This window comes from Cryptomeria japonica, chromosome 5 (genome assembly GCF_030272615.1).
Source record: "Cryptomeria japonica chromosome 5, Sugi_1.0, whole genome shotgun sequence".
Classification (NCBI taxonomy): domain Eukaryota; kingdom Viridiplantae; phylum Streptophyta; class Pinopsida; order Cupressales; family Cupressaceae; genus Cryptomeria; species Cryptomeria japonica.
In genome coordinates, this window is record NC_081409.1 from 827,669,484 (window position 1) to 827,741,572 (window position 72,089).

Here is a 72,089-nt window from a genome sequence, read left to right on the forward strand (position 1 = left end):
CAAAGTTTGACAATAGAGAAATTACTATCAGTTACATCTTGGAGCATGATGTCAGATTAGCATCAATGGTAGTTGGTTACAAGGTCTATCAATCAAGTAGGTAGAACTTGGTTTCTGGTACTACAATCTTTTCATCATATCATATCCTAAAAGAAGATAAAAGATATGATTTATGTGAACTTCTTTTGAGCAAATTATTGAGTAACTTAAAAAAGATAAAAAAAGATAAAAAGAAAACCTTCAAGTTTGGTTCCCTTATCATTTGTTTGGCATTAGTCTTCCTAAGTGAGATCCCTAGTATAAAAGGGAAGGTCCAATGGGCCTATGATAAACCAATGGCCATGCAAGTCAAGGAAGGGTTGCTGGGAATTGGTGACAATGTTATGAGGATATCCACATTATGGGGATACTTAAAGAGTTTTCAATCCACTATGAAGAGAAGAGAGAGAATCCACAAAGCCATAGTGGAGAAGTATGAGAAAACCATTTATTTCATGGTATATAAGGATCAATGCCTAATGGAGGCAGTAGAGCCAAGGATAGTGTGGATCATCCCCATGGTGTATGAGGTTGATGCAGACACACTTGAGGTATATGCACAACATATATTGATTCAATTCTTAGACAACAAGAATCTAAGATTTGGTACCTTTATGGAGAGGAGCCTAAGCTTGCACAAGAAATTCTCTGAGCTGACAAGAAAGAGAAAGATCAGGAAGGAAGTGGAGGCTATTGCAGAATAGATGAGATTGAAAAAAGAGGTTGTAAAAAGGGCAAGATATCAAAATATATTGAGAGAAGAGTATGTAATCAAGACACAACCCAAACCAGGAAACCCTCCTAAGTAATCCAAGGCAAAGTCTAGAAGATCTACACCTCTCTCTAGAGTGAAGAAACCAATACCTCCACCCAAGCCCAAGCCAACAATATCAACCGGTGGAGTTGAGAAAAGGAAAAAGGAGAATCCTTCAAGGGAGTATGTAGGAGCTGAGGAGGAGACATAGTTAGATGAGGAAGTCCAAAAAGTTAAGAAGACTACTACTTATGCTAGAGTAGTCAAAAAGCTATCCGGTGATGCTCCAACCTCCAAGAAGACAAAGACTCAAGGAGAGCCATCCGAAAAGCCTAGAGGAAGCAAGAAGAAGAAATCTGAGATAGATGAAGTTCTAGAGTTTGGTAAGGTTAAGATCATCCCTCCTAAATCCTTAGAAGAAATCAAGAATGAAATTGTAAAGGATGGAAATTTGAATAATCTTGCTATATACTATGAGAATGATGATGACAAGGAGAAGAGGGAAATTGAAGAAGTAGTTGTTTAGTTTATGAATAACTTCAGTAGAGTTCTGACTGAACTATCATCTGAGATTCCTAAAGAGTTATATGACATTTTGGATATCCAGATAAATGCTTCTTGTGGGAAAGATGAAGAAATGCAAGAGTATGTTTTATAAAACAATTTTTCAGTCATATCAAGAGATGAAGTTGAAAGATTATTAAAGTTGGAAAAAGAGAAATTTAGAAGCAAGAGGAGATTTAAAATAATTATGCTTGGTAAAATTGATGAAGTTGCAAAAGAGATAGAGAAAATAATAAAAGACTTTTTGTTAGAGCTGAGATATGAGGTTAATCTATCATATTTTGCCATCTACTCGATAAAGCACATTCCTAAAGACACTTCCATTCCAAAAGTAACTACAGAAGTCTATGGTGGTTTGAAGGATCAACCATTTGTTGATACGTTTGAGAAAGATGATGTAAAAGATGCACCTATTGAGAATCTAGCAACAGATATATCTGGTGAAGCTACTCAGGACACTCCCAAGATAGAAATAATTGTAAAGATGATAGATGAGGAGATAGAAAAAGGTGAAAAGGGTGTGAGTGCAGAGATTGAAAAGGAAAAGGGTGATGAGCCAACAAAGAAACCTCCGGTAACCATGATTATGACCAATGTCACTGACAAAGGTAAGGAGATTGATGTAGAGGGTGATTTTTCTCATGGTCTGGTGGATTTGAGCACCTTATCCCCTCTTCAAGAATTGAAACTTGCCACTCAAACTCATATCAAGGCAAGTCAAGACTTGTTAAAATCTCAGTCTGAAGATAAAGAGATCATCTCTCTTACAACTAAGGTTTTGGAAAAGATTTTTCCTAGTATCACTCAGGACTCTGGTGCTTCTCCCTTCAAAAAGCTTAAGAACATGTTAAATGCTATTAACACTCATTTTGTATCATTAGAGAAGACTGCAGAAGAATCTGTATAGAAATGATTTAATGAGATGAGATTGCAAAAATATTTGAAAGAAGTTGAGAGAGATAGAGAGAGCCTAAAGACTTCTATGAAGAGTGTAGAAGAGGCATTGGATGAAGGCTAGTAAAATTTTCAAATCATGTACATTTTTTCCCAAATTTAATGCAGACATGGATCAGAAAATAATAGATCTTGAGGGTAAGTTAGCATGTATAAGTTATTCTTTTGCACCCAAATTAGTTTTTTTGAGTTCTCTTGAAGCACAAATTTTGGATTATACCAATAAGATAAAGGATTTGAATAAAGACAAGGATAAAATTTTGAGTAGAGTGGGTGAATTGAGAAGTTTAATAAGTCCTTGGATGGACACCTTACTTGGAGCATAATAGGATGCAATCAGTGCCTTAGATAAATTGGTCCCATCTAGTCTTCAAAGTTTTGAGAATCATGCATTCATGTATAGTGCCCTAATAAATGTTTTGGAGTGTTTCTTGAGAGGATGGAACAAATATTTGGAATCCTTGAAGGTGACCTATTCATACATCTTTAAGTTCATGTAATCAATTACATTCATTTATTCTTTTATACATAAGTTTTGGGAGATTCCCACCCTTTGTCATTGATGTCAAAGGGGGAGAGAGAGAGAAATGAAAAATGGAAGAATCCTTATAGATTGATGCACATCTTTAGAGGTAGTCAACTAGTTAGTGAGTGTACACATTTTTAGATTGTTGAATTGCTTGCAGTGATTGGAGCACTAATCATTTTTCACCAGTGTTGCCATCAATGCCAAAGGGGGAGACTGTTGGAATTTGATGTTTTGGTGATGCTCCAATAAAGATTGGTGTTTATTGATGCTTATAGATTCTTAGGAGTTATCATTGATGGCAACTTAGCCTACTAATCTAATCTTGTATGGAGTTTTGGCTAACCAAATGTCTTGGATAAAGTATTTCTGAATTAAGACTATCACTGCAGTTCAATATACAATTTTGTAATCATTCTCATTTTCGGTGAAGAAGGTTTTGGTTTTGGTCATTAGTGATTAGTTGGTTGGGTATATGAAGCAGATTATCATGACAATCCAGCCTCTAGTTTTGTTTCTTATGGTTGATTGAAGGTTTGGTATCTGGTAGAGCAACAAAATAGAGTATTCATCATATTTGGTGGTATATCATGTGACTGGATTCTTAGAGTTGATTCCAATGATTGGTGATGTGTTTGAGATGGTTGATGAGACCTATAGGAAGTGTGTGCATGTATTTTGGGTTTAGAATATGGTTCGGTAAAATATCTAAGCCAACTTACAACTACATGTTTCATTTTTAATATTTGGGAAGCCGACTTGTGGAAGATCATTTTTGTTTGTTCAAATATATAAGATTGACTTGGTTAGCATCTTTGTGTGTGGTAATGATGTATGTAATGGTTTTAGGAGCGATTGAGCACAATTTCACATGTGCAACCTGATTTTTGATGATTTGGTGAGGAGTTACAAAGCAGATTAGAGAAGATCATTACATCAGTCAGAGCGAATCACCTTGAGCCTAACCAAAACTAATTTGTGGCATAGTTAGATGTTAATTTCTAGTTTGGTACTCAGTGTAACCCTTTTGTAATTATTTGTAAGGCAGTGAGCCTTCCTCTAGGGTTGTAGCCCTATTTTTGTAATTGAGCAATGAGCTCTAGGTAGTGTTCCTACCCTTTTGTAATATTGTTTTTTACTGGCCATAGTGGAAGAATATTGTGGGTTCAAATCCCACTATGGTTTTTCCCTCTTGGGTTTCCACATAAATTTTTTTGTGTTATGGTTGCATGGTTATTTGTTTTTTGCTGCTACACTTTATTTCTTTCTTATGCATCCAATGATTAAAGAATAAGAATAACGAGTTTGAAATTTTCAAAACATAGATTCACCCCACCCCCCTCTCAGTGTTGATTGATTCCATCACAACCTGGAATGACTCAAATATTCTTTGTAGATATGCTTTGGACAACGACAGGAAAGAAAATTAGATCTCAAGAGGCTGTTTTCAAGCATATAATGTTATAACTATGAATTTTATTGTTAGGATTCCCATAGATACTGAGAGGGGGGGGTGAATTAGTATCTAACTGGTTATAAGATTTTCTTAACTTAAAACATGTAAAGCATATCAATATTGTATACCAATAAACAACAAATAATGCAATAAATAGAGATAACAACAACCACATGAAAAACATACCATAACACAGTAGTTTAACGAGGAAACCTGGTGTGGGAAAATCCTCAGTGGGATTTGTGACCCACAATATTCACTTACTAGCCAATGAGAGAATGTTACTGCTATAAGAGGGGCTTGCACATGCAGGAAGGCCAAGTGCCTAGAGCTCACTGCTCAATTACAAAATGGGAAGTCTCACTGACTTACAAAATAGATTATATAAATCCAATGTCTTGTACTGCTTCAAAATAACATCTACTATGCTAGATTCAGTACCGATTTATAGCTCTTATTCATACTATAGACACCTAAAAATGGTCAACGCTTGCGGAATCATACTTTAACATTTGCACATTGCCTCATTTTAGGTTTTTGTGTCACGTTAACATTTCTCCTATGTCATGCACTTGGTTTTTATCATTTGCGAACATCGAGTCATTCTTCTACATTCTTCATTCACCTCGCCTTCAAATTTGGTCTTGTCGACAACAATCTTCAATCATGATTTTGGTCAATCTTATCCTGTCACATCAATGTGTGTAATCATTTGTCATCATTTTGGACATTGTCAATCCTAATCAGGGTTTTGTCCTCTTATCAATCTTGTCATCTGGCGATCGATTTATCATCAATCCTTATTATTTTCAATCATGTCATTTTGTGATCGATTTGTCATCGGTCGTTGTCATGTTCGATCTTGTCATTTTGTGATCGATTTGTCATCGATCGTGGTCATTTTCAATCTTGTCGTCTTGCAATCTATTTTGTCATTGATCCTTGTCCTATTGTCAATTTTGTCATTTTGCGATCATTTCGCTATCAATCATTGTCTGCCTCAATTATGTCAATTTGGATCAATTTGTCATTGTTCCTCGTCAATTGGCACATTTATCAATCAAATAATTTATCACATTGGTCATTTATCGATTCAAAATCATGATCGACATTAATTATCTTCAATCAAGACCTAATTGTCATCCTTCCATTGCTAATTCACCTTCTAGGGTTTCATGATTTAATCATTTAACCTTGCTTGTCATTTTCTTCCTTTAGGATTAATAAATTACTTATTTATCCTAAGTCTTCTCATTACAATTAAATGTTCATTTAATTGGCTAATTATTCCTCTTTGTGAATTAATTAATAAATGACAAATTATTAATTAATTTACCTAATTTTCATCAATTTCTTAATTCCTAAATTCTTAATTCTCTAATTTCATAATTTTCTAATTCCTAATTTCAATTTCCTCCTATTTCTCTCCTAAATTCATGGAAATGACATGTCAATTTGTCATAAATTTGTCATAATTGACAATCAATCAATTTTGACATAGAAGTTGTCATAATTTGTCATAAATTACCAATCAACAAATTTTGCATAGAAAGTGCATAATTTGTCATAATTTGTCATAATTAACATAATTGATTTGCAATTTCCATTTGAATTGAATCATGCTAATCTTGTCATCTCTCCAATTCTTCTGTAAATTGGATGATCTTCATCAATCGAAGCTAATTGGTAATCAGACTATCGAATTTCTAGTTAATCACATTTCTAGTACTCTTGATCAATAATCTTGTCTACTTGCTTTCAATTATGTGTGTGCACTTGTAGGTGAGATCCACAACCAAACCATTTGAAGAGGAAAGAAGAACAATGGAGCCGCATGAAGGAGCATTCAAATCATACCTTTGGTTTGCTTAATTTCTAGTTTTGAATGTTTTTATTTCATGTCTCTATTGAGTGTTGTTTAGGATAGATCATTGCATGTTGTGCTTTCGTGATTGAGCTAATGACTAGTATTTTTACTTGCTTGTGATGATTTCCTATTTCCTAACATACATTAATTGGTGAACCTGACATGAACACTAACCATCTAACCCCTTAACTGTGTTTTTGAGTGCTTTCAAGTTGATTTGCAGGCCAAAAAAACCAAAAACAGGGTCATGCAGGGTTTTCTGGGGACTTCTGTGCCTGTGTGAAGCAACTTGCGCTTGTGTTGAGCATTTTGTGCTTGTGTTTATGACATTCTATGCCTATGTCATGGGTCCTATGCCTGTGTCATGACTTCTACACTTGTGTCAAGTCCAGAACAGAGGTAAAAATGCAGTGTGTTACTTGAAAATTGTCTTGTTTTTGCATTCTGTTTTCTATGTTTTGGTTTTTGGTACTAATTATCTGTGCAAAATCTTGGCATACGCATGGCAAAGACAATAAATCAAACTAATAACATGCTTTGTGTAGGTTCGATAGTCAAAGGATAAGCGTATCAAACTTCTAACTTTGGTTTTGCAGGTTGCCTTGGAGAAACAACCAAACTTTGTGTTTGCATTTAATTTTTAGGCACCTAGTGATTTCTAAATAGGGTGGAATGAACATTTGTTTACTTTGATTTTTGAGCGTAAAATTGGAGTAGGAGAGTATGCTCTCATCCTTCTTAGGGTGATCAGAAATCCAAATCTTCGATACCATGCTCGTGTCTTTGATTGTGTGTCACCTTTAGAGGGCCTGCCTTCCCGACCACTTTGCTTTTGCAAGCAAGTGATAATTGTGAGAAGAGAACGACCCAAAGTGAGTACAGCTAGAATACCTTGGCATTCTAACTCACTATAAACAAATACCTGATGAGCAAAAGCTTTGAAGGAAGTGTTACATGGGAATTGCAGTTACTTGGGAAGTGATGACCCTTGAACTCTTTCTCATATCAACATCTAAGTAGGGCCTCATGGGTCTAAATCGTGCTTGCACGACTACTTTTTTTTGGTATCTTGATGGGCTTAATGTCTCAATCACGCTTGCGTGACATCAAGGAGTAACGCCTAACAGAAATCCTTACTAAACACCTTGTTTTAGAGGCCAAAAACCTTTCTAGTTGCTTGATAAGGACAAGTTCGGATACTTGGAAGAGATACTAAGTTCGCCATGGGGAGATTTCCATGGGGACTGATGCTTGGCTACCCTGAGAAGTGAGTGTCGTGGAGGGGAGCCCGTGGGGTCAAGCATCTATGTATTATCCTTGAATCCCATAATGAGTCTACCTCTCAAGTACCTAATGTTCTTGCCTACCATAAGAAATGTGAGAATGAGCATGATTGTCTTGAGTCTAAGTTGAAATATCTTGTATTCTTTGCTTGTCAAAAGTTGAATTGTATCTCATTTCAAGAACAAGGCAAATTGATCCAGCATAAGATTAAACACAAGAGACATTCATCCAACAAAAGTTCAACAAGGTTCAAAACACATCTTCAAACATGGTTGTCAAACACTTTTCAAAATCTTGTCTCAACATTCATGTCACTTAGGTTTAGGTTCATCTTAGGTTTGCATTTTGCAAAGTCATTGTTAACTATCAAGGTTAAGTTTCATTTAGGTCATATTCCTTTGCATATCAATAAGAGTCATCCATTTACATGTGTCCTCTTGCATTAAAGTCATACCATTGTCATACTTTGCATACCTTAAGTCTCTTAATTAAGCTTAAGTCATTATCATATCATATTAGGGTCATTTGCATAGTAATTGTCCTTTTGTATATAGTGTCAAAACTAGGTTTTGTCATCCTTGAGTAATCCAAATCTTTGATAAACCTTAAGTCATTGTTAGGAAGTCTAGACCTTATCAAAACTTTTGTCCTTTTGTCATCCATGTCATTTCGTCAAACCTAGCTTAGTATCCAAGCATATAGGGGAGACATTGTCATTTTGTACTTTTGTCACTTAGTCCTTTTGTCCTTTGGGGTCTAGACATCATTTCAATTTCCTAAGGGTCTCTTTTAGATTTGCATTCCAAAAAGTTTGTCAAAATCTCAAAAAACAACCAAAAACATAGGTTGCATTCTTGCCATGGATTTGCATTTTCATCTATTTAAGTTTGCATTTAGTTGCATATCATATACTATCCTTGAAAAATTCCAAAAAAAAAATATTGCATTTGCATAGTGACATGTCTATTGAAACAAGGTTCCAAGCACCAATGATGCAACAAATTTTGACATATCAACCAACAATGCAATCACAATTCTATCCAATCCAACAACAAGGCAATATAGATCAAACTTTTTATGATGAAACAAGTCTCCAAATACAAAAACTAGAGGAGAAACTAGCTCAAGAAGAGGAGATATTGGAACAAAGAGTGAAAAATATTGAGAAGAATAGATCACAAATGTCCAAAATATTTAAAAAATTTCCAGGTCGAAATCAAAAGACTGAGCCAATTGATGTAAGATCTCTTCTTGAATGATCAGACATACCAGCTCTCCTCTCCCAAATAGAGATGATGAAACAATTTCAAGAAAAGAGACAACATCAATTTCAACATTATGTGCCTTCACATCAAGAACAAGAAGGTGTTTACTATTAGTCAGATTTTGAACCATCACAACCAATTGTTCAACAGTTCCAACATTTCCAACAGACACAACCAATGGTCCAATTTCAACAATATGTCCAACCAACTATACAATGTCAACAAATAGTTCAACCAATGGTGGAATATCAACAAGTTCAATCAACATATCAATGTCAACAACCCCAACCAAACATTCAAAAACAAAGGTTGCAACAGACACCAACCCAAGTTTCAAACATGTCAGAACAATTGAACCAAGTCCAATATCAAAACATGACATCAAATCAAAAACAAGTTCAAATCCTAGATACAATTATGTCAAAACCTCAAAAGAAAGGTGGCTTTATTGCAATTCTCTTAAGGAAACTACCAAGTGAATTCTTTGAGGAAGATCAAGCTAATACACTTATGTCTAGCAATGCCTCATCCCCCCATAAACAAATTGACTCTCCAGTGGCATCTATCCCTACACCTTTAGAAGTTTCCCAAGAACCTTCTATATTGTCCTCATCAAACAATACACCCAAGGATGCAATTACCCAAGAGCTATCCATAATTGATTGCCAAGATAATCCAAATCATGATGCACATCCTTGTTATGTTTTAGAAATACAAGACCCAATGCCACCATGCACTTTATTGCCATTACCTATTTTAGAGGACCCCATTCGAAGTCCCTCTTCCTCATGTTCAAGCATTGATTCCTTGCCAGAATCCATCACAAATGTTCAAAGTACATTTCCTTCATGCCAAAACATTGATTCCTTGTCCGAATCCCCCATCCATATCCAAAGTCCAACCCTATGTCAAGAGGATAATTTAGAGCACGAAGAAATGTGTCTTAAAATAGATCAAGATCAAGATCCTAAAACCTTATCATCCCATCCAATTGTTGACCAGGATCTCATCTTCCCAGACACTCACGATGATTCCCCTATTCTTGTCCATCCTATCCAAAGTCCTATTGACACTCCATTCCTTGAGCAAGATCAAGATATCCCAGTCCATCCAATCCCAAATGATCCCCTTCCATTCCAAGAGCACAATATCCTTTCAAATCCCATTGGCATTCCACTTCCTAAGAAAGATCAAGATATCCTTTCCATCCTTTCTGATGATCCCATTCAAAGTCAAGAGCAAAGCAACTTTAAAGAGGATTCCAATGATCTTCCTCCTTGTCAAGATCAAATTATTCCTTCAGATCCTCCACAAGATCCTTTTGTTCCTCCATCTCCTTGTCCTAATGCTCCATATACACTCCAAGATAGCATTTCTTTGGATGATCCCGTTATTCCTCCCACTCCATCTTATGAGGAGCTTGTCACTGATCCATGTCCACTACATGATCCTAATCCCTCTCATGACCCTAATCCCCCTAGTGATCTTGATCCTTCTCATGATTCTAATGTGTCAGTACAAGATGTTCCTGAACCCTCGACATGCATAATGGGTTCTTCCACTTTGGTGCAATCCGATCCACTTCAAGATATCATTATTTCTCTCATATCATATCCACCTCATAATGGACTCGCATCTTCTTCCCAAAGAAAAGAGTATCCTACAAGTCAAGATATTCATAAAGGCAAAGGAGTTGACCTTCACAAGCAAGAACCCCTTCATATCAAAGAATATAGTAATGGTCATGGCTACGGAGCTCACACTCAAGATGTTGGTATCCCTCCATCAAAATCCAAATGTCCACCTTCCCCATCATCGCTTCCATCCATTCTAGGTCCCTATATCCCCCCATCTCCTATGCAACATCAGCAAAGGCACACATCTTGGAGAACCTTCCATCCATCCCACATGCCTCCATATCATTCCCATCCACACCAACATTCATTCCCTCTTCCAAGCAATTTGGATGCCAAGTATAAGCATCATAAGTCTAGTAATCCACATGTATTCAAGGATCAACATGTCCAATCTAATCGACATGTCAAAACAAAGAACAATATGATCTATAAAGAAAAAGAAATATCCAAAAGGCCACAAAGGCCCACTGAGAAAAATAAAGTAAAGTCAAAATATATATGGGTTCCTAAATCCCTTGTGCAAGTAATGCACTCCAAGGAACCACAAAAGCATGAAAAATCAAAAACCATGTGGATCCCCAAGAAGCTCCTTGAAGCACAAAAAGAACAATCCAACTTGGCATCCAAAATTGCTATTCCTCCATCCAAACCTCTCAAATTTATTCCTCCATCACCTCCTTCCTCCATTTTGGGCCCTTATGTCCCAAAATCCCAAGCTATTCCTCCATCCAAATCTCACAATCTGAGATCCATTTTTCCTCCATCAGTCCATCACCCCTCAAGGTGTGTGCCAATGTCGATCTTGCCAACATTTTCATCTACTCAAGCCCAATTCTTCCAGTACCCTATCCATTATCCAATGCATATTTTCCATCCTTCCATCCCTCTGGTCCAATCCTTTGCGTAAATCCTTGCCTTAGTTTCATCTCATTTTCCATGTCCTTATCCTACCAACGTCTTTGAGCATACTTTTAAAGGTCATGGTCCATTTTTTTTTTGTGGCTACTATCCAAACAAAAAGATGCTTGAGTCCTTCTTCCATCCCCTATCATGTGTCCATCTTCTATTGAAAAAGTCAAAATCCAAAAAATTAAAAAAAAAAGTGAAAAACAAAAAATGACAAAAGAAAAAAAAAGTAAAGAAAAATAATTCATCCACTGGTGAAAACCTGGCAAACAGGAACCTTGGGCAAGTACCATGATGAAAACCTGGCAAACAGGCATCATGCGTAATCTATGAACTTCTTGCACACCACACTTGGGGGCAGGTTTCCTCCTTCATATCCTATTGCCCTTCATTATCCTATCATACCATGTCATTATCCTTGTCCTATCATCCCTCATGTCCATTTTCCCTTTCCACCTTTGATCTTGACAAGGCTGAGGATCTTCATGAGCATCATGTATCTTGTTTGCAGCTTTCAGTCTATCATAGCTTTTGGTCATTTATCCATTTGCTTATTATAACCTTTCATCCATATTCCCTGTCTTATTGCAACTTTCTGCCACTATCCCGTATTCTATCCTGACCTTCAGTCCATGTCCCTTATCCATTCTTGGTCTTGCTTATCCTATCCATATCTTATCACTATCCATACACTCTTTTTCATTCCTTGATCTTGATCTGACATAAGGATGCAAAATTTAAACATGGTTTCAAACACCTCTTGATATGTCCCTCATGCCATTTTCCTGCTTTACATTGTCATATCTAGTCTCTTGTCCCATCACGCAATAGCCCTTGAAAATTGCATCCGTATTGTTGCCATGATAAAAGGCCTTTATCTTCCCTCTATCCACCATCATTTCAGTAAGCCTATTTATTCACTTGTCATATTCCTTGCCTTGCTAGACACTGGGGGCAAAATCCATAAAAAAAATTGAAAAATGTCTTGAAAAAAATCATAAAAAAAAAAATTGAAAATGTCTTGAAAAAATCTCAAAAACATTTAAAAATGTCCTGAAAAAAATCTCTAAAAAATCAAAAAATGTCCTGAAATAAAAGTAAAAAAAAATAAAAAATCAAATAAGGTCCTGAACAAAATTCAATAAAAAATTGAATAATGTCCTGAAAAAAAAAAAAAAAAATCAAATAAAGTCCTGAAAAAAAAGCAAAAAAAGTTGTAAAACCTCAAAAAAGCAAAACAAAAACAAGCATTTTTGCAATTCAATAAATCCCCTTTGAGCATTGATAGATCGCTGAGCATACATCCAATGACAAATCAATCCAACATTGTGCTTTCACTGAAATTATGCATTAACAGATAAACTATTCGACCAAGCAAACATTCGAACTGATCACAATTGTCATATCAATCGAACGTTACCATCCAATCATTTGTCCTTGTTCCTGCTATCATGGGTCTTATACAGGGTGTGGTATACTCAAAACCAAACTGTGTCCTATCTTAGATGGGGTACCACATGTCCTGAAACTAGACAGCATGATTGTCCTATTAGCCCTTTCAACTTTTGACAATGAAGATCAAGATGTTTGTTGGGTTTGTTTAAATTTGTGCATCTTATCTTTTTATTGATTTATCTTTGATCATGTTCCTATGTTGCTCGATGATGTCACTGAGTGATTTAGAGTGACCGGGATGGTTCATGGTCTCTTTATTATTTTGTTGTGATTGTTGTTTGTCTGTGATGTGTCTGTCTTTTGCGAAAAGGGTTGCATTTCAGCTCTGGCCTTCAATGCCATGATGCTACGCATCCATTTTGCTAAATAAAAATAAAGGTTCTCACCTACAAAGTGCATTGCTGAAAGCAAGTTTTTCTTCATCTCTAATTGTCCTCTATTTCATTTCTTCTTACTAACACTTCTTCCGTTAGTTTGGATAGTCAGTTCGGTCTCGTGCTCCGATCTCCACACACATATGCTGCATCTTGCATTCATTGGTTAGTACATTTGCATTATATCAAACATCACATTAAGCATTATATCAAGCATTTTATCCATTTCATATTATAAATGCATCAAAAATACATAAAAATACATCCATACATATTCATAAAAAGTGCATAAGTCGTCCATACATGGAAAATCATCATAAGTCATAACACATTGCATCCCATCATATCGATGCATATCATATCATATCACCATAATATTGGAGTATAAAATTGGACTATCTGTCCTCCGTATGGCCCGCAGGCTGACTACAACATGTCAAACTACATAATGTCCACTGTCTGTCCTAAGGAGCACGTGCCTCTGTCACTGGGTGCTCCCTCTGTCCTCTGCATCCCCGCCATGTCTCGCGGATGGTGTCCCTCCTGGTCCTGGCTGTGGTGGTCTCATAGGTCCACTCACCCCCATGCTATTCAATGACCTCCAAGAGTGTGCCCTACTTTCTGTCCTCGATCGTGCCTAATATGAAGGTGCTCTCTGCTCTGGTGGAACTGCACTCTCATATAGTGTCCTCCAATATAGTCTCTCCTCTCCGGTCTCTACCAGCATCTGTGCCATCTCCCGTGCACTAGCATCCCTAATCGACCCAATGAACTCAGTGCCTCTCTGTTCCGCTTGTTGTGCCTAAGCTATTGCTGTATCTCGCTATATCCTCAAGGTGGCATTTTGTCTCTCCAATGTCACAATGTGATCCTGCTGACTAGCTATGATAGCCCTACACATCTCCATCTCCTCTGTCCTAGCTATGTCTGGCTCTATGGGATTATCCTGTAATGTCTCATGATCAGCTGAGTCTGGCTCATCATCATCCTCCTCCTCCTCATCCTCATCCCCACCCTCATCCTCATCACCGCCCTCATCCTCCTCGTCCTCATCATCTCCCTCTTCCTCTCGAGTGAGTGGAAAGTCCTCCTGTCTCCTCGGTACTAGAATGTCTGGATCCGTCAATGGCACTGGCCGTCGTTGTGCAAACCATCTCTCATACTCCTCTGTCATCCCAGTGTCCACCACATCTGACCTCCAATCCCACTATCTCTATTGTAGTTGTGAAAAGTCAGCATATGCTATGTGTGGCTAAATCATACTCCCCCACTGACTCATCTCTCTATGAGATTGGGCAAACTGTGCAGTCCTCCTAGGTACATCCTGCCTCTCTCCAAACTGTTATTTGACTCTCTCTGGTAGGTACATCTCAATCACTCTCTGGCAATTCACTGGTCACCCAATCAGGTACCTCTCCTATCTACAATATGGTAGCTCCTCATGATCATCTTCCCATCTAGGGCAATCTAGGTAAGGCCTCCATGTAAACTCCCTCAGTCTATCTAGCTCATGTCGCTAGTACAATATGTATCCAAATGGACCCTGTCTCAATGCTCCCCCATAGTAGTACACATATGGTCAGTGTGGTACAACCTGTCTCTCTGTAATCGGTCGACATATGGCTATGTGCTCAAATGCCCATACCTGAAGCAATGTGACTCCACAACTCAGAGTCTGAACTCCCTGATATGCTATCTGATGTAGCTGAAAATAGAGCATAGAAAGCACACATGGTCCCCATGCATACATCGTCCCCTCTGTCACCATCCACTCTAGCCCTCTTCCCCATCCAATAGGGAATCCATGTCCTCATCTATCTCCTGCTAGTAGACATGCTATCACAACTGCTATCACCACACATCGCTGATCATACTCTCCTGCCATTGTCTCCCAGCAGATCTCCCTCTCGACGATGTCCAGATCATCTGCGTCACACTCAAATAGCCTGCACAATGAGTCTCTACCTATCATTGGGTCATACTCTACCATCTCCCCATGTATCAGAATGCGGAGGATGCGCCATACATCCTCTAATGTCACTGTCGCCTCGCTAGTCGCCAGATGGAATGAGGAGGTCTCTGAGTGCCATCGCTCTGCCAATGCAGTAAGCAATCTTGTGTTTTCCCTAATCTTGAGCATGAATGTGATGTAATATATCCCAAGTCCTGCTAAGATATCTCTGTCCGTGCTCCTAAGTCTATGTCGTAGCATGAAGCAGTCAGGTCAGTTCTCCCACGTGATCAATGGATACTATCAACTTTACATTGCAAATTGGGGCATCTTTTTGTCAATTTTAGGGTTTTCTCTTACAGGTTGCATTTCCTCATTTTCATGTCCAATCATGGTGTTTTTCATCTAATTTGACCTATCCTACCCTTCTCCCCCCTTTTCAGGTCATTTGCATGCAGTTTTGAACCAAAATTGAGTCATCTATGCACACTTGCGCCTGTGTCAAGGAACCTGCGCCTGTGTCAAGTAACTTGCACCTGTGTCTCCCTACATAAGCACAAGATTCACCCTACACAAGTGCAAGAGTCCTTTTCTGCATCCCCTATGGGCCCCACAATGTCCTGCAAGCAATCAAAATTCATGAATTTGAAAACATGGGTTTTTGAGATCCATACCGCTACTCTTGCATCGTCCGGTCGTCTGAATGTGTGTACATGTTCCTCGAGGTGATCCACCATTGGAATTTTCATCATCTCTCTGCAAGTGTCCTTGTCCAGAGCAACAAATCCTCCTCTTTGGCTAGTGCAAATGAGTTCTTTTCACCCTCTTGGTCCCATTTATAGATCTTTGTCAGTGCATAGATGGACATGCATCCTCTCCATCTTCTGCTAGTCGCGGTCTTTTGCACCTTAAATTGCTTGTCCTTCATGTATCTGGTATCCGATTGTCAATCCATTCAATCCTATCATTTTTATCGATCAATTGGCCTCTTTTCTGCATGTTTCCAGCCAATTCCTCGAGGGGGCATGCATATGTCATTATTATTGTCTGGGGAATTTTAGTTATTGTTCTTTGAAACAACGCTTAAAATCGCATTGTCTCAAAGAGGGGCAAAATGTAGACACCTAAAAATGGTCAACGCTTGTGGAATCATACTTTAACATTTGCGCATTGCCTCATTTTAGGTTTTTGCGTCACATTAACATTTCTCCTATGTCACGCACTTGGTTTTTATCATTTGCAAACATCGAGTCATTCTTCTACATTCTTCATTCACCTCACCTTCGAATTTGGTCTTGTCAACAACAATCTTCAATCATGATTTTGGTCAATCTTATCCTGTCGCATCAATGTGCGTAATCATTTGTCATCATTTTGGACATCGTCAATCCTAATCAGGGATTTGTCCTCTTATCAATCTTGTCATCTGGTGATCAATTTATCATCAATCCTTATTATTTTCAATCTTGTCATTTTGCGATCGATTTGTCATCAGTCATTGTCATATTCGATCTTGTCATTTTGCGATCGATTTGTCATCGATCGTGGTCATTTTCAATCTTGTCATCTTGCAATCTATTTTGTCGTCGATCCTTGTCCTATTGTCAATTTTGTCATTTTGCGATCATTTTGCTATCGATCATTGTCTGTCTCAATTATGTCAATTTGGATCAATTTGTCATTGTTCCTCGTCAATTGGCGCATTTATCAATCAAATAATTTATCACATTAGTCATTTATCGATTCAAAATCATGATCGACATTAATTATCTTCAATCAAGACCTAATTGTCATCCTCGCATTGCTAATTCACCTTCTAGGGTTTCATGATTTAATCATTTAACCTTGCTTGTCATTTTCTTCCTTTAGGATTAATAAATTACTTATTTATCCTAAGTCTTCTCATTACAATTAAATGTTCATTTAATTGGCTAATTATTCCTCTTTGTTAATTAATTAACAAATGACAAATTATTAATTAATTTACCTAATTTTCATCAATTTCTTAATTCCTAAATTCTTAATTCTCTAATTTCTTAATTTTCTAATTCCTAATTTCAATTTCCTCCTATTTCTCTCCTAAATTCATGGAAATGACATGTCAATTTGTCATAAATTTGTCATAATTGACAATCAATCAATTTTGACATAGAAGTTGTCATAATTTGTCATAAATTACCAATCAACAAATTTTGCATAGAAAGTGCATAATTTGTCATAATTTGTCATAATTGACATAATTGATTTGCAATTTCCATTTGAATTGAATCATGCTATTCTTGTCATATCTCCAATTCTTCTATAAATTGGATGATCTTCATCAATCAAAGCTAATTGGTAATCAGACTATCGAATTTCTAGTCAATCACATTTCTAGTACTCTTGATCAATAATCTTGTCTACTTGCTTTCAATTATGTGTGTGCACTTGTAGGTGAGATCCACAACCAAACCATTTGAAGAGGAAAGAAGAACAATGGAGCCGCATGAAGGAGCATTCAAATCATACCTTTGGTTTGCTTAATTTCTAGTTTTGAATGTTTTTATTTCATGTCTCTATTGAGTGTTGTTTAGGATAGATCATTGCATGTTGTGCTTTCGTGATTGAGCTAATGACTAGTATTTTTACTTGCTTGTGATGATTTCGTCTTTCCTAACGTACACATACATAAACCCTTAACCTATTATTCGCACAATAGGTCTGCCTTATTTTGCCTATATATTTTTCTTCCATCTATTACAAAATGTTCTACAATGATCTCTTATATATGAGTCATTTTACAACTTGCCAAGTCGGCTTACAATGATTTTACAATAATTAACAAAATATATTACAAACAAAATCCATGTCAGCTTTTGTGCCGGTATGCTTCCTTTTACTGTCGATGGTCTCTGTGTCGGTGTAGAGTCTGTCTTTGCCTATGCTGGTAAATTGTCTTGTCGGTGTCATAGGATTGTAAGGTTGCAATCAATGACAAAACCTTCAATCACCTACAATATCTCATTGGAGTGTGCATTCACCAACAATCTCCCCCTTTGGCATTGATGGCAACACTCATGAGAAAAATCCAAAAATTGTTATCCAAAAGAGTCTGTCGGAATTGTCTTACCAAAAATTTGTGTACCAAAAGAATATGTGCTCCCCCTAAGCTGATGAGTCATTTGCTAGTTATTTTTCTCATTCCACTACTCCCCCTTTGGCATCAATGACAAAGGTTGTCAAAGTTTCCACGAGTGTGGTTTCCTATTTCATCCTTGTAACCAGTTGGTTACAATCTGAAAAAGATCTACCAAAACTGGATTCAAGCTCTCAATGAACTTTTTGTTGTCTTTTATTGCGGCCTCAGTCCTCTGAACTGTACCGGTGAGGTGTTGCATTTGCTTTGCCAGTGTTTTCTGTCCTTGAATCAAAGCATCAGATATTTATTTTCTTAAGGAGGTGAGGTAATCCAATTTTGGACTAAGTCTCCATTGTAGATCTTTAGCCTTTCCTTTTATTCTTTCCTGCTCTCTTTCCAACTTTAGTAGTTCTTCCTCAAAACCTATTATTTTCTACTCAAAAACTGATAATGAATTAGACGAATTAATGAAGTTATCAGCTAGTTGATTTATTTCCTCCTGCACATTGCTAATTTTCTTGTCTATATCTACTATCAAAAAGTTAGTTTTACATGTATCCTTGTACAAAGTTTTAAATTCCTTCAGTGTACTACACAGTTCCGGTAAAAGAGTGTCAAATTTTCTTGTACACTTCTTTATTTCCTCCTCAAAGAATTTGTGTTTTTCTTTCTCTAGTCTCTCCTTGATTGCTTCCTCTTTTATTTGTTCAACTATCATAGTGTTGTTAGTAATATACTTAGACAAAGTGTCAAGTTGACCTAAAGAATATTTATTATCTATATTACACTTAGGTGCTATCTTTTTTAAAATTGGAATTGTGTCATCAATTGCCTTGTATGCTTGTCAGCTACACTCTGTTATCTTCTTGATGGAATCCAAAAGAACTTCTGTTACATTTGTTGATTTGAAATCTACAGTGGAAGAACCAACAAATTGTATTCTGCCGGTGGGAGCAATTTCCTTGCTTGTGGTGACCTCTGGTAGGTAAGTTTGTGTTTCCATTTCTTTAAGCAAAGATTTGGATTTCTCAACTATTACCGTGGCAGTGTCTCTGTATGAACCTATTCTTGTGAAGGAGCATGTTTCTCTACCTATTTCTTAGTGTTGTCACCTGTCGGTTTACCTTTTGAGCTATCACTTACCGATGGCTTATTTTCCACATCTATTTTTCTTGTTGAATCCTTATCTACCACAATATTGACTTTCTGAGTGTCAATATTCACTATATATAACACCTCAGAATTGGGATTTGTGTCCTCTTATGGTATGTCCATACTCTCATTAGCCAATTGATTGTCTGTGGTAACTATCGGTGGAGTATTAAGAGGCAGTGGGGATAGATTATCTATTATTTTTATGCTAGGTGGTCCACCAACCTTTCCTTTTCCCTTATCCTTATCCTTTTGGTATACTTTGATGGGTTTAGGGTTTCTATATTCTTCCTGCTTTTCCTTCTCTACAAGGAATATGTCCCATGCATTAGCTATTTCCTCTGCTACCTCCTTCACTCTACCAACCATAAGTGCTACATGCCAGTGTGAAGTTGAAAATACTAACTGGTTAGCCTCTGAGATCAGTTTATCTATCTCATTTGGTGAGTTGAATGGATATACAACAAGAAGTTTTTCAATTTTTATTTTCTTATCAACCTCTACAATAGCTTGCCTTCTAGCTTCAAGTCTTTTGAATAGTTCTACCAATAATTCATCCACAACTTGCATTAAAAATTTCTTGTAAATATCCAAGCGTAGGATTACCCTGTTTTCAAATTTTTCCTCGTCATCAGTTGATAATGAATCATATAATTTATTGATGTTTTTCAGATTTCCATCCTCTATTATTTCATTTAGAAGTTTGTCAATTGGAGCAATGGTTTGTTGAGTCTTCTTCTTGGGTGTTAACTTCTTCTTTGGAGTCAATTTCCTAGCTGTGGCCCTTACTTCCTGTTGTTTCTGTCTGGTTCTTCTAGGAGAAGGTGTAGATATTGTTGAAGGTTTCCTTTTTCTCACAACTCTTTTAAATTCAGTTGGTATATCACTTTTTGAAGAATTTCCAACCGGTGAAAGGTGAGTTTCCAGTTGAAGTGTTTCTAACTCATCTTCAGTAATGCCAGTTTGTTTGAGTACATCATCCTTAATAGCTTTTGCTTGCCTAGATCCTCTTCTAACTATTGCTTCAACCTTCTTAACCCTTTTCTTTGATTGAATTTGGTTTTCAATAGTCTCAGCACTACCAAATACCTCTTCTTTAGGTTCCTTAGGTGCTTCTAGGAGGGCTTTTGCATATGTTTCAATTATGTGATCATCAGTTTCATACCCCATTTCAGTAACCCAAATGGTTCTTGGGATAACTGCCTCCATCCAAATTTCATCCTTCTTAATAACAAAATAGATTTCATCCTTATACTTATTTACAATTTCTTGTGATAGTCTGACTCTTGTCTTCATCTGGGCTTTCAATGCCTAAAAGTACTCATCTATGTTCTTTTCTCTATTCTCTCCCATGTTGTTTAGTAAATCTGACAACTGTTTGCCTACCAGTATGTCAAAACCAAGATTTTTGTTACTGATACCAAGCACTTGTTTTGTTATGTGTAGCATTAAATAGACAAGTAGGTTTCCAAATCTAAATGTCCCCTTTTTGTCTTTCTTTATCTTTCCCAAGTTGTCAATTAGTTCATCTTTCAACCATTCACACACATCTATTTTTGCATTATCATTAATCATGTCATAAACACTCTTTATGCATAGGCTAGAGACTGAGTTTAACCTATTTGCATGTGTGGTTTTGTAGCCTAAAATCATGCTAATGAATTTGACATTGATGTCGGTTACATCATTTACTCTTAAAGATCTCTTATCAGATGTTGCACCTGTTAGGTTAATCACTAGGTCATTTGAGACCTTCTTTGTCTTATCAAGCCTGTTACTGGTGGAAGGTAACCCTGTCACAACTTTTACTGCCTCTTTAGTGATTTTGTGAACTGAGTCTAACTAGAAGAATGCACCATGTACCCTGCTTAATACTATCCTTATAACATCCTTAGGAAAATCTAGAATACTGAGAATTTCAGTGAAACCTAGGGTTTCTACTATCTTGTACTCAGGTTTAACATTACCGAAATCATCATAGATTACTGATTTATACATGTTCTTGATTTCCTTATCACCTAATTCTTCTATGTGACAATGATATACATTCTAGGGTGTTCAACAAAAACTACTCCTTTGGGGATTTGAGAAAAAGCACCAACATTATCATCTTTCTTGGCAATCTTAGGAACTAACTGAAATACGGGTCTAGGGAATTTAAACACTTCAACTACAGTAGGGTATGCTATGAATTTAGGAACAGATGAAGAAGCCATAATTATAAATACCTTTTATCTGCCTTAGGAATGATTGCTTGCTGAATTGCTTCACTGCTTTGCTCGGAATGCCTTTGATCTAGAATTTTTGCACTCTCGAAGGTTTGAATGCTCGGTGAAATGAAATTGGAGCCAAAACACTTGATTTATAATGTTAATTTTTCCAACCACCACATTTAATGATTGTCAGTTAAGTAATGACTTAACTTATTTGCTGGTATAGAAGTAATTTCAACTTCTCACCATCAACTGAGGGAATAATAGCATGTTTCACATTTGATTGCCAAACCCTCAAGGGAATTTTCTTCAGTTAGATGAAGAGTCTCCTACTAGTGGAGTGTTACTCTCTTCTGTTGGTGGAGTGTTACTTTGTTCTGCCAGTGGAGGAGTGTTTCTATCACCATTTAGATTTGATTTCTTGATCCATTGTTTTGAGAATTCCTACTTTACTTCTTCAACCTTTTCTTTACCTTTCAATCTAGGACCTTTGTTATTTACCAGTGAGGACTTGCTTCTACAAAAATTTGCAATATGTCTAATCTTGTTACAAGCATAACAAAGTCACATTATTTTTCTGAATAGCTTTTCCATATCCTATGTCGGTTTGTGCTCTGCATTGTTTAGATAAGTGTCCAAATCTTCCACAAACATAACATCTTACATTCATTCTACAATTCTCTGAATTGTGACCAACTTTGTTGCATTTTGAACATTGATCAGGTGGGTGTATTGGTATTATGATAATTTCTAGATCTACATTGATTTGGTCTATGACCATACTTGTTACAGTTAAAGCATTTGCCATTAAATTTATAAGTAGTAGGTTGTCTTACCGGTTTTCCTTGATCCAATGTGTTTGTAGTACCGGAGCTTTCACCAGCTTCAAAGCCAAGACCATTAGTGTCACCATTAGGTTTCTGATTTTTCAACAAGTCACCAAGTTCTTCTGAGCTTTTCTTGAATTTTTCTTTGTGCTGATTTGCAGTAGCCAGTTCTCCTTCCAAGATACCTTTTTGTCTCATGAGTTCATTTGAGTCATTCTATGCATGCATGAGATTTGTCTTCAACATATCATTTTCATAACTAAGTCTTGTGTTTTCATTTGCAACATCATTCAGTCTTCTAATCAAGTCTTCTTCATTCTTCTTTCTATCTTCAATTTCTTTACAAAATCTCATAGTCATATCCTACATCTCATTCTTTGTTGTCATGTTTTCTTGTTTCAACTTATTCATCAGATCACTAAGAGTTTCCTTTTCATCATTCTCATTTTGCATCTTTTCAAAAAGTTCTCTTCTCTTGTTTCTTGTAATGGTAAGATTTTCTTGAAGTGCTTGAATAATATCCTATGTAGCTTTTAGATCATCTTCAAGTTTGATATTTTTCAATTTTTCTGCATCATAGTCTGAGAGAACTACTTCTAATTGCTTCATCAAGTTTTCATCTCTATTGGTGTGAAGATCTTCCTCAAGCTATTAGGCTTCTAAAAATAGAGGATCAGGCTCTGATACCAATTGTTAGGATTCCCATAGATACTGAGAGGGGGGGTGAATTAGTATCTAACTGGTTATAAGATTTTCTTAACTTAAAACATGTAAAGCATATCAATACTGTATACTGGAGTAAAGTAGAAAATCGAACCCTAGGTGTTCCCCCCACTCCAAAGAGAGAGAAAGGAGGTCACTAGGATTGATAGTTTTCACTTAGGAGAGACTTTACATTCAAAAGAGTGGTTGAAACTCACAAGATCCAATCCCGCACAATGCAAGATTTAATTCTAAATGATTTTCAAGGGTTAAGACAGCAAGGATACCCTCTTTTGTAAAGAATGTAGATAGAAGGATTGAACTAGGAATGTATGTGAAAGTAAGAAAGATTCACTTGTAGACAAAGATAGAGACATGGGATGAAGCTACAGACCTGGAATTAGTAGTAAAATGTCAAGACGGTGCTGTCCTATGAATTTGAGTAAAAGTTGATGGGACGATGGTGCCCGGAGTGCACACGGTCCTCCGAAAAATCCGCGAAACGAAGGGGGCTCTGTTTGTCTCTGCACAAGGATTCCAGATCTTCAATTACAACCACATACCTGCAACCTACACACAAAAAAGAGAGGATGATTGGGGGGTTAGGGATTAGGGGTTTGCCTTCAGGTCAAACCCCGGTTTTGGAATTAACCAAGAAATGAGAATGTTGTAAATGTAAATGTTTGTAATGTAATCAAGTATTGATACCTTGTTGTAAGAATGTTTGTATTCTTACATGCGAAGGTGTAATGATGTTGTATGTTGTATGTTGTAGGTGATCTCCTCTTCAATGGTTGAATCCTTGTCTTGAATGCAACACCTAGCCTTGAATGGAGACCTAGAATGCTCAATTGCTTGAAGGAATGCTTGAATGCTTGAATGTTTGAATGTTTTGCCTATCGCTTTTGCCTCTTGCACTTGCTTGCTTACCCCTTTCTAGGAGGGGAAATGTAGTTTATATACTTGTCAATTAGGGTTAGGAGACTGATTTTTCTGACCTTAGGCTGACCTAGGAGCATTATTTTCCGAATTGCAAACATAAAGACCCAATGCCCAACAAGACACCAAGCCCAAAATAGGGCTAGGGACCAGGGTGCTGGGTGCCATGGTCCCACCTCCCAGGATAGCAGGGTGCAAGGAGGATCAGGCCAAGGTGCAGAAAAGATGCAGTTTTTGATGTCGCAAAAAGGTTTCGGGGTCTCCATTCAAGTTCAACATTGCGCTGCCATCGTGAAGACCCAAATGCATTCAAAATTGCAAGTGTCGCAATTTTATGATGCTACATTTAGCCCCCACTTTAGTGGGAGTATAAGCGTACGCCCATACTTCCAGTAAAGTACAAGGAAACAACATTGAAAGACTTTCACCACGTCAAGGAGGCAAGATACACCAAGCCCCCAGTGGACTAAGGATCTTACGACTTCGATTGACAAAGTAAAAGGGAAGATCACGAGGGAGACCCATGACTGTCAGTAGTAAGGTTCCCTCACTATGAGTCATGCAAGAAAAATACCAAAAATTTTCAAGGCAAATCTAAGTTTGCCAAGAAACTTTCAAGTATCTTGAAGAGATATGGATGGAGTGTATGCCCCCCTATGTTAAAGTGATCGTACACACCTCATCGGGGGTGATTGCTTTAAGGTAGTGATACACATAAGAAATGAGAGGGGAAAGGAGCATGTTATCACAAAGATTTAGCCCCCAAGTGTGAGATAAACCCAAGGATAATAGACACAAACCATGAGGTGACTTCGCTTTCCTTGGGGTCAGTATGCTATATGATAATTCATGTATATCATATGTATGTATGCATAATTGTTCTTCATTCCCCAATCAAGGAAGGTCACCTAGAAGAAGAGAACACATGTGTCTTTTGAGTCAACATGAGAGAGACCAAAAGAGATCTCAATGCTTTGCATCGTCCTCAAGTAGACAACACTAAGGACAACAAAGAGAAGAATGAGAATAACACATAGAAGAAGTAACAAAAGAGATCAAGAGAGGAGGAGAGAGTCTGCTATGCTAATGAACTAGTCTAGCACGTCATCCACCCCCCGATCTTGCTGATCAATATTTTGGGAAGGCAGGAAACACACTAGAGGAGGAACATCCAACATAGCAGATGGAGCTATCTCAAGATCCAAACAAGGGCTATGTTCATGTTCCAAGCCACGTTGTTCTTGTCTAGGAGCTAGGATAAGTGCTTTAGAAAATTCATTAGATAAATGGTTATCAATATCAACATATTCATATTCACTATCAGAAGCAAGAGAAGTAACATTTTAATCATGAATAAAATTTTCATCTATATCATCATCAAGATTTATAAAAATAGGATCTTTAACTCACACAGGATCAAAACCATCATGCATCTTATGTTTAGGAGATTTTGGCTCAATTTCTGGCTGAGGAGAAAATGGAATAATACTAGCTGAAGGTGTCTTTGGGGATTGCAAAGTTTGAGAAGCAGCTGCACGAGATCTAAGATGACGCTTTCGTCGGCGTTCACGCACAGAATGATTTCATCTAGTCTTAGTAGGAAGTGGAGAAGATTAAGGAGGCAGAATGTTCTCATCCTTATCACTTGGGTGTTTAGGTTGTGGTCTCTTAGGTTGGATAATAGGAGAAGAGGAAGGTCTCTTCTCTCTATAAGAGGAAGGAGGAGGAACTGCTCCATATAAAGGAGGAATATTTGGTTTAGGAAGGAGATCAAGTCCATCATGACGAGGAGGTATAGGTCTACTTTTAGAAAGTTTATTAGACATAGACATAGTCACATCCATAGGAATGGGTTGGGAATCTTCTTGAGGAAAGAAATTAGTTTTATCTTTCAAAGGAAGAACTTCCTTCTCAAGAATGATAGGAATATCAAGCTTGGGTATTAGAGGTTCACTTAGAGATAGGATCATATCTTTTTTCCACTTTTGATAAGATTTGAAAAGATAATCACTTTGCAGTGGAAGAGATTGGAATTGTTTAGGCCAAAAATAATCAATAGGAATGCTAGAAGTTCTTTCAGCTGGTTTAAAGAGACTATGATTGATAGTAACAACTTCACCATTATGGGGAAATTTCAAACACTTGTGAATAGGAGAAGCAATAGCTTTCATGGAAGATAGCCAAGGATAGCCTAGCTTCACATGAAATTGTTCGGATGATGGACTAATAGCAAAGCTCACGTCAAGAGATTTGTTATGGACCTCAATAGGTAATGTAATAGAACCAATTGCAGGAGAAGAAAATGCATCAAATAATTTCACAACCACATTTGTTTTGTCATAGATCACTTGATTCAATTGCAAAGTAAAAAGAAATTCTTCAGTAATGACATTAACCATGCAAGAAGGATCAATAAGCACTCCACGGCAAGGTGTATTCTTGACTTTTGTAACTATATATAAAGGACCATTAGGTGCCCTGATAGTTTCACTGGAATCAAATGTGATGGAAGGTTATTTAGGGATTTTTTGCTGCTCTACAAAGTTAATCACATTCGGAGTCATAGACACAAGACCATCAGCTGAGAAAGAGGAATCATTAGTCTCAACTACATTAGAGGTATGAGAAGGTAATGGATCAGTAAAAATCTTAAGATTTTGGTTAGGAAGAGCTATAGATGTGTTGCCTTTATCATTCACGCCTGAAATAGAGATAGTATTATTATCAATCAAATCTTGAATTTTACCCTTTAAAGCAAAACATTTTTCAGTATCATGCCCAGTTTGACGATGAAATTGACAAAAAGATTTGTTATCAAAATAGGGTGAATTAATCTTTGCAGGATCGATTTGCTTTATAGGAGGGAGAGTAAGCACATTTTGTTCCAATAAAGTTTATTCATAATAATATGCAATGATTCATTCAAAGGAGTAAACTTTCTTTCTTTCTTGAAAAACTTAGAAATAGGAGGCACACCTGATGCTGCATTCACATTGTTGTTGATGATGTTTTCATTAACGAACCCTCTATTCGGTTTAAACTTCCCAAATGGTTGTTGACTACTATCACCCTTATCACTTGGAGCCATAGGATTTGCTTGTTCCATTTGACTCACAGTCAGTTGATAATTGTGAAGAGTTGCACACAACTGTTGGAAAGAAGTAAACTCAGAAAACAAAAGTTTTTCTCTAATATCTTTTTGTAAATTAGAAATAAAGATTCTTTGAATATCATTGTCAGGTACTGGAAAAGAAATTTGAGCACACAAATGCTTATATCTACCAATGAAATCAGTCACTTTTTCTTTAACACCTTGTTTATAATGCATTAAATCAATCAAAGTAACTTTAGGACTTATATTGTTTTGAAATTGTTGAATAAAAGCATTTGCAAGTTGTTGGAAAGAAGTAATAGAATAGGAAGGCAACGAGCAATACCATTGTAAAGCCTTATCTCTTAATGTTCTAGTAAACAGTTTTGCAAGCAACCTTTGGTCATGAGCAAAATCGGTACATATTGTTTGAAAGGTCTTAACATGTGTTAGAGGATCACCTTTACCATTATAAAGCTCCAATTGCGGGATTTCAACATGCTTAGGGGGGATAGCTTGAACAATGTCAAGAAAAAGTGGGCTCGCAACATCAAATGTGGGCGCACTAAACTTAGATTGATTCATAGAGGCAATTTGTTGCTGTAAAGAAGAGACAGTTTGTGCAAGATTGTTAATGGTCACTTCAGTTGAAGAGTTCGTATTAGACATGTTAGATTGTGATGGAGGTATTATGTTATTGAAAGAAGGTATTGATTGAGAGTAAGGTGGTGGGACACTATGATGGTTAGTCATAGGAGATGATTGGAAAGAAGGAACCCTACAAGGAGGAACAGAATGGTTAAATGAATTGCCCCCTTGCATCATGTTCATTTGTGGAGATGTAATAGGGACACTCATTGAAGGAATGAATGAAGAAGTCAGATTGAATGAAGGAAGAGGGTTGATTGAAGAGGAAGGATTGCCCCCATGACTGGTGATCATAGGTGGAATGTTTTGTATTGAAGTAGTCATTATGTTTGGTGAAAAAGTAGGTATACTAGCAATAGAAGTTGTCAAAGGGATAGAATGATTGAATTGAGTAGGAGGTTGTGTATAACCTAAAGTTTCGGCACAACTCTTCATAGGCATCACATTCGAATCCATGATGTGTGCAATACCACGCAAAATATCAATTCCATTCTTATCACTTTGAACCATACGTTTTAGACCCTCAATTAATGAAAGAGCTTGACTATCAGGGTATTCATGAGACATCCATTGCTGAAAATCATCAAATTGGTTATCCAATTTTGAAAGTTGCTCTACAGAAACCTCATGGAGAGTTTCTTCATCATTAAGAGGATTAGAGGAATTACCCATGTCCTCGTTAAAAAGGCCATTCAAATTAGGTTCCATCTCCTCGGTAATTAAACCTTGGAAAGACTTAATTCTAAGGCTTTGTCTAACGGGAATAGTGTAAGTAGGGCTTATTGTTGTAAAACTCATGCACTAGGGAAAGAGAGAAGATTTTGAATTTATTTTCAAATTTAGAGGTAGCAAATTTCAATAAAATCAGCCAATCTCCTAGATTTAAGCTATTAAATGCAATCACGACAATCTCCCAAAATTTCAGAAAAAATGTCAGGGACCGTGGCAAACGGAGTGCACACGGTCCTCTCAACTTTTTTTGAAATTTTCAAGGATGAAAGTTATGACGATTTTAAAGCTAATCCAAAAAAATTGAGTGATTTTACAATCTGTAGATAGGCCAAATTAAAGTTGCAATCTCAAAATTGAACCCTACCAAGATTGTTGAAAAATGCACAATTTGAGTTTTGAAAAAGAGAGGGTAACTAAAATTTCGAATTTTATGATTTTAGAGGGAATACTAAAAGCAATGCAAGCTTTGAAATTTAAAAATTGACTCAATTTCATGCAAAATTCAATTTTGAAACCGGAAATCAAAGTTGTTGCAATTAAACATTTAATTTCAAAAGTCACAGTTTGCAAAAATTTGAATAAAGCACTAAAATTTTGAATGAATGCCAACACACTTTTCAGATTTAGGATTGTAAGAAACACAATTTTGACACAAAATTTCAATTTCAACAATTTTTGAATGATTAAAAGCCTTAATCCAAGCAATCACTAGACCAACTTTGACTTTAATTTTGAAAGTGTTAGAATTGATGAAATCAGCCAAGATTCTAGATTTTAGCAGAAAAATACAGTAAGATCTAACTCCCAAAATTTCGGAAAAAATGTCGGGGACAATGGCGCTTGAGGTGCACACGGTCCTCGCAACTTTTTTCAAAATTTTCAGGGTTGAAAGATATTATGATTTTGTTGCCGAATCCAAAGTTACAGCTGATTTGGAGGTGTTTTGATCAGTGAAATCATCGGTCAAAGGTTGAATCAAGAGGGTTTTAAAAATTAGGGTTTTGACACTTAACCACTTAATTTTTAGAATTAAAGCACAAATATGAATTGATAATTTGCAATAGAAGGGTAGATCTAAAACAAGCATTAACAATTAAACATTTCATAGGCTCAATTACTAAAAAGAAAATTTTAGGGTTTTTACGCAATTCACCTCTAAAATTTGCAAAAGATCAAACATGGAAATGTAATTAAGGAAGCAAATTTTCAGATCTAACCATGAATAATAAGAATTAGGATGTTCACGTCGGGTTCACCAAAATGTAAAGTGGAAAATCGAACCCTAGGTGTTCCCCCCACTCCAAAGAGAGAGAGAGGAGGTCACTAGGATTGACGGTTTTCACTTAGGAGAGACTTTACATTCAAAAGAGGGGTTGAAACTCACAAGATCCAATCCCACACAATGCAAGATTGAATTCTAAATGAGTTTCAAGGGTTAAGACAACAAGGATACCCTCTTTTGTAAAGAATGTAGATAGAAGGATTGAACTAGGAATGTATGTGAAAGTAAGAAAGATTCACTTGTAGACAGAGATAGAGAGACGGGATGAAGCTACGGACCTGGAATTAGTAGTAAAATGTCGAGACGGTGCTGTCCTATGAATTTGAGTGAAAGTTGATGGGATGATGGCGCCCGGAGTGCACACGGTCCTCCGAAAAATCCGCAAAACAAAGGGGGATCTGTTCGTCTTTGCACAAGGATTCCAAATCTTCAATTACAGCCGCATACCTAGAACCTACACACAGAAAAGAGAGGACGATTGGGGGGTTAGGGATTAGGGGTTTGCCTTCAGGTCAAACCCCGGTTTTGGAATTAACCAAGAAATGAGAATGGTGTAAATGTAAATATTTGTAATGTAATCAAGTACTGATACCTTGTTGTAAGAATGTTTGTATTCTTACATGCGAAGGTGTAATGATGTTGTATGTTGTATGTTGTAGGTGATCTCCTCTTCAATGGTTGAATCCTTGTCTTGAATGCAACACCTAGCCTTGAATGGAGACCTAGAATGCTCAATTACTTGAAGGAATGCTTGAATGCTTGAATGTTTGAATGTTTTGTCTATCGCTTTCGCCTCTTGCACTTTCTTACTTAGCCCTTTCTAGGAGGGCAAATGTAGTTTATATAATTGTCAATTAGGGTTAGGAGACTGATTATTCCAACCTTAGGCTGACCTAGGAGCATTATTTTCTGAATTGCAAACTTAAAGACCCGATGCCCAACAAGAGACCGGGTCCAAAATAGGGCCAGGGACTAGGGCGTTGGGTGCCATGGTCCTGAGGGACCAGGGCACTGGGCACCATGGTCCTGAAGGACCAGGGCACTAGGCACCATTGTCCCACCTCCCAGGACAGCAGGGTGCAAGGAGGATCAGGCCAAGGTGCAGAAAAGATGCAGTTTTTTATGTCGCAAACAGGTTTCGGGGTCTCCATTCAAGTTCAATGTTGTGCCGCCATCCTGAAGACCCAAATGGAGTCAAAATTGCAAGTGTCACAATTTTACAATGCTACAACTGGTAAACAAGAAATGATGCAATAAATAGAGATAACAACAACCACATAAAAAAAACACCATAACACAGTATTTTAATGAGGAAACCCGATGTGGGAAAAACCTCAGTGGGATTTGTGACCCACAATATTCACTTACTGGCCAATAAGAGAATATTACTACTATAAGAGGGGCCTGCACATGCAAGAAGGCCAAGTGCCTAGAGCTCACTGCTCAATTACAAAATGGGTAGTCTCATTGACTTACAAAATGGATTATATAAATCCAATGTCTTGTACTATTTCAAAATAGCATCTACTATGCCAGATCCAGTACCGATTTATAGCTCTGCTTCATACATAAACCCTTAACCTATAATTCGCACAATAGGTCTGCCTTATTTTGCCTATAAATTTTTCTTCCATTTATTACAAAATGTTTTACAATGATCTCTTATATATATGAGTCATTTTACAACTTGCCAAGTCGGCTTACAATGATTTTACAATAATTAACAAAATATATTACAAACAAAATTCATGTCGGCTTTTGTGTTGGTATGCTTCATTTTACTATCGATGGTCTCTGTGCTGGTGTAGAGTTTGCCTTTGCCAGTGCCGGTAAATTGTCTTGCCGGTGTCATAGGATTGTAAGGTTGCCATCAATGACAAAACCTTCAATCACCTACAATATCTCATTGGATTGTGCATTTGCCAACAGTTATAACTTGTCCTTGTAATCAGATCCTCAAGACCTGACTACAAATGGAAAGGTACAATTTAAAAGCAAGTGATGATTGATACTTGTAGCTAGATCTTAGAAACCCAATTACAAATGTTCAATATGTGATATAATCTCTTGCAAAGAACTTTAGCATGGGGGAAATACAATTGCAAATAAAAATATCTTAGCAAGTCAAAATGCAGTGACAAATTCCACACTTTTTGTTGGGTCTTCAAGACCTAACTTCAAGTGTGCAAGGAGGGTAGAATATATTTTATACTTGTATTTGGGTCTCTAAGACCCCACTGCAAGTGAAAATTGTTTCCAAACATATGAAACTTGATAATTCATCTTTGTATAAAGAGCTTCATGGGTTAGAATGCAAAAGGTTCACTTGAAAGCTTATGCTTTGAAAATTGAAGAAACAACTACATATTTAGGCAAAAAGGAGGAAGAGCTTGCTTTTAACGAACTTGCAATCATGTATCTGAAACTTGATTGCAAAAGAAATATGAATTGCATTTCAAAAATGACATGCTTTCAATTGTAACTTTGGTGACTCCAAAGTAAATCTTCATAAACACAAAGGGAATAAACCTTATCGGGTTAAAAATACCTGACTACACATAAAGATGAAGGAAAATACAAGCCACGGGAATGACACAAGGATGGAATCAACTACAAATAGCTTAAGGAAGGATGTGAATGAAGCAAATAATGTGGCTAGAATTCAATATATGAACACTAAAATTCAAAACCCTATCATTAAACAACAAAGATAAAGCAAGGAAAAGACCAGACCTAGAAAGAGGAAGTTGCTTAACCAAGAATACAATGACTAGAAAGAACAATGAAAGTTTTGATGAGCTTTGAAAGGATCAACCTCACACTTATAGGCGATATGAAAGAGAGTATCCTCTTTGTATTGAAACATTGGTATTGTTATATTGTATTTATTTAATATTGGAGAATTTAATTGTGATGAAGTACCCAATATTAAATGTGGGTCAAGGGTAGGTAGGAAAAATATTATATTTTATTGTCACATGGTTTAAGACATGGTTTTGATGTAATACCACTTGGTGGTTTTGTGGGAGCTTGTGTTTATTAAAACAACTACAAGGGTAGTTTTTTGTGTTGGTCAGTTAGCCAAGTTAGCATTTGTGAAGAAATCATGGCATGGGATGTGTGGATTCATACTTGGTCACATGGAGTGCTTGTTGATGGCTTATTATGGATGGTTTTTTAGAAGCTTTCCATAGTTGTTTTGTAATGGACGCATTGCTGATAATACATGGTGGATGATGTTTTTGGAGGTTGGGTTTTTCCCTCATGAGGGTTTTCCCAAGATATATCTTGTGTCACTTTTTCATGGGTATGTTGTCTGTTCTTTGCATGTGGATTCTATGAGTTTATTTTATTGAGATATAAACTGGGTTATGTGGAAATTTTCATTTAATTGGTTGCAAGTTTACTTTCAAGTGATTCATTTTTTCCCTTCTTGTGCACTCTCATATGCATTCAAAGGATATCTTATCACAAAATGGATGAGAAGACAAGTTTATATTTGCAACAAAACTGGGAGGTAAAGTGCAATCAAAGTGATCCATCTACAACTAGACAATATATGCCCAAATATGCAATCTAAGTTGCTTTTTCATGTGATATAAGTAGTTTCTCTAAGCTAATTGATGCTCTGCAAAAAAGGATCATTAGGATGTCGTCAAGTCAAACACAAACAAACAAGCAACAAACCAATAGTTTGTGTTAGAAAATCAGAAATCAAACACTATCCTAAGCAAGCATATCAAGAGAGACACAAAACATAAAATTGAAAGCTTAACAAAGACAATAATTGCAATAAGGCATCTCCAAATGCCTCCCACCATGCTTGTAGCCTCTCCTCCCTTGTTCCTCTCCTCTCTAGGTACCCAAACGAGTGTAGCTCTCAGTTTATTTTTGCACTATTTTGGATGTCTTATGGAGATTCAAGATTGTAAAATGAAATCTTTTGAGAATGCAAATATGAACAAGCTAAAATGAGATATTATCTAATTATCTAATATTAATTTTAGCCCAAAAAAAAAATATAGGTGATTATACTAAATGCTCTCTAGAATTCACAATAAGTTAGATGCATACAAGATTTTAGGATTTGGATTATGAAGAAATGGGCTCTATTTATAGGAAAAATGGAGCAATGGATGGTTGAGATTGAGTAATCTCAACAAGGGTCAGGATTGAAGGGCTTAAGATCCATGTGAGAGATTTCAATCCAATCCTAGGATGACAAATGTTAACATGAGATGGGTTGAGGGTAGAGGGAAGAAGCATTAAATGCTTGACATGACCTAAGGGTTAACTTGGGAGGTAAGGTTAATGTTGAGTTGAATGAATAAAGTCATTATCCAATAAATAATATCTTTATCCAATGGATAAACTCTTGTGCAGGAGTTAGTGAGGATACCCATGTAGGCAAGTGGATTTAACCATTAATGGTTTGGAAGACTTTAGGGGTTACCTTGTTGAAGACACAAAGCATTGCATGCCTTTCAAAGACTTTCAAGGCTTTGAGAAGTGACCCCAAGTTGGTTAGGAATATGACAATATTTAGGGGATGGGTTAGGCTAATTAGGAAGGGGTTAGAAGAGTCTAGAAGGTGGTTAGAAGAGTCTAGAAGGGGATTTAGGATTGCAAGTGGGTTTGGTGGGTGAGGGAAAATAGAATTTTAATTAAAATAAAAATTTATTTATTTCAATTGTAGTTGCAACTTGCATTTTTAGGAGAATGCAAGTAGGGGGTTTGTTTAGTAATTTAAATAAATGTTTTGTTTATTTATTTAAAAGAGGAAAGGGGATTAACTTAAATAAATAGGATTTATTCATTTAATTGATTGCAAATTTGGTTTAATGAATTTATTTATTTTAAATCAAATAATTTATTTAATTAATAGGAGAAGGATTTGAGGATGAATTAATTAAATGTTAATTTCATTAACTAGTTGTTGATGGTTTATTAATCAAATAAATAACAAATATTCATTTAATTAAGTGGATAGATTTATGTGACTGCATTTGCCCCTCTTTGAGATGGTACGGTTTATCACATTGTTTCAATGAAAGAAAAATAGGTGTGAATAAATATGCTCCACAAATGTTAATTTAGTGGGTGGTATGCCCCATTGAGAGATGGGCTGAAAATTTATGAGAAATCAAGCGATCTCTCGAAAAAGAATGAGAATTGGTGGGGATGGAGAACAAAAGAATTTAGCAAGAACAGTGCAAGAATAGATTAAATTAGAGTGAATATGGAAAAAGGGAAAGCCAACGAGTATCCTTAGGTCATGCAAGAGATACAATGCAAAGGTAGTGTGTGCTTTTGATTGATACTGTATAATTGATCAAAATTGGTTAGACAATCTAGTGCAATCGATTAAATTGCCCCAATTGAGTCAAAGTATGATAGTTAATGTCAATTGTTCGCTTGGACAATATAAAGTTTGAGTAAGTGAATCAAAGTGATCTGATGAGACTTATACAATTGATGTAATTGCCTGATGAAGTCAAGGTGTCTGAAGCAAAATACTCGTTGAGACTTAGACAATTGATGTAATTGCCCATTTTGATTATGTTTGATTGGTTTGATCAATTGATAGTATTTGCATTTTAGATTGTTTGTGGTGAATCATAGCAGCCTCGTTGAGACTAGGTCATTATGATAAATGCCTATTGTAGTCAAGGTTTGCCATTGTTGCTTACCTGTTGAGAGCTGAAGATACTTGATCAAAGTATCTGTTGATAGTCTAGGTGTGTGTGAGCCAATGTACCTATGTAGATAGAGTAACTGGCTTGAGTGTGTGGATGACTTAGTATGGGGCACACAACCCCTCCTATTAGAGATGGATGATGATGAAAGTGGCTTGATTGGGTTGATGGGACATGATGTAGGGTATGTGATGTTGATTATCAAGGCAGGGAGGGTGGGGGGGTGATTCAATGTTAGATAGATGGTATGGAAGACTTGGAACTCATTCCTATGGAAGAGGATCGACAAAAGAGAGTATGCATTGTCATTACTATGTATGAATGATATGTAGCTCTATGAATTTATGGATGGATGGAATGCAATATAAACAGATGAGATGGAATGACGATCCATAGTTCTTTATTTTTCATCATTGAGCAAGGTAGTATTAGTCTTGGACGAGGCAGTAGGAACCAAGTTTGGAGAATTTGTACTTGTAAACAAATAGTATAGATAAATCATATGGACCCTCCATTCTGTTTCATGTGTAAATGGTTGAGGTATACATTGTAGTCAGCAAGCCATAGTGATCCATGACTAGATTTTTGCATATGATCACATAGCTTAGCGAACTTCCCAAGTAGACACCATTAGTACATGCCCCAAAACTTCATTGGAAATCCTGGAGTAGCATAAGAACCTAATATGAATAAATAACTTAACAAACTGACCAAGCACTTGATAGGTTAAACAAAATTTTCTTGTCAAAAAAAATGTTATCATGTCTTTGTTTTGATAAGGAAGGATGCATCCTTGTTAAGATAGTTGTGTGTACCTACATTGATTGTGTGGTTGATTTGATAAGTGGTCATTGTTTGGGTAGTGCAAAATGTTTGATCGGTGTCCTTGCTACGGTATGTATGTACAAAGAATATGTATATGCTGTGATGTTTTTGATTGATTTTTGATGTTTTAACATGTTTTTGGATTTTGTGAGTGTTTTTTATTTTTTTATTTTTACGAATGGTTTTTTGGTATTATTTCCAGATAGTTTTGAATGAAGAACTCAATGAATCTCATGTAATGTAGAATCCACTTCCATCAATAGGTTGAGAGAATTGCCCCCAGTTTAGATGTCACTATGAAAAGCAGGATATAGGATACATGAAATACTAACCCTGATTGCAGATCAATAAGAAACCATGATTTGAATGATGGATGAATGGATGCAATGGATGTGATCACAACAAGTTTGAAAGACAATGGAGCCATAGCTTTTACAAGTGGTTCCTGTTTACCAAGTTTTCACCATTGTAGTTACCCAAGGTGCCATCAGAGTGGTTGTTCACCATTTGGATGTATGATGTTTCTCTTTACCATTTTGATGTTTTTGTATTTTCTTCAGGACATTTTCTGAATGTTTTTTTTTTTGGTGTTTTCTGATGTAGGATGGAGCCTGATGCTCTAGACATCTTATGCATAAAACTGTTTGAGGTGCATGTTGTTGATTGGATCAGCTTGCGGTTCTCCTTCTAAAGTAGCCAACTAATATGCCTCAGACCCAAATACAACAGTGATAACATATGGACCTAGCTAGTTTGATTCAAACTTTCCTTGATGTTCTCTTTTTGGTTGTTTGTGAGGATTCTCTTTCAGAATGAGATCACCTACCTCAAATGTATGAGGTTTAACTTGATGATTATAGCTTCTGCTCATTCATTGTTGATAGGCTTTGAGGTGGTTGTATGCAACTTGTCGTCTCTCATTAAGTAGTTCTAAGTCTTGAAGATGTGTGACTTGGTATGCTTCATCATCTATCAGATTATGCAAAGAAACTCATAGAGATGGTATCTCAACCTCAATAGGAAGGATGGATTTTGTGCCATAGACCAGTGAGTAGGGAGTTGCGCCTATAGGGGTTCAAATGCTAGTTTGATACACCCATAGTGTTGGATTTATGCGAATGTGCCAATCACGACCAACATCATTGACTGTCTTCTTGAGGATTCTCAATATGTTCTTGTTTGATGCTTTGACTTGATCATTTCCTTGTGGGTAATAGGGAGTGGAAAAGCGGTGTTGGATGTGAAACTTCTCACAGAGCTCACAAACATCCTAATTTTTGAAAGGGAGTCTGTTATCTATGATAATGGTCATGGGTACACCATACCAACATATGATGTAATTAAGGATAAATGAGGCGATCTTCTTGCTGATGAATTGGGTAAGTGGAACAACTTTGATCCACTTTGTGATGTATTCGATGGTGATAAGGATAAATTTATGGTCGTTGGATGAAGATGGATGTATTTTACCCACAAGGTCGCATCCCCATTGACAAAAGGGCCATGGTGTTGTGATTGGTTGCAATTCCTATGCTGGTCAATGTATCAGGTCTCCGTGGACTTGGCATTTCTTACATTTTCTGACAAAATAGTAGGAGTATTTTTCCATGGATGGCCAATAGTATCCAACGTGCATGATCTTCTTTGTTAGTGAAGGACTGCTTGAGTGAGTCCCACATATTCCTTCATGTACCTATGCCAAGGCCTTTGTTGTCTCACCCTACTTCAGACATCAAAGGAGAGTACCATCAAGACTATGTCGGTATAGGGTTTCGGCAATAATGGTGTATCGAGCGGTTTGGAGGATGAAGGTTTTGCATTGGTTATTGGATTGGTTGGGAATGGGTGTGTGATTGTGGAGGTAAGTGTAGAACTCACAATACCATGGGGATTCAGAACCGACAAGGTGACATATCATCTCAAATTTGGGGATATCATAAGAAAGAATCCAAAGCTATTCTACCAAGAACTCATAGCATGTTGAATTCTATGGAAGATCTAAGAGAGATGCAATTGTATCCATGGTGTCAACAACTCAATTCTGATCTTGGGGTATCTGCTTGAGGGTGATAGTTGTAAATGATGCTTTTAAACTATCCACCATTTCCTTGTATGGTATGAGTTTATCATCCTTGGTCTGATATTTGTCTGTGACTTGTGGGATGACCAATTGGGAGTCACCATATATCTGTAGCTCATTTAGTTTCCATTGTATGGCTAGTCCAAGTCCTATGATTAAGGCCTCATATTCTACTATGTTGTTTGTACATGGAAAAGTTAGCCTATAAGACTTCAAGATGCTTTCACCTTGAGGTGTGATAAACAAAATGCCTGAACCCGAGCCATGTCTAGTATATGAACCATCAAAGTAGAGCTTCCATGGTTGTGTTGTTGTGATCATGAAGATCTCTTCATCTGGGAAGTTAGAAATAAGAGGATGATCACCTGTGAGGGGTGCATTGGCCAGCTCATCTGCAATAACTTGGCCCTTGATAGCATTAGGGTCCACATAATATAAAATCCACTCAGTATCATCACCCATTTGGCCAAGCGGCCTATCAATGCTGCCTTGCTGAGTAGGTTCTTTAGTGGATCAATCTTTGCAATGAGTTGCACCTTGTGTGTCAATAGGTAGTGTCTTAATTTGGTGGTTGCCAATATTTTTGCTAGGCAAGCTCGCTTAATAGGTTTGTAATTGAGTTCATAGCCTACTAGTGTGCGGGAGATATAGTATACAACACACTCTTTTCCTTCTGGATTGTGTTGTGCCAATAATACTCCTAATTGCATATTTGTAGTTGAAATGTATAGCAATAGAGGTCTATTTGGATCTGGTGGGATTAGTAATGGTGGATTCATGAGGTAATCTTTAAGCATTTGGAATTCTTGCTGGCACTATGTATCCCATTGAAAGAAGGTATTCTTGTGTAGGAGATGTGTGAAGGGATGACACTTATCAGCCAGTTGTGCAATGAATCTTCGTATTGATTGTAGCCGCCCTTGTAGTGTCCTTGACTGACTGATGTTCTTCAAAGGTGACATGTCCATGATTGCTTTGACTTTGGCCAGATCTACTTCAATGCCTTTTTTTGAGATAATATATCCTAGGAGCTTCCCAGAGGTTACTCCAAAGACACATTTCTTTGGATTGAGTCTAACATGATATTGTTCTAGTCTATCAAAGATTTTATCTAATATGGCAAGATGACCTTCTCTTGTTAATGATTTTGCTAGTAAGTCATCGACAAAATATTCCATTATGGTATGCATCATATCATGAAAGATGGTGGTCATATCTCTTTGATAGGTTGCCCCTGCATTCTTTAGACCGAAAGGCATCAGATCCCAATAGTATGTTCCCCATGGGCATGTGAAAGTTGTTTTGTGTTGATCTTTTGGTACAATCTTTATCTAGTTGTACCCTGAAAAGCCATTCATAAGAGAAACCATGGCATGTCCTACTATTAGGTCCATGATCATGTTAATGTTTGGTAGGGGGAAGTCATCTTTAGGACATGCTTTGTTCAAATCTCTAAAGTCAGTATAGATATAGATGCCCCCATTTGGTTTGCTAACAGATACAATGTTGAAGATCTAATCTACATAATCGATTGGTTGGATGAAACCAACATCTAAGAGCTTCTTAAGTTCTACTTTGACTAGTACCTCAATTTGGGGGTGCATCTTGTGAAGCTTCTATTTTATCGGTTTATCTCCTTCTACCACAATAAGGTGATGCATGACCAAATGAGGATCTAGACCAGGCATGTCTACATATGACCATGTGAAGTTGATCTGATGCTCTGTACAAACTTAGGTTGTTCCTCTGGAGTTAAAAGAGATACCAAATGTATTTGATGAGGTGTCTCAGGGGTCCCCACATTGAATTCCTTTGTTTCTTCAATTAGGATTATTGAGCATTCCTGATTTGTACTAGAGGGGAGGATGTCAAACCTTTCATCCATAGGCACCTCAGAGAGGTTTTCACCGTTGGATACGCTCTTTCTTTGTACTTTTTCAGGATCAAACAGTGCCACACTATGGCTTTCACTGGAATATCCATGTTTGATTGTGATATTTTTGCAGCTAAAAGGTTTGGAATCTGCCCTAAAGTATGCTATGCTATTAAGTTCGATGGCGAATCTAGCTTTGTGATCCCCGCTTGGTATGTTATCCCGTAGTTCCAAAAAGTCAATGATCATCTCATTGTTTTGGAATTGGTCAAGACATGGGGGATTAAGTTGGTTCCATTCGATGAGTTCAGGATGGATAATGGGCATTACCTCATCAATCAGGTTAAGTTCATGTGATCTGTCAGTGAGGGTTAGAACACTGTGGTAAAGATCATCGATGGTACTCTCCCTGTCAGAATCAGACATAGGATGTGACGTAGGGTCTGTTGAAGGTGTTTCCAGTTTAGGAACCCAAGAGGTTTTAATCTATGCTTCTTCATAAATAGGGATTTCTTTGCGAGGTGGAGGCGGTGATGTGTCTTCCTCATCTGATGTGTATAGATGTATAGAGTCAAATTCCCACTCATGTGAGTCGGTGTCTAAATCACTTTCTAGTATCCAATTACTATACCAAACTGGGATATCTTTTGAGTTGAATACTGTAGTTGTGATGATTGGTGTACTTCTGGAGATGGAATGGTTGGTGCTACGAGGAGGATTATCGGTATCATTGAATCTGATACTGGGAGTGTTGGTGTTGTTGAATATGTTGTTTCTGATAAAATTATTAGTGTCATCGATGCTGTCGATGGTACTAATATTGCTGATGGGGCTATGGTATTTGTTGATGTGATTGTTGCTGCTGATGGGATTGCTAGTTTGATTGGCGGGATGGTTGGTGCTGTAGGTAGGATTATTGGTGTTTCTAGTGGGATAATGGGTTTTGCAAGGATTTTCAGTGATGTGAGTAGTGTTGTGGATGGTATTGATGAGATTCTCAGCCTTGTTGGGGTAGTTGGTGTTGTTCTTGGTGCTGCTGATATAATCAAGGATGGCCTCTTCAAAGTATTAGGTTGATGTAGAGGTTTGCTAGGTTTCCCTTTGAATCTGAGCTTAGGAAGAGTTTCCTTTTGAAAACCTAATCTAGTGTTATCTTTGGGCTTTAATTTAGGTTGCAACAGCTCATTTCATCCTTGTTTGCAAGGACCTAAAGAAATCTAAACATCATAGCCCATTCTCTGCATGATAATAAGATCATTGCCATATTTATCAGTGGGTAGTGTTGGTGTAAATAATTATTCATCTTGGATATTATTACACTTTACTTAAGTTTACTTAGGAAATGCATTTCATAATAGTTTGGGTATGAGACACTTGGGTGTTTCTACCACATTGGGATAGTGTGTGTAGGAGAAATTCCACATTTTATGGTGTTGATCTTGCTACTACTTTATCATATCCACTTATTGTGGAGTGATAATTCCACCTTCGATGGGTGATCCACCTCATGTGGAATATTATATTGTTTCTCCTACCTACCCACACCTATTTCCTACCTACCCTTGTTTCTTATTGAGCCACATGTCATGTTTGTGTGCTCACATATCCATATAGCCTTGCCTATATAAGCAAGCTCATATTCATTGTATGTAATGCTTAATGATCCAGTTGATCATATTTTTCATCTTGATAGAATACAATTTATTTATATCATCTATTTTGTTCTCTCTTATTTGTGCTTTCCATTGCCTCTTGATCTTGGCAAAATATCACATGGTATCAGAGCCACTAGAGTGTCATTGGTTTGCCAATTGAGAGAAATTTGATGCTATTTGGGGTTTGCATTTTGGAGTTTTCTATTGTAGGTTATTATTGAAGCTTGATGGGTCAAATCTAAGGTTACCATTGGATTTAGGAGGTCCAAGAAAGTTATTTTTGCCTTTTGTTTCATCAAAATCAGACTTTAGAGGCCAAATCTAGAGGCATTTGAAGTTTGATACTGCAGCGAAAATTTTCCAGAAATTATAATTTTGTAGGCATTTTTCAAATAGTGATATCTCACTCATTTGGACTCATTTTTTCGAGCAATTTTTTTTGTTTTGGGGTAGAATTTCATGATCTGTACAATGGTACAGGATTTTTCTGATTTTTGGATACAGGTTTTTTCAAAAATTGTGAAATCCCAATTTTTTACAACTTTTGAGGCTTCGTTTGGGCTCATATGGACTCCTTTTCAGGTGCCATTTTTTTTGAAAGTACATATTTTTTCATCTAATTTCATAATCTACCATCTATTTGTAGTGATTTTAAGTAGAAATTGTACTTTCTATATTTGGCCATTTTTGGCATATTTGGTACTTGCATTTTGCTTGGATCTTAGTTTAGATCACTAGCAGTATTTGTTGAAGTCTCTTAGATCTCATTTTGAGAAGTTGTAAATTGAAATCAGAAGTCCACCTTTCCATTGTTTGCAAGTGGCCTATTGTACACACACTACATATAAAGTGCCAAAATCATCATTTTTGGGGGGTACTTTGATAGAGTTAATTTGGGGGGGTGTCTCTTGTGCTTTTGTACTCTTGTGTTCCTTCCTTTTTGCTGCTATGGGTTCTTCTAAGTTTCCTCTCTTAACTCCTCATAATTATGCTACTTGTAAAATTGATGCATGGAGTAAACTAATCGAAAAAGGACTAAGTCATTACATTGATGGAACTATTGTTTCTCCCGCTAATCCTAAGGTTGATCCAGTTGGTCACTTGGATTGGCTCACTAAAAATATCATGGCAATTGGTACCTTAAGAAAGTATGTATCAAAGGATCTCATTTTTCATATTGAGAAGTGTACTCTAATCAAGGATGCTTGGAAAAAGTTTCAAGACTTGTATGGTCAAGTTGATGAGATTAGGGGATATCAAATTGATAGTGATCTCACCATGTTGGATCCCAAGAAGTTTGATACTATACAAGATTATGTCACCAAGGCAAATGAGTTGAGGGCACAACTCAAATATTCTGGCATTGATAAGAAGGATACTCAATTGATCTTCACCTTGATAGGCAAGCTTCAACAAGAATATGCAGCATTTGTTTCTAGTTTCTAAACCCATAGGATGACAATGGGTTCAAGCTACACAATGCCTACATTTGATGCTTTCAATGAAATGTTGATGATGGAACAAACTAAGTTGATAAGTATGGGAATTCTTAAGGCTTCTAAGTCTAAAGCATTAGTGGAAAATCAAGGGAACAAAGGAAATCAAGGAAAGGACAACTCAAACAAGAAGAAATGGCAATCAAAGCCTAAGGACAAAGCACCATCTTCTCCACAACAAGGAGATTCATCCTCTTCCAAGAGAGATAACTCACCAAAGAGGGAGAGACCTACTTGTGCCTATTGTAAAAATTTTGGTCATGAGGAGCGTCGTTGCCATTTTAAGAAGATTGATGAGCTCACACATATCATCAAAAAGAATAACTTTGATTTGCCTAATGTCTACAAGAAGGATGATTCATAAACTTCCACTTCCTCATACTCAAAAGGAAAAGGGAAAGCATTCATGGCTTCTACAAGTGGGAAGACTCACTCTTTTGGGACAAGAAAAGGAAAAGCTCTTTGTGCTACTACAAGTCATGATTCAGAGAGATGGCTTCTAGATTCAGGGGCTTCTCATCATATGGCATCTTCACACTCTATGTTCTCTACATTTGAGCCTTGCACCATGCCGTAATTTTTGATGGGAAATCATACATACATGGATGTGATTGTGAAAGGATATATTGACATTGGGGATAACTCCCTCAATGATGTGTTGTGTGTACCCCACTTGACAAACAATCTCCTTTCCATCTATCAAATCACACATGGTGCAAATAAGAAAGTTGTGGAGTTCACACCTGAGTCAGTTTTCATTAAAGACTTGGAGACTAGAGCTATCATTACGATTGGGGTGGTTGATCATGCATCTCGGTTATACTCCTTTTCAGATTTTGTTGATGATGATAATTTCACATTTGATGATTCTACACATGTTGATCACACTTCTTGTGATGGTTCAGATTTTGAGGAGAACTTTGGGCACTTGAACATGGGGATTCTCACATGTGACCCCATTCTTGAGCTTTGTATTTCATCTCCTCATATTGATATCACATCACCTATTGCACTTGATGATGTGGATAGTGCGACAATTTTTCCTTCATGTGATTTAGTGCAACAGGATATTCATTATCTTCCAGCTTCAGATTCATGGGATGATTACTTGACAGACATTGCAGGGTTGTTTGTGGAATCCTACATTGCAGATTTGGGAGACATCATTGATGACATTCATCTTTTCTTTGATGAAGATGATCCTTCTTCGATTGTTGTGAGGGAACACTTTGACCCTCTTGTTCATTCTCTACATGATCATTCTTTCAAGGTTGACATGATTGTGGATACTTATGTACAACAGTTGGAGGAGATCTCTTTATGTTTTGAGGAGACATGTGAGTCTTTGGGACATGTTCTGCATCCATCTCCACTAGATCTTGGAGTGCCTTTTCCAGTAGCATGGCAGAGTTTACCACCTTTGGAGGGGGTATCTTTCAACATCAACATGGGGACACTTGAGTAGTTTTTAGAGATTCCTTTCATCATGAGTTTTTTTCATACATCTTCCCTTCATGATTGGGGACACTTCATGGATACACCTTTGGTTTTGTTTCTTCCTATGGGGAGGAATGTTGTTCGACCATCATGGAGCAGTTTCTTCATACATCAAGCTTCTATCATTGGTGTAGATTCCACATTGAGGGGGGGCTTCCTAGTCTCTCTTCTTCTTCTTCTTTCATATGGGCAGGACTTTTTCCTCACATGGGGTTTTGTTCCTCACATTCTTCTATGAGAGTTCTCTTGTATAGCTTTCATCTCTCTTTCGGGGGAGGGTTTTTTCTCTCTTTCCCCACTTTGTGAGAGATTTCATTGCATTGGTTTTCATGCATTTGCATTTGTACATTGGTACCTAACATGGCCTAGTAGCTAGGACCCATCTTGCATTTCTTAGTTGCATTGTAGAATTTAGTGCATTCCCCTAAGTTGCACTTAAGGGGGGATGTTGGTGTAAATAATTATTCATCTTGGATATTATTACACTTTACTTAAGTTTACTTAAGAAATGCATTTCATAATAGTTTGGGTATGATACACTTGGGTGTTTGTGCCACATTGGGATAGTGTGTGTAGGAGAAATTCCACCTTTTATGGTGTTGATCTTGCTACTACTTTATCATATCCACTTATTTTGGAGTGATAATTCCACCTTCGATGGGTGATCCACCTCATGTGGAATATTATATTGTTTCTCCTACCTACCCACACCTATTTCCTACCTACCCTTTTTTCTTATTGAGCCACATGTCATGTTTGTGTGCTCACATATCCATATAGCCTTGCCTATATAAGTAGGCTCATATTCATTGTATGTAATTCTTAATGATCTAGTTGATCATATTTTTCATCTTGATAGAATACTGTTTATTTCTATCATCTATTTTGTTCTCTCTTATTTGTGCTTTCCATTGCCTCTTGATCTTGGCAAAATCTCATAGGTAGTTTAGCCTATGGGATGTCTTTGATAGGGTCTTTGTAGATAAAAGGCACCAAAGTGCATACCGGCTTGACCAGTGGTAGTTGAAGTAATCTTTGAGGCTTGCCATAAGTTCTAGGAGAAGTGGGTAATTTCCCAACACAAAAGAGTTGGCTTAGATTATATTCCTTAGGGCCTTCCTTAGCCATTTTTATTTTCAACTTCTCTTTCTTTGGCATAGGGATTATTGAGATAGAAAGAGAGGCTGGACCTACATATGATGTGTATGGGATGACCTCTCTGTTGTTAGGAATGATGATCTCTAGTTGATGATTAATATTTTCATAATATGTGAATGGATTTGTATCGCCCAGGATTGTGATTTCTACACTGTTATGGGGAAACTGGATACACTGATGATAGGTGGATGGAATGGCTTTCATGGTGTGTATCCAAGGTCTTCCTAACAACAAATTATATGGTAGAGGAAGGTCCAAAACTTGACAGATGATGTGATTCACCAATGGGCCCACTTGGATTGGTAACACAACTACTCCTTTTGAAGAACACTCTACATCATCATAGGCCTTGATGATTTTTTTTTTTTTAGGGTCCACTAATTCTATTTCATATCCCAATGTTGTGACCAATTGTAATGTACAAATATTTAGACTGATGCCATTGTCAATCAAGACTTACTTGATTCTGTGTTGGTTGATAAATCCTTCAATATGGAGTGAGGTGTTATGAGGTTGGAAGGATGTATTGTCACTTTCAAAGAAAGTGAGTCATGGTGATGATCTTAGATTACCAACCATAGCTTGAAATTGATTTGTATTAAGATTAGTAGGGATTGACGCCTCTTGGAGAGCTTGATCTGAGATTGTTTTATGAGATGGGGATAGGTGCAAAATCTCTAAGATGGATATAAATGCGGGCATCTTATCTAACTGCTCTACAAGATTATACTGCTTTGGGATGGAGGTTGTGCCTTGTGGAGCTTCTTTAATGGTGATCTTGCTATGACGTGTGACAAAATTGCAAATAGGGTTTAGATCTTTGATGGTGATGGTTGCAATTTGTTCATTGGAATTATACAGGTGATTCAAAGTATAATTATAGGTTGCTCATGTATAATTAGTTGTATCTGTGTTTCGCCCTAAGGTGGAAGGACCCCTTTGATCTTGTGATGGAAGTGGATTCTTGAACATGAGATGATCATTATTTGAGGTTTTTGGGTTGTGTCTTTCAATTGCAATTTAACCTCAGTCAATAAGATCTTGAACAAGATCTTTCAGTCCATGACAGTTACTTATTTTATGTCCTTTCCCTTGGTGGAATTCGCAATGTTCATTATCTCTCCACCATGGGGGTTTGACCTGAGGTTCATAGTTAGATGTCTTTGGTAAGGTCACCAGATTTGAAGAGACCAATTGATGCAATACTATTTCAATGGGTTCCCATAAGGGTGTGTATGTATGTTTTGGTTTATAGTTTTGTTGTCATTGTCTTGGTTCCTCTTGTGGTGTATTGTGACCTAGATTTTGTGGAGGAGCAACCATGTTATTTTTAGGAGGGGGATTTTGCTCCGCAAATCGGACCACAGGTTGTGCACTTTTTATGGTCCTTGCATCTATGACTCCGTCATTGACAATGTTTTTGTTCTTATTTCAGAAGTTGGGTTTATCACTGTTAAAATGTGGGCGAGGGCCATATTTTGGTTCATTGTATATCTTGATAAGTCCCTTTTTGATGAGGGCTCATTCACATTTTAATCCTTGGGTGATCATGTCATTAAAGGACTTGGTGCCCTTCATATCTAGATGAAATTCCATTTCATCATTCAAGTTGGAAATAAATATTTCCACTAGCTCTTGTTCAGGTAGTTGAAGAGAACATCTACTAGACAATTGCCTCCACCATTGTAGGAAAGCTGAAAATAGTTCCCCTAGCTTTTGTTTGGTATTGCACAGATCTGCCATAGGGACATCTCTTTCAATGTTATGGGAATAGTGTGCGATGAATTTTTGGACTAGTTCTTCAAATGTCCTAATGCCACCTGGTTATCGGGAAAACCATTGTGTGGTTGTCCCTCCCAAACTCTGAGGAAAGAGGCACATTAGATATGTGTCTTCATATGCCACTTCTAGGCAAGCTGAGTGAAATTCCCTGACATGATCTCTAGGATCTCCTTTTCCCTGATACTTTTTGAACTTAGGTGTTTCAAACCCTTGTGGAAAAGGTGGCATATGTAGTTTCCTATCAAAGGGATAGGGATAATATCATTAAGTGAAAACTTGGTAGTCTTCACACCATTGTGGAGTTGTTGAGCGAGATTCTTGACTTGTTTCCTCAACATGTCTATGTTATTAGGAGGGGGAGGTGGAGGGTTTCTTTGACTAAGGTCATATCTAAAGTTATCTCAACCTCTTCCACCCTTGTTATGGCTATGGTTTTTTGATGTTTGTCATAATTGTGCGGTATCAAAATCAGAGGGTAGTTTAGCTCCCTTTTGAGCAAGTCTTAAGAAATGAGCATTTGCATTATTTTTGAGGATTTCATCAAAAATTTGATTGAAGAGGGGGTTGTGTTGTGCTCTTTCTATTGCTTTAGGAGTGGGGGTACTAGGATCTTCATCATTTGTACCTCCTCCAATAGCTTCTTGAAATTCATTGAGGTTTTCATCCTCTTCTTCTTCGATCTCTAGTTTTTTGGTTCTTCATCTGGTGTGATCCATTTTGTTTGAAAGTTGTGTTTAAAGTGTAGTGAAAGTGATTATGATTTGGTGATGGAATGAGAGATAAATGTTTGGTAAGGTGTTTATAAGATGGATCCCTAACACTGAAGGTTTGAAGTTACCAAAGTTCCTTTCTGAATTGCTTTTTGTGTTGTAAATAATGTTGATGTGATAAGGTATAGCAAGGTTTGAGATGTGTTACAAACCCAGCTACCTAGTAATGAGAGGATGCACTCATAGACTAGTTTTGACCTGTGTAGAAATGCCTCTTAGGATTAGTTTATCCTAGATGTAGAAACACTCTAAAAAGTGATGTGTTGTTTTGATTTAAGCAATATCTAAAAAGAACTTAGGACAAGACCTTTTTATGTTTCGAGAGTTGAATGGATTGATGATGTATGAATGGGAGACTAGATAGAATGTGAACTTCAATAAAAAATTTGTGTTAAAAATGGAACAAACTCTTCCTCTTCTTTCTCAAGGGTTGGTGGTTCTTCTCAAGCTATGTTATATGTAAAGCATATTTTTGGAGAGAAAGCAGGGTTGATTTTGCCTCCTTTGTTTGTATGATAACTCAAAGCTCTGTACTGAGTAAAAGCTCTATTTTCCAAAGGCTCTTTATCTAACTCGTTGGATTTTCCTTGAAGATATAGATGCATATGATGCAAGAAGGTTCTGTGCGAGATAAAAATTTGTCTATTGAGATAGAAAAAATTCCTTCTTTCAATGAAAGCCTTTGAACTCAATGGTCTTCTCTTTAAATTGACATGTTGATGAAGATTCCTCTTTCTCAATATTTGAAGGATGGACATATAATTTGATATCTTTTTTGCACTTTTTTTGATGTTTGTTGATCAAATGTTGGATGGAAATTTGTGTTGGATGAATACTTGTTTTTGAATTGGTTTTGAATTTCTTTTGACAAGAAAACACAACAAGCACACAAGCACAATAATGTTGCTACAAAAGGCACAAATAGGTGTGGATCTAAATCAACCCAATCATGAACTTGGACCCTTTTTACAAGTGTATTTTTAGATGTTTCAAAAGCTTGAAGTCGGCTCAAATTTGTAATGGTCTGACACAATATGAAGACAAGTCAAGCACTTTTTATCCCTATGGTCAATTGGCTAGTTGCGATATTTTCAGCCCACATCTTGATATTTCTTCAAATTTGGTACTACGTACCTTATGAATCCCATCGTGGTAGGTAAGGTTGTGATATACTAAGTCTTGCATGAGCATAATAGATAGATGATCCATATGATGGGGGAATTACCACTTTTATCAAGCTACAAGTAACCTTCCAAAAAGCCCTATTTCTACTCAAGGAAATATGTATGGTGAGTATCTTGGGAGCAAAACCATGTATGCTCTTGCACTGAATTTTTCACAAATATACTCAATCAATAGAATAGGTGGACTTCTATATAAAAATGTGTCTAGTAATGTTCGATGTTTTTGGACATAAGTTCATTCTATAGTGACTCACTTAAGAGCCTTGTAACTTGTGGTGGGGGCCATATGTCCTTTCAGCAAGTTACACTGTAGGAACAACTATACCCAAGGCTACAACTTTCACTCTCACCTGATTTCTATAGTGGCTCGAAGGATTTATTGCGCAAGGTCATTCTCAAGAGTGATGTGTCTCTTGGCAGGCGTCTCTTAAAAAGATAAAATTTTGAGTGTTACTAACACTTTTCTCTTGCATCTAGGACCATGAAAGCCAAGGGACAGGATAGTGTGTGTTAGAAGTATGACCATTCGACAAAATTTTCACAAGTGTGCCAATCACCAAAAACACTTGTTCTTTTTAACCAAGTTTATAGCAATATGATCTAACTATTTGGAGATGTTGCTCCAACAAAAATGGTGTTCTTTTTAACTTCAAGGCAAAATGTTTTTGTAATCTAGGAACTTTAAATCCTGGTCAACTGAATTTGAAACACATTTTGCTTGAAGTAAACTGATTTGAACTTTGAAGGGACAAATGGTTTGTTCTTTTTAGACTTGCCCAAAACATAGTGTTGACTGTGAATTTTAGTTTGATGCAAGAAATGAAAATTGTTTTGTTGATTTTAAGCACCAAATGAAATTTGTTCCTAATTTGTAAAAAACAAGTTTTGTTGGGTTTGGAGTTTGTGGTTCTTTTTAACTTGATAAGTGAGATTATTTTTATAATCCCAAACAAAATATGTGATTATTTTTAGAAACCCAAATTTGAACTGAAGTTGATTTCAACCAATAAGAGAAAGTGAATTCATTTTATCCTAACTTTAAAGACAAAGTTATTAACACAAATAAGTTTACTTCCTAAGATTAAATTTTGAAAAATCCTACAAAATGGGGTTAGTCCAAACCTGCACAAAAACTAAATGGTTAGTAAAATTTGAATGTTTGGTGGGCTTCTACAAGCCTAATATTTTTTGTAAAAACGCAAATTTTTTTTACAACTCTTTGTTACAATAGCGCTATTCTGTGTGAAAACATAAGTGCTATTTAACACAAAAGCGCTAAATAACAAACACAAGCACTAAAAAAAGTTCAAAAGCGCTATAAAAGGAGACATAAGTGCTAAAAAAACTCTGTCAAACAAAATTAATTCTGTCAAACAGTGAGCTGGAAGCGCAAAAACTAGACATGATAGTGCTATTTAATGGTCAATAGTGCTATAAGAAGGACAATAGCACCATTTGAGAGACAATAGCGCTATTATTTTGAATAATAGCACTAAAGTACCAACTTTCAAAGGTGCAAGAGCATGAACAATGGCGCTAAAGCGTGACCCGTGTGTCAATTAAAACATGAAAAAAAGTTAGTAGTTCTCAAAAAAAGATGATCAGAAGGTTGCATGTTCAATTCATGTCGGGTTCACCAAATGATTCTCTGCAAAATGGATGGTTATGATGTTGTTAAGTCAAACACAAACAAACAAGCAACAAACCAATTGTTAGTGTTAGAAAATCAGAAATCAAACACTATCCTAAGCAAGCATATCAAGAGAGACACAAAACATAAAATGGAAAGCTTAACAAAGACAATAAATGCAATAAGGCATCTCCAAATGCCTTCCACCATGCTTGTAGCTTCTCCTCCCTTGTTTCTCTCCTCTCTAGGTACCCAAACGAGTGTAGCTCTCAGTTTATTTTTGCACTATTTTGGATGTCTTATGGAGATTCAAGATTGTAAAATGAAATCTTTTGAGAATGCAAATATGAACAAGCTAAAATGAGATATTATCTAATTATCTAATATTAATTTTAGCCCAAAAAACAAATATAGGTGATTATACTAAATGCTCTCTAGAATTCACAATAATTTAGATGCATACAAGATTTTAGGATTTGGATTATGAAGAAATGGGCTCTATTTATAGGAAAAATGGAGCAATGGATGGTTGAGATTGAGTAATCTCAACAATGGTCAGGATTGAAGGGCTTAAGATCCATGTGAGAGATTTCAACCCAATCCTAGGATGACAAATGTTAACATGAGATGGGTTGAGGGGAGAGGGAAGAAGCATTAAATGCTTGACATGACCTAAGGGTTAACTTGGGAGGTAAGGTTAATGTTGAGTTGAATGAATAAAGTCATTATCCAATAAATAATATCTTTAAACAATGGATAAACTCTTGTGCAAGAGTTAGTGAGGATACCCATGTAGGCAAGTGGATTTAACCATTAATGGTTTGGAAGACTTTAGGGGTTACCTTGTTGAAGACACAAAGCATTGCATGTCGTTCAAAGACTTTCAAGGCTTTGAGAAGTGACCCCAAGTTGGTTAGGAATATGACAATATTTAGGGGATGGGTTAGGCTAATTAGGAAGGGGTTAGAAGAGTATAGAAGGGGATTTAGGATTGCAAGTGGGTTTGGTGGTTGAGGGAAAATAGAATTTTAATTAAAATAAAAATTTATTTATTTCAATTGTAGTTGCAACTTGGATTTGTAGGAGAATGCAAGTGGGGGGTTTGCTTAGTAATTTAAATAAATGTTTTATTTATTTATTTAAAAGAGGAAAGGGGATTAAATTAAATAAATAGGATTTATTCATTTAATTGTAGGCGAATTTGGTTTAATGAATTAATTTAAATAAATCGAATAATTTATTTAATTAATAGGAGAAGGATTTGAGGATGAATTAATTAAATGTTAATTTAATTAACTATTTGTTGATGGTTTATTAATCAAATAAATAACAAATATTCATTTAATTAAGTGGATAGATTTATGTGACTACACTAATAATAGCATAACCGCTTAACATCTAGCATCAAAACTGACTTGCAAGTAAAAGTCATTTGCTACTCTGTGTAGATTGATCTTACAGATTCTCTAAAAATCCTTTTGTTTTCTATTTATCATACATGTTTTATGTCTTCATTGGTGCCTTTGTCTATCTAAGACCTGTGGATAGTGCTGATAACTCTTTTAGACCCTCTACTCATGGGGTTATGCCATCATTGTTCCTTGATGAAGTCTTTTAAAACACAAACTTGATCTTCTCTTTTGATTAAAAGAGACTAATTTTGATAGTGATTTTGTTCTTTTTCTGCTCACTAGTTCTGTTCATGACTTCATACTTGTAATGTCACCAAAATATAATGGTGGGTTAAAAATGTGTGAATGAGAGATCAAGAGGAAAACTACCCTTTCCCTCCAAGGAGAGATGAGAGTTTCACTACAGATTTCCCTTCAAACACTTTTCACGCATTACATTGGAAGAGGGGAGGAAAATTCATTAGATTCAACCTCCAAAGAAGAAGATAGAATTCTAAATGAGATGGGAATGACAAGTTGATCCCCTCTTCCTATTTGAAATGGAAAGGAATTGATTGAATTATGTATAGAGACTAAGTGCAAAAGTGACAATGAACTAATTATAACTTGAGATCAGAGTATGGGGAGGAGTTGTGCACCTGAATCTCACAACAATGTGTCGATACAAAGTCTCCCTATGAATTTGAGGAAAAGGTGCCTAGACCATGGCGGGAATGTACACGGTCCTCTGAAAAATCTGCGAAATGAAAAGGGTTTTTCTGCCTCTGCAAATGGAGTTTGAATCTAAAAGTATAGTTATGCACCTACAACCTACACACAAAAAAGAGATGAAAATGGGTTGGGATTGGGGGTTTGCCTTTAGGTCAAACCCTAGTTTTGGAATTAACCAAGTAATGAAAGAATGTACTTGCAAGTAAATGTGAATGAAAAACTGAAATGTAAATCACCTCAAGGGAGGTTGTGATAGAAATGTTGATGTAAATGCTTGTGTGGAATTGAATGTTGGAATCAATCTCCTCTTCAATGGTTGAATCTTTGACTTGAATGCAACACCTAGCCTTGAAGGGAGATTTGAGAATGCTCAATGTTGGAAAGGAATGCATGAATGCTTAAATGCTCTTGAATGCTTGATCTCATGTAAACTTCCCACTCATGCAACCTATCCAAATTTTTCAAATGAGAGGGAAAATGCAACTTAAATACATGTCAATTAGGGTTAATGAAATTTATTTTTGTCACAGACCAACATTAGGGAAGTTTTCCCTCTCACTGCACAACCTACAATGCAATCTCAGGAAAGGGTCCTACCCCAAAATAGGGTAGGGACAGGGGTGCCACGCCCCTATCCTAGTGAGTAAAGGGGCACCACGCCCCTATCCTGCCCCTTTCCCCAGGGTAGAGTGCAGACAGGGTGGTGCAGGGGCCAAGGGAGAAGAAGATTCCAAGGGTTGAGTAGTCTCCAGTCTCTAATTAGGCTAGGGGATTCAATCTCGCATGTATGAGGACCCTAATGTGGTAAAAAATTGCTAGGGTCACAATTTTTTGACACTACAATTAGCCCCCACATTAGTGAGAGTATGAGCGTACACCATTACTATTAGTAAAGTACAAGGAAACAAGATTGAAAGAGTTTTACCAAGTCAAGGAGAAAAGATGTGCCAATCCCCTAGTAGACTTAGGATCTTACGAGTTTGATTGACATAGGGAAGATCAAGAAGGGGAGAACCATGATTACAAGTAGCAAAGTTCCCCTCACTATGAGTCGTGAAAGAAAGGATACCAAATATTACAAAGCAAAACAAAGTTCACTAAGTAATTCTAAGTATCGAGAATGAAAATATGAGCAGAGTATATGCCCCCACGTTAAAGTGATCATGCGTGCCTTACCAAGAGCGATTGATTCAAGGTAGGATAAACCCAAGAGAGAGAGAGAAGAGAGGAAGCACATTATCACAAGGGTTTAGCCCCCAATTGAGGAATAAACCCAAGGATAATGAACACAAAACATGAGGTATGAGGTAGTTTTGCTTTCCTCGGGGTTAGTATGCTGTATGATAACTCATGTATGTATATGCATATAATAATTGTCATCCCCCAAAGAGGGACACTACCTTGGAAGAAAGGGAAGAGAGGATATCTTTTGATTCAACATGAAAGAGAGAAAGAAAATATCTCAATGGTTTGCATCGTCCCCAAGTAGACATTTAGAGGATAATAGAAGAATAGGGATACACATAAAAGAATGGTCACAAAAGAGAAAGAAAGGAGAGAGAAAAGATCAATAGTGTTAATAATGCTAATCTATCATGACATCCACCTTCAAGTCTTGCTAATCACTATTTCGGGAAGGTGAGAAACATGCTAGAGGTACAACATCTAGCATAGAAGATGGAGCTATCACAAGATCAAAACAAGGACAATGCTCATGTTGTAAATCACTTTGTTTGATTCTAGGAGCTAAAATTAGGGTTTGTGAAAATTCAGTTGATAAATTTTTGTCCATATCAATATATTCATACTCACTATTAGAAGCATTAGAAGTTCTATTGCCATGATGAATAGCATTTTCACCCATTTCTTCATCAAATTTTAGAGAAAGAGGAGCAAGAACATGAATAGGAGTAAAGTCATCACATGTTTTGTTCAACTTATAATTTGGAGATGTAGGTTGAACATATCTCTTAGGAGAAAGGGGAATCATATCAATTGTCAGAGTCTGAGGAGATTGAGTATTGTGTCAAATTGAATTTCATCCTTAGAATGCTACCTTCAACAAGTTAGTTTCACAAAATACCAATGGAAATGCTATAGGAAATCCAAACTCAACCAATGAAACTACATGAAATACATATGAAATAAAAATGCTATTATTACCTTCATGGTTTATGTGTTAAGTCCCGAGGACAACTAAGAGTGGGGGGGGGGGTGAATCAGTTGTCAAATAAATTCAAACCAAAACAACTTAACCAACTTTAATGCTTAATACCGGTGAACCAGACTTGTATGCTGATAGACAGTTTTATCAGTTAATTATAGTACTGGTAAAGATTAATGCATGAAACAAAAAGGCAATAACATCCACAAAACATAACACCAATATTTGTACGTGGAAAACCTGTAAGGGGAAAAGCCACGGTGGGAAACCTTACCCACAATCAGATGATACTACTGGAGATAGTATGTGTATACAAATGGGGTCTGCACATGCAGAAAGGCCAAGTGCCTAGAGCTCACTACTCAAACACAAATAGGAGTCACACTGACTACAATTGGATGGTTAAATCCAATAAGGATGTACTGCTCAAAATAGCATCTTACTATGGTAGATTCAATACCGGTGTAGTTTTGATTGTCTTCACAAAAACCCTTCTTCAACCTTCAAATGATGTCAGTGTTTATAGCTCTGCTCATTCTCGCATATACCTTCACACAATTTCTCTTTTGCATTCCACACTGATCTTACATTTCTATCATAACCTAAGACCAATTTTAGGAGGTCAGCTCTAAAGGATACTGCAATAAAATCATTTTACAAATAAAACAATGTCCGATACAATAATTTATTCAACATGTCAGCTTGATGCATTTACAACAATAATAAGAAATCTCCATAGCATGTCATGCTCATCTGGAAAAGATAAATCTGTCAGTGTATAACCTGGACCTATTTGCCGATAACAACAAATATGCAAATGTGAATATGCCAATGAACAAATCTCCATGACAAAGTGTCCAAATGATGTCTTTGACATAACTAGGTGTTTTCCATGCTATTCCAAGTGCCGGTGAACATTATATCTTGCCGGTGTACTAGATACCGGTGACTGTGCATAAGTCACTTGCTTGCCGATGAATGTTGTTGAATCTCCAAAGTGTTAGAGTTGATAAGTGTTAGTATGTGTTGACATCAATTGCAAAACCATACCAAAATACCAACAATCTCCCCCTTTGGCATTGATGGCAACACAAGATGGAAAAACCATCAAAGTGCCAAAATAGAAATGCCAAATACCACAAACCAACAATCTCCCCAAAGTAACAATCTCTCCCCCTAGGAGTGACGTGTTTTTCTTGTGTTTTTCCATACCAATCTCTCCCCCTTTGACATCAAATGCCAAAGAAATATAAACACCATTTTTCAAATACAAAATACCAACCAATTCACTATACCAACTACTCCCCCTGAGAAGTAGCTTTCTCATCAAAGCCAGAATAAAAGATTTCTCTGTTGATTTTGTCAGTTGATGACAAACATTAACTATCTAAGTCTCTATCGGTGGGGGTATAACCCCAAGCTGGTCTTTGAGATATTCAAAGGTCTCCTTAGGCAGACGTTTAGTGAAAATATCTGCATTCTACTCTTTAGTATTCACATAAACTGGTTTTACTTCTTTTGTTTCAACATTCTCCCTCACAAAATTTAGTTTGATAGAAACATGTTTAGTTTTAGAATGTAATACTGGATTCTTAGCTATATCAATTGCTACAATGTTGTCAAAATAGATAGTTATGGGTTCCTTGCATTTTACCTTTGTGTCCTTCAACATTTGCTTAAGCCATAATACCTCTGTACAATTAGTTGTTGTTGCAACATATTCTGATTCACCTGTTGATAAAGATGTACAACTTTGTTTCTTACTCATCCAAGAAATTAATCTGCTACCAAGAAAAAATGCTCCTCTGCTGGTGCTTTTTCTATCATCCACATCTCCTACCCAATTTGCATCTGTATATGCATATAATTCAAAGTTTTCATCTCTAGGATACCATAATCCAAGATTTGTAGTGCCTTGTAAGTACCGGAAAATTCTTTTTACTGTTGATTCATGATTTTCTCTAGGATTAATCTAAAATCATGAAACAATACATACTGCATTCATGATATTAGGTTTTGTTTGTATCAAATATAGTAAACCTCCTATCATAGATTTGTACCTAGTCAGATTAACAGGGGTAGATTCACCCCTTAGTGATAATTTATCATTTGTAGTCATAGGTGTGCTTACCAATTTAGAGTTCTCTATCCCAAATTTCTTTAGTAACTCTTTCAAGTACTTGGATTGACTCAAGAATATACCTTTATTAGTCTATGAAATCTGCAATCCTAATTTTTTTTTTATTTCTCCAATCATAGACATTTCAAACTCTTGTTGCATTTCAATAGAGAAGTCTTTACATAATCCATCTTCTCTCCAAAGATTATATCATCAACAAAAACTTCTATAACCAATATGTCATCATTAGTCACTTTGTAATATAAGTTGTTGTCAGCTTACCTTTAGATAAACCAATCTTCAAAAGATACTTATCCAATCTTGCATACCAAGCTCTTGGAGCTTGTTTCAACCCATACAAAGCTTTCCTTAACCTGGAAAACATATCTTTGTTGTCTGTCAAATAAAATCCATCAGGTTGTTCAATGTAAATGTCTTCTTCAAGATCTCCATTCAGAAATGCACATTTAATATCCATTTGATATACTTTGTAGTTCTTGTGTGTTGCAAAAGCCAAGAATAATCTGACTGCCTCAATTCTAGCTATAGGTGCAAAGGTTTCATTATAATCAATTCCTTCTTTCTGAGAATATCCCTTACACACTAGTATTTCTTTATTCCTAATTACCTTACCATCTTCATTAAGTTTGTTTCTGAATACCCTCTTTGTTCTAATCACATTTTTGTCTTTAGGTCAGGGAACTAATGTCCATGTGTTATTTTTCTCAATTTGTTCTAGTTCCTCTTCCATAGCTTTAATCCAATGTTTATCTTCACATGCCTCATTAATTGATGATGGTTCAATTTGAGAAATAAGACATAACTCTTCATTTTCCAGTCTTTCTCTTGTCATAACTCCTTTATACTTTTTCCCAATTATCTAATCTTCGAAGTGATTCAGTCTTACATACCGGGGTGTCTTCGTTTCTTATTGTTCCTCACTTACTATGGAATTTTCAGATGATACCAGTGTAATTGGATCTTCATTCTATACCAGTGGGTTCAATGTAGGTTCATTTGTTAGAATCTCTGTTGCCAGTTCAGAGTCTATATACCTTGAAGCTCCTCTGAATTGTTCATCAATCTTCACATTTGTACTCTCAACAATTTTCTGCAATCTCTTGTTAAAACATCTATATGCCTTGCTCTTAGATGAGTAACCAAGAAATATTCCTTCATCACTGTTAGTTAGATGAGAGGGGGGGAGGGGTGAATCAAATAACCTCAATTTTAATTACTCTAATCAGATTGAACCCCAGTAGCATTTACTTGATATGCAACTTATGGCTGTAAATCATTCAACCTCATAAATAGATAAACATGAAACATTAAATCACATTGACACCATATTTAACATGGAAACCCTAATAGGGAAAAACCACTATGGGATTTTGGACCCACAAGAAAATAAACTCTTCTAGAGTATGCTTGGTTAAAAACAAATACTATTAAAGATTACATACACATTGCTAGATGTGACCCGATCAAGGGATTTCCCTCAAATCTGCTAGAATCTTCACTTTGTTAGAAGTGACCTTGTCAAAGGATTTCAAACACTCATTCAAAATGTTACCTTCCAAGAGGATTTACAAATAGGACTGTTAAGTCCACTCGGTTAAGAGATTTCTTGTCACTTACAAACATAAATAACAGTAATAAAATATATCTGCAACTTCACATCTAAAATGTTAAAGTAGATTCTATGTGCTCAATGTGCTCAAGATAATCTTGTCATAAGACTTATCTTTCTCCTTGTTGGGCTTGTCAATCTGTTCTTCAATCAGATCTTCAATCTTCTGTATTTGGTAATGACTTTTGTAGCATCATTGTGCTTCAGTTTGCCTGCCTTTCTTGTTCAACAACATTACTTTATTTATAAGCAATTCCCAACCACTTAATCTCCTTAATCACATTTCCCATGATTAATCTTAGCCATCAGATCTTCAAACTTGACTATGTTCATTATATCCTTCGATCTGAAAAATGTTTTATCTTGCCTTGAAACTTGTATACCTCTCTTGGTACTTGTGCTTTGTTAGGACCGTTCAATCTGTGCTATAGATCTTACTCTTGAATTTTAATTGGCGTTGATCCTTAAAAAAATTCTTACACGACATTCCTATCTTCAATAAACCTCCAGCTCATTGGCATTCTTCATTAAATAATGTATACACTTTATTTAATGCATTCTATTAATGCTCAATTGATACTTGGTTAATACTGAACTTTGCTCAGTAGACATTCTCTTCTCGGTGACTTTTTCTTTCATTAACTGACATCGGTAACCTTGGAGTTTACCGACTAGCTCCTTGCTTGGTAAAATAGAATAGTACCAAACCTTTACTCATTCTATTACATGAAATATTTTCCCCTTCTTGTTCAGTCTTTGAATACATATATATAGGATATCAAAACAATCAAACATCATAATCTTATCACTGTCTAACTTGGTAATAGTTTCCCATTGAATAACTTATTACTCCCCTTCATTTTCACATTCTTTCTGTGTCACTTACTGACATCTTTATACTCATCAAAACATACTTTTTAAGAAATGGCAACATCATACTGAATCAGAAAATCAATTTCTTGACATCAATGACAAAATAATAATATTAAGACAGTAATCATCCTTTATCAATTATATCATTCATCTCCAACAACCTTCTCAATATCACTAACCATAAAACTTATTGTAATGCCAACAATCTCCCAACTTATTGTAATGCCAACAATCTCCCCCTTTGGCATTGATGGCAATACCAACTTGATTTATTCCAATTGATTCAAACTATTGTTATTCTTCTCTTGTTATCCTTGAGCTATAAAATTGTCTTGTAATCTTCTATTATTAGTCTTCTCCCCTTTTAGTTGTAACAATCATCTCCCCCTTTGACAACAATGCCAAAAGTAAGATTGATCCATACTTACTCCCCCTATGAAGTAATTTCCTTGTAGTTCAAACATATGCAAATGTATCTCGATTATAGCAACTTGTCTTCATTCACTATTTCTTGCACAACTTTAGAAATCCTTCTAAAGTGTTTAAATCAGCATCAACTTACAAATAGTATTCTTTGGAGTCATAGAATTGATGATCACCGAAATCTGTCAGTGAGTGCTAGATAGAGGTAGGACCCCTAACTTACTTCTGAGATACTCAAAAGTGTCCCTTGGCAATGGCTTTGTGAAGATGTCTACAATTTGTTCCTTTGTGCTAACATATTCCAGCACAACATTCTTTTCTTAAACTTCTTCTCTAATATAATGATACTTTATAGAGATATGTTTGTCTTAGAGTGCATTACTGGATTCTTTGAAATGTTAATAACACTTGTATTATCACAAAATATAGTTACTGGCCTGGTAACTGTCTCATTCATTCCTTCCAACAGTTATTTGATCCGTGCTATATTGGTACAATTCAATGCTGTAGCGATATATTTAGCTTCATCTATTGATTGTGAAATGCATCCTTGTTTCTGCTAAGCCAACTTACTAGTCTTTCTCCCAAAAAGAAAGCTCCACCACTTGTGCTTTTCCTGTCATCAATATTTCCTGCCCAATCAGCATCAGTATAGAATTTTAAATCAAAATCATTCCTCTTTTCATATAGTAGACCATAATCTTCGGTGCCTCTCAAATATCTGAAAATTCTCTTTACTACTATCATATGAGTTTCTTTGCGATCTACAGAAAATCTTGTAGCTATACCTACTACATGTGCTATATCAGGCCTATTATGAACTACATATTGAAACTTTCCAATCATAGATCGGTAATGTGTCTCATCAATAGATGCAGATTCATCATTCTTTGATAGTTTACAATTAGTAGTCATAGGAGTACTTACAAGTTTAGAATCCTCCATTCCAAATTTCATCAAGATTTCCTTTATATACTTGGATTGAGTAATGAAAATCCCATTTTTCATTTGCAGTATTTGTAAACCTATAGAATAATTTATCTCACCAATTAATGACATCTCAAATTCTTTGCACATTTCATTTCCAAAGTTCTTACATAAAGAATCATTTCGACAAAAAATAATATCATCAACAAATATGGCTGACATCAGTATTCCATTCTCATCATTCTTCATATACATGTTGCTATTCTCACTAGTCCTTATAAATCTAATCTTTAATAATTAAGAGTGAAACCTTTCATACCATTCTCTAGGTGCTTGCTTTAGACCATATAAAGCTTTTTTCAACTTACATACCTGATCTTTATTCTTCTCTTCAATAAATCATTTAGGCTATTCAATATAGACTTCATCTTCTAGTATACCATTAAAAAATACAGATTTAACATCCATTTGATATACCTTGAAATTTTTGTAAGCAGCATATGCCAACAATGTTCTTACTCCTTCAAGTCTTGCTACAGGTGCAAAAGTTTCTCCATAGTCTATTCCTTCTTCTTGAGCATAACCTTTGCAAACTAGCCTTTCTTTATTCTGAATGACCTCACCTTTTTCATTTAGCTTATTCTTGAAAATCCACTTTGTACCGATTACATTTTTCTCTTTTGGTCTTGGGACCAGTGTCCATGTTTCATTTTTCTTGATTTGATCAATCTCTTCTTTCATAGCATTTATCCAATCTTCATTGCGTAAAGCCTCTTTGACTATCCTCAGTTCAAATTCGGATATCAGACATGTGTTGTGTCTCAGTTTGTTCCTTGTCATCACTGGAGCATCCTTATCTCCTATAATCTGACTTGGTGCATGATTTCTTCTAACATATTTTGCTAATATAGGCTCGGTAGGCTCTGTATGATCTTCTTCATCACTCAGTAACTGAGTAATTTCTTCATTGGCTTTCTTAGTAAGACTTGTAGGTTGTACACATACAAACTCTTCATAATCTTTTGGTTCTTTGGAGTTTCCTTCATCATTCCTTTCTACAAAATCATCAATTTTCACATTTGCACTTTCCACAATTTTGTTACATGATTTGATTAGACATTTAAATGCTTTACTCCTAGAGGAATAACCAGGAAATGTTCCTTCCTTTCTTTTTTGATCAAAATTTCCATTTCTATCATCTTTGTGAACATAACATATACTTCCAAATATTTTAAAATAACTTACATTTGGTTTCTTGTCATACTAGATTTCATAAGGTGTCTTCATAGTTCCTTTCTTCAGTTGTACTTGGTTCAAGGTGTAAACTGTAGTGCTTATTGCTTCTCTCCAAAATATTTGAGGTACTCTCTTTTCTATCATCAAAGTTGTGGCACAATCTACAATTGATTTGTTCCTTCTTTCAGCTATTCCATTTTGCTATGGTGTCCTTGGTGCTGACAGTTGTCTCTTTATACCATGATCATTGCAAAATAAGTTAAATTCATTAGAAATTAATTCTCCTCCTCTATCAGATCTAAGACATTTCAACTGTCTTCCTATTTCTTTTTCAACTCTTTCCTTATACCATTTGAACATTTGAAAAGCTTCTGATTTCTCTTGTAGAAACATAACTGACATCATCCTTGAGTAATCATCCACAAATAATATGAAGTATTTATCACCATAGTAACTTTGAACTTTCATAGGACCACAAAGATCAATGTTTACAAGATCTAAAATTCCTTTAGAAGTGTAAGACGTACTTGTAAAGCTTGATTTTGTCATCTTACCCATTTGGCATCCTCGTCATATTGCATTCTTAGGTTTTTCCAAGCTCGGTAGACCTCTTACACGATGCTTCTTACTTATTTTGATCAGATTATCAAAATTTACATGATAAAACCTTTTATGCCATAACCAGGTATCTTCTATTTTTGCATACAGACAATTGTTCTGATTTGAGTCAAGGTGAAATGTATTACCTCTTGTTTGAGTCCCAGTAGCAACCAACTTTCCATGCTTGTCATGAACTTTGACAATTCCTTTCTGAAATTCTATTCGGTATCCTATATTATTTAGCTCTGCTACACTCAACAAATTGTATTTCAGACCTTCAACCCAATATACATCATCACATTTAGCATTGTCAAGAAGTGTGATTGTACCTTTACCTTTCATAGAACATGGTGCATCATTACCAAATCTTACATGACCTCCATCATAATCTTCTAATTTAACAAAATTGTGTTTGTCACCTGTCATGTGATGTGAGCATCCACTATCTATGATCCAAGAATCATTTTTATTTATGTGTGATATTAAGGCTTTTTCTTCATACCTTTCTTCATCGGATCCATCTTTTATAGCCACATATACAACTTCCTCTATCTCAGTCTCATCAGATTTATCATCATTGGATCCTTCATCAACTACTAGGCATGTCTTTCTTTCTCTCCTTCTGAAGTCTCGGTGTCTTCTGTATTGGTTGTCTTTGTGTCTATTATCTTGGTATTCTTTCTTTTCATCATCTTTGTCAGGACAGTTAGAAGCCATATGTCCAATTTTATCATAGTTAAAACATTTTAAAGGTAACTTCCCTTTATACTTACCTTTGCCTCTCGGTAACCTTCTGGCCAATAATGCTTCAAACTCTTCTTGCTTTCTGATTTCCTCATATAGTTTGTGTACTTCTTCCATGTTTTTGTGAAATCTCTCACTTGCTCCACTGTGATTTCCTTCAGCATACTTAGACATTCTATCATTATAATCTTCAAATTCATTGAGATTCAACTTTGTTTACCGAAGACCCACTATTATCAAAATTACTTAACTCAAAAGCATGTAGCTTACCGATAGAAGCATCCAAAGAGACTGGCATGTTTGGTACAGACCTCAATTCATTAATTGCAGAGACTATAATGGCATAAGTAGGTAGAAGTGTTCTCAGAAACTTACTTGTTACATCCTTTTCTTCAATAGTTCCTCCTACTCCTTTGATTTGATTGACAGTTTCCTTTAACCTTGTACTGTATTGGATTATGTTCTCACCTTCATTCATTCTCATGGATTCAAGTTATCCTCTTAGACTGTCTTCTTTTTCTCTTTGAACATGTTCATCTCCACCATACATAGATGTGAGCTTATTCCACATTGCTTTGGCATCATTACAACCTTCTAGATCATTAAACTCCGAGTTGGTCAAAGCTAATGTTATCTCTATCATTTCTTGAATGCATTCTTGCTTTGCCTTTATTTCTTCCATTGTCATAGGGTACATGCTAGGTGTAATGTAATCATTCTCTAGATAATATGTTGCATATTCTCTAATTCCTAATAAGTGCAGCTTCATCCTTTTCTGCCATGTGCTGAAACTTGACTTGTTCAGCTTTGGTGCATCCCTTTTATACATCTTTGGATCTTGCCTCAAGTACCTTTAAAATTTTCTTCTAGATTCCAAGCTCTGATACTAATTGTTAGTTAGATGAGATGGGGGGGGCGGGGGGTGAATCAGATAACCTCAATTTTAATTACTCTAATAAGATTCAACCTTGGCAGCATTTACTTGATATGCAACTTATGACTATAAATCATTCAAACTCATAAACAGATAAACATGAAACATTAAATCACATTCAAACCATATTTAACGTGGAAACCCTAATAGGAAAAAACCACTATGGGATTTCAGACCCACAAGAAAATATACTCTTCTAGAGTATGCTCGATTAAAAGAAAATCCTATTAAAGATTACATACACATTGCTAGATGTGACCTAGTCAAGGGATTTCCCTCAGATCTATTAGAATCTTCACTTTGTTAGAAGTGACCTTGTCAAAGGATTTCAAACACTCATTCAGAATGTTACCTTCCAAGAGGATTTACAAATAAGATTGTTAAGTCCACTCGGTTAAGAGATTTCCTGTCACTTACAAACATAAATAACAGTAATAAAATATATCAGCAACTTCACATCTAAAATGTTAAATCAGATTCTATGTGCTCAATGTGCTCAAGATAATCTTGTCATAAGACTTATCTTTCTCCTTGCTGGGCTTCTCAATCTGTTCTTCAATCTTCTATACTCAGTAATCACTTCTGTAGCATCACTGTGCTTCAGTTTGCCGGCCTTGTTCAACAACATTACTTTATTTATAAGCAATTCCCAACTGCTTGATGGGTCAATGCAAGAAGATGAGTCCACTTTTTGGCCAAAAAGTGGAAGTGTTTTCCCTGATTTTCAGATTTTGTCTCATTTGAGCTTAAATTTTGAAACACTTAGAGATTGACTCTTGGAAAAAATCAGTAATATAAAAGATAGCCCTCTGAGTGTACTTTCCAAATATATAATTTATTTTAATACCCACATAATAAAAAATAACTTTTTAAATGGATTTCTAAAAACTATGTTTTAAAAATGCCTATTTCAGAACCATACCATGCATGTGTATGACCCACACTTTTTGACACAATTAAAATTATTTTCTAAAACCGTTTTGGGAAATGGTTTGTAACACACTAAAGATTGATGAGCATATTTTTCTGTATTTTTTTTTCTAATATTTTTTTTTTAATTAATTTTTTAATGGCCGTAATTATCTTTTTAAAAATTTGACGTGTGCGACCCACATAATTTGATGTAAACTTAACATTTTTTGATTTTTTTTTTTTAAATACAAAAGAATTTTGTGTAGATTGATGACATATAATTTTTTTTCCAAAATTCTTTAAAATAAAAAAGTTATTAAATTAACAAAATTAGTTAATATTTCAAATTTATGGACCCAATTTAGTATAAATTAAATGAAAAATAGTTAAAATAATCAATTTTTAAATAAATTTACATATTTAGAATCTAGACAGTATAATCTGAAATGGGTTTTAATTTCGTATAAAATTTCTTTGATTAGAGGCGCGTAAACTATTTCTGAAGTTCATATTTGTGCTTTCATTCATGGAGATTTGAATTTGCAGGTCCATGTCTCAAGTGTGGCCATCCCAGGCCTATCCTGGGCCTAATCCCGAGCCAAGTGGTGGGTTGTGGAATCAACTTCCACAAAACGGGCCCCCGTTTTCAAACAAGGGCGGCTTGTGGAAAAAAGAGGAAAAATGCCATTTAGAAACGGGGGCTCGCTTTTAAACAAAATGGGGGCCCGTTTTTAGTAACGGGCCCCTGTTTTTAAAAACGGGCCCTCGTTTCTAAAAAAGGGCCCCCGTTTTGTTTAAAAGAGGGCCCCCATTTTAGAACAAAATGGGGGCCCATTTTAGTTTGCTTCGGACCCCCGTTACCTTTCGGCTCGGGAGCCCGAAGCACAAACGGGCCCCCATTTTTTGAAAACGGGCCCCCGTTTATAAGAGCGCATTTTCCAATGCACAGAATTCCATGAATTTGTGACTCATTACCTTGCACTTGCCCTAATCTCCTTAATCACATTTCCCATGATTAATCTTAGCCATCAGATCTTCAAACTTGACTAGGTTCATTGTATCCTTTGATCTAAAAAATGTTTTATCTTGCCTTGAAACTTGTATACCTTTCTTGGTACTTGTGCTCGGTTAGGACCGTTCAATCTATGCTATAGATCTTACTCTTGAATTTTAATTGTCGTTGATCCTTAACAAACTTCTTGCACGACATTCCTATCTTCAATAAATCTCCAGCTCATTGGAATCCTTCATTAAATAATGTATACACTTTATTTAATGCATTCTGTTATTGCTTGGTTGATACTCGGTTAATACTGAACTTTACTCAGTAGACATTCTCTTCTCGGTGACTTTTTCTTTCATTAACCGACATCGGTAACCTTAGAGTTTACCGACTAGCTCCTTGCTCGGTAAAATAGAATAGTACCAAACCTTTACTCATTCTATTACATGAAATATTTTCCCCTTCATGTTCAGTCTTTGAATACATATATATAGGATATCAAAACAATCAAACATCATAATCTCATCACTGTCTAACTCAGTAATAGTTTCCCATTGAATAACTTATTACTCCCCTTCATTTTCACATTATTTCTATGTCACTTATTGACATCTTTATACTCATCAAAACATACTTTTTAAGATATGGCAATGTCATACTAAATCAGAAAACCAATTGCTTGACATCAATGACAAAATGATATTATTAACACAGTAATCATCCTTTATCAATTATATCATTCATCTCCAACAACCTTCTCAATGTCATCAACCATCAAACTTATTGTAATGCCAACACATCACTTCTAGGATCAAATTCTCCAATGTACTCATCTCTTCTAATATAGCATTTACTTCCAAATATTCTGAAATATTTAAGAGTAGGAGTAATACCAAACCATAGTTCATGAGGGGTCTTACCAGTTTCTCCTTTGATGTGAACTTTGTTGAATGTGTAGACCGTTGTGCTTACTACCTCTCTCCAATATACATGTGGTAGATTTGCTTCAGATAACATACTTCTAGCTGCATCCAAGATAGTTATGTTTTTCGTTTCATCGACTCCATTTTGATGTGGTGTCCAAGGTGCTGATAGTTGTCTTTTGATTCCATTCACTTCATAGAATGTATTAAATTCCTTAGATGTGAATTCTCCTCCTTGATTTGATCTCAGACATTTGATTTTCTTACCAGTTTCATTCTCTACCATGTCTTTCAATAGTTTGAACTTCCCAAGTGCTTCTGATTTTTCTTTGAGAAAAGTAACCCAACACATTCTAGAATAGTCATCAATGATTAGCATGAAATATCTATCACCTTGTAAACTTTTAGTTCTAGCTGGATCACATAAATCAGTATGAATTAGGTCAAGAGCATTATTGGATTTTTTTGGAATACTTTTAAAATATGCTCTAACTTGTTTTCCAAATTGGCATTCCTTACATACCAGATTGTGAGGTTTGACAATTTTAGGTAAATCTCTAACTGCCTTAGTAGTACTAATTTCTACCATGCAATCAAAATTTACATGATAGAGTCTCTTATGCCATAGCCAACTTTCATCAATATGTGCAATCAAGCATGTCTTTTCACTGTTATTCAAATGAAAGATGTTACCTCTAGTTTGATTTCCAGTTGCAATTTCCAAGCCAGTTCTGTTCATAATTTTGCATTTACCATTCTTGAATTGTAACTGAAATCCTTTCTCAACTAATTGACCAACACTCAAAAGATTATGCTTTAAACCTTCCACATAGTAGACATTGTTTGTATTATGCTTACCATCAAGAGATATTGTACCTTTACCTTTGATCAAACAAGCTTTATCATCTCCAAATCCTACTACACCTCCATTATATTCCTGAAAGTTCAAGAATTTACCTTTATCACTAGTCATGTGATGTGAACATCTTGAATCAATGATCCATTCATCCTTAACTTCAACTTTAGCTACCAAGGCTTGCTCTATCGGTTGAATAGTAGGTGCTGGTTGATCTTCTATTATAGCAACAAAAACCCATCCATTATCTGCCAAATCTTCATCAGAATAATCAGTGACTCCTTCATCAGTAAGATAACAAGATTTATCTTTATTCTTCTTAAATTTGTATCTCTGATATTTAGGGTTAGGCTTGTATGTTCTTCTAGCTTCTTCTCTTAGTCTAGCATGTCTATCAGGGCATCTAGAAGCCATATGACCAATCTTATTATAGTTAAAGCATTTAAAGGGTGTTTTACCTTCATACTTACTTCCAACTAGACCTTTAGGCATTTTCCTTGCAAATAGTGCTTCAAGTTCTTCAAGTTCTTCATTTTCTCTCCTGCTTTCCTCAAGTTCTCTTGGATAAAAGGGTTTCCAATCAAACTTGTAAAATGATGGTGCAGATGAAGTTGATGCCTTAAAAGCTAAATCTGTCTTTATAGTATCAACATGACCAAATTCCTCAATTTCAAAAGCTGAATGTTTTCCAATCAATGTATCCCTAGTTACTGATGTATTAGGAATTGTTCTTAGCTCATTTATAGCAGTAACCTTCATTTTATGGATGCATAAGTTTTACAAATGATTTGGTTTGCAAATTCGCTTGAAGTCTCACACTCTCTCAACTGAAGCTCTTGATTTTATATACCTTGAGAGGATAAGATGATGTGGCTCAGATCAACGGTCATGATCAGATCTGCAGATTTGGATGGCTGTGAGAAAAGGTGAAGGTTGAGAGAAAGGGGGAAGGAGAACACAAGTGTCACTCATCTCACCTTGACTGTTTTGCTAACTAAGGGAATCTAGGGATGGTTAGAGAAGATTTAGGCATGATAGGACAAGTGGACTCAAGTCCCCATTGAAAAGCATTAATTACTCTTTCAAATAGTAAATATGAAATTAACCAAGGTTAATTTTAATTTCATTGTCATCCTTGTCAGCTTGTGAAGAAAATTGTCTTAGTGAGGTGGTGAAATGGTGATTCCTATGGAGAACCATTGGTTTGAGCATGTTCGATGATATCAACAACCTCCTGAGTATGGGTTGCTAGCCTGTATCTTATCTCAAGCTTTGTTTTCAACTTGTCATACAACTTTTCATGTTTTTAGGTGCATTTTTTGAATTTTTGAATTTTTTTGCGATTTTCGGTATTAGGTTAGCGCTTTTGCATTTAGATTTAGCGCATATGCAATTAGGTTTAGTGCTTTTTCTTATGATAGTACTTATACTCATTTTGTTAGTGCATATGCTAAGGATGTTAGTGCATATGCATCGGTTAGTGCTTTTATTTCATTTGTCAGCACATATGTATTGTGTGTTAGCGCTTTTGCAAGTTTCACACATATGTGCTTAGGGTTAGCGCATTTGTTGAAAAGGTTAGCACATATGCTTTATTTTGTGCTTATGTTCAATAGGATAGTGCATATGCTTTTAAATGAATGTTTTTGATAGATGCAAAAGCCAAAAAGTCACTTTGTTGATTGAATTTGACATGTTTGATGCACATGTATGATGAATAAGGACTTGATTGATTGATTGATTGATGTCATTTGATAGATTGATCTGATTTGATTAGATAGATTAGCTCTAATAAACTGATTTAGTTTCTGATGTAAGAGCTTAGTAAAGTTTTGATTTAACTCGGTGATTGATAGAAAACCATGATTGATAGGTTTGAAAATCATTTGATAGCTTAAGTTGCTTTAGTTTGATTTGATTGATTTGATAGATTAGTTATCACTTTGATTTGATAGATAGATAAGTGATGATTGATCTAATTCTCTTGGTAAATAGGAGAAACTTAGTGTTCTCCAATGTCAGGAGAAATCCCTGGTGGTACATCATTTAGTGCCAGAGCTGACATAGGAAGACGTGAGACATATAGATGCTTGTGGTTTATGCCATCTGTTATATATGTTTGAGATTACCCATAATAGAGGATTGTTGACGGTGTTAGTTGAGAGAGGGCACAGTGAGCATAACACTTTCCACCTGCCCACGGGTGAGATTAGTGTGACGCTCAAGGATGTCTATAGGATTTTGCACATCCTAGTGATCGGCAAGTTAGTGCAGTATGATGTTCATGATCATGTTGGGATAGAGGCTTGCAAAGCTATTTTTGTTGATGAGAGCATCTCTAGAGGAGAGATCCGATGGGAGGATATGGTTATCTATTACAAGACTCTCCCTATGATTCTTGCTGGTTTGATTGGAGGATTCATTTGTCCTAATGGGCGATTGCGAGGTTTTGTTGTTGGATGGGGTGACATTCTTTAGAGTATGATGCAGCATTAGACTTGATATGCTTGGGGTGTTTGTATGCTAGAACATTTATATCATGATCTTCATTGGGTGGTGTATGATGAGAGTGCTAGTTTGTCTACAGGCTACACACTTTTGTAGATCTGGTGTTGGGAGCACAGTGCTATTACTCGGCCTATCCATCATGGAGTTTGTGGAGAGAGGCAGCCATATGTGTATCTATATGTAGGTATCCTTACTCAACATAAGTTGGGTAAGATGGAGTATTGGAGTTGGGTGCTTGATTCATTGGATAGTATTACTTGGAGACCATATGTTGATTGTGAGCCATGGATGGATGATGCACGAACATTACCATTTATTATGTAGAGTAGATATCTCATTGGTCAGACTCCTTACATTATTGAGCAATAGTTGATTAGTCACATTCTTAGATAGTTTGGTATCATTCAGGCTATGCCTACTAGTGTCATAATATATGCTCGCCAGTACAGATATAGGTGAGATTGGGGACCTTCTTTGTCATTTGAGATTGCTCGTGCAGAGTTTCTTGCTACTTTGAGAGTGTCTTATGATATGAGATTGCACATTCTTGATCTTGGTGTTACTACAAAGTATGCTCACTATATACTAGTGCATCCATGTCCTCGTCTTATTGATCCAATAGATCCTCCTCCCAGCTCAGGAGATGAGGATGACAATTTAGATGATCTAGGTGTCAAGAGATGGAGATAGCGATGAGAGCTTAGAGATGCTCAGGAGGTCAGGGGAGATGGA